Source organism: Coturnix japonica, chromosome 7 (genome assembly GCF_001577835.2).
Source record: "Coturnix japonica isolate 7356 chromosome 7, Coturnix japonica 2.1, whole genome shotgun sequence".
In the NCBI taxonomy this organism is placed as follows: Eukaryota; Metazoa; Chordata; class Aves; order Galliformes; family Phasianidae; genus Coturnix; species Coturnix japonica.
The window spans coordinates 9,094,392-9,166,480 of NC_029522.1; the positions used below are offsets into that span (position 1 = coordinate 9,094,392).

Here is a 72,089-nt window from a genome sequence, read left to right on the forward strand (position 1 = left end):
GAAATGTACTTTGTGCACCAGGCAGCTATGTATCTACCACATAAGTACAGATTCTAGCACCAGGCTAAGCCTTGCAGCAGGTTCTGATGACCTTAATGTGTGATGTAGCCCTGAAAGCTCAGGTCTCTACATTATAACAATTTCTACTGGAATACTGTGATGATGTACCTGGTTATTTATCTGTTTTACAATGATCTACAATGTTTGATATTAGACATTGCCCTGTTGTCGTTGGGTCATCAGCCTGTAGGCCCATTCTCTTAGTCAGGTTTACCTTCTAAAAGCAGAGACTGCCCCATCCTGAGCTCTAGACCTCTATGGAGGCATAAGCATATGTAACATCAGCTGCGTTTTCTTTTTGCCTGTGTCCCAAGTGGTTGTCAGAGTGGGAGAAGTTACATAACTGTCAGGAGATCAAAATTGCTGCTGTGCTGGGCTCACTACATGCAAAGGGTTATCGGGAGAATTCTAAATCACTGAAATTATCCTTGGAAAAGATAACATTTGTTAAGAAAATACTCCTTAAAAATTCCTAACAGGTAGTACTCTTGTGACTGCTGCCCTCCTACAATGCCAAACAAAAGAACAGTGCAACATTTGACTTCATGCGTGCTAAGAAATGAACTAAATACTGTCCCTGTTTGGTTTGAAATGAACCCATGCACATGCTGGAGCATGCGTATACATATGCAGAATACATATTTGGAGCAGAACTTCCCAGAGCAGCTCACACTGCTCACCTTCCTCAATTCCTGATGTAAATATAGATGGAAAGTAGCTCCTTTCTAAAAGAACATTTATTTCCACCAGGCATTTAAAGAGTTCTCTTATAACTGGTAAACAAAAGGGGAAACCTGTAGCCTCATCTTATACAATTAATTGTTCACATATTAATGCTCATTCACACGTGCTCTACATTCTTGCTTCTTCAGAACTTAGTGTAACAGAGGTTAATTTCCATCACTCAGACATACCTCTCCTTTTCTTTTCTTTAGCCTGCTACAAACTAGGTTACAGCCCAACAATGCCTTCACAATAGTAAGATACAGCCACAGAGAATGCCTGATAGGTAAATACGGTTGTCAAAAAGCCAGACTAACTTGAGTTTGTGCAGCAATAGCACTTGAAGGAATTCCAAGAGGGACCTTGCCACAAATTTATGTGAAGAGGCAAAATCATCTCTTAGCACTCAATAGGAGCAGAAACTCTATGAACCCTGGAGGATTATTGACTTTTCTTGCTCTTTGCCTCCCACAGATCATGCGGTCTGCACATTATACAGGGCTCACTCTTTTCGTAGTCCTATTCCCATGGTGAATGTTCCTAACATGACATGGACATCACTGCAAAAAGCACACTTCCCCAAGAGTGTCAGTTGTCTCTGAAAAGCAGAGAATCAATGGGAAATGCCCCTGATGCATCTAAAAGGATATAATACTTCACAGTAATTCCTTAATGTCACCTATAAAAATGAGCAAATGCACAACTTCATTAAATGTAAATGTTTTCAGAGAGACAGAAAAAGACAGGAAAGAATGGGAGGTGATTGGAAGGGGAAAGTCATTCTCCATTTGTGATTACAATGGCTGAGTCTCACTGAATTTTTCCAAGTTCTGCCTCCCCACTTGATAACGAAAAACAGGGCTGGAAACAATGGCTTAGCTGTTACAGCAATGCAGCTGGGGAACTGCTCATTACTAATAGTTTGTGCTGATACAGTGTTGTGAAAAAACTCTTCAGTACCTCTTCTATATTTCAAGCGCTCCTTATTTTCTTTCCTTCCTATCTCTACACTCCTGTACCCTGCAGCTAGAAGGCCCTGTGCATCCTCTTTTGTGTTTGGATTCCTACCCTACCACCTTGACTCTTCTATCAGCTGTTTTCAAGCTAATAAAGGTTAGACATATAATCTTAGCAAAGAACTGATCCCACATACTTTTTGCCTTATATAGTAACATGTTTCACGAGCAGAAAGTTTGTAAGTCTGGCCTCCCTTACCTCATGTTTCTCTTTTTTTTTTTTTTTTTTTTTTTTTAAGAGAACCGTAAGTGAAAATACATGCCAAATTCTTTAATCACAATTGGAAGGTTAACACCAATGTCTTATGATCTGTATTTCCCTCAGAGCTTAACAAAATACTTGATGCCTTGTCACAATTCTTGTTGTCCGATTATAATTGGGTTCATGATGAAGAACTGTGTGGCTGGAGATAAAGCTGAGCTGTGATATGGAAATGTATCACCACTGAGTCCAATTGGCCAATTGAACCAATTGGCAAGTGTGCACTGCCATGGCAGAATTCCCTTGCATAGTGTGAAATGCGGCTCAGAGAGCTGCCACTGGGCCCAAGCTGATCGAGGCCATTCTATCATGATATGAATTTGTGAGTCTGTAACCAACTGAACACATTCAATTCCTGGTAATGAATTTAAGTGTACAACTGAGCAATGACTCCCTTATATCTCCCCAAGTGATTTTTTATCAGAAAATTGTAAACTATCCACTTTGCTTTTATTAAAGAAATTTGCTCCCCATGCATACTTGATCTTTGATCTGTTTGTTCAGAAATGTGGTGTTCAAGTTGATCACCTGTCCCTAGGCAGATGTGTGATATGCCATTTCTTTAAGTACTTTCTACTCATGCTTTAAAATCAAGAAGTATAATTTCAGTGTATTATTTTATCTTATCCAGGAAGAAGAGCTTTTTTTCTCCTTACCCCCACAGCCCAACAACAGGTTGAGAAACACACATATGCACAGATGTGTAGTCCAGTTCTTCCTCTCTCCCTCTAATTACAACACTGCATAGTTTTCTGTGAAACCAATTCACAGTTTGATTATTAATACTGTATCAGGTCAGCTCTTTAGCTCTGCTCATCTCACTGCAGACGTAAAGAAAAATTTATCTCCCAAGAAGTCAAGTCCCTTCTGGGCTTGATCTTCCATTTCATTGTGAGTTTGGCTGCTAAACATGCAGTGGGAGAGCAGGGAGGAGGGCTGTAGTTCAAATGAACATCAAGATGATTTAACAATTCAGTCTCTTATTGAGTTAATCGTTTTCCTGTCTTTTAGAAGGCAAGAAGTTCAGCGCTCTTTGAATCCTTGGAAAATAAACAGTCAAATACAGTCAAATACCAAAGGCATTTTTGGGGGCTCAACTAGACCACAGCGACTATGAAGTACTATTAAGGTAGGAAACTTCTGTTTCTCCCCATTGTATCAATTAGTTTAACAAAAGGCATAGCTTTTCTAAAAACTGTCTTGGATACAGAGACCAAACCTTTGCAAACAAGATGTGTGCTCCACTAGGAGTTCTTGGAAGACCCCCTTTTGTATTTCTTTCTAGAATGACAATTTCTCATTCCTTTGTTTACTTGAAGGGATGGAAGAAGCCTGACCTTCATTCACAAATGAATCATTGTCGGAGTATCTGGAGCAATACTTCAAGAGAAAAATAACTCTAAGTACAGTGAGTGTTTTAATGGCTATTCAAAAATCAAACCTAAAAGAATCTTTCTTGCCATCTACTCTTCTAATCTCACTTTGAAGTCACCCAACTGATCAGCTGGGTCTGTAAATATACACAAATACCAGGGAGAATCAGGCTCTCAATATTCATGCCCTCTGACTTCTTTATTCTCTGTACCTGTCATTCATGATCAGCACAGTTTAGTAAGTACTTTCATTACCTTCATTTTTTCTCATCAATTTTAGGGCCCTCTTTTTAAGGCTTTTTTTCTTTGTTTTGCTATATGTGACTAATTCTATTACAAGTCAATATGTTGACAAGCATATGCTTCCTCTGTAGGTTTAGAGTTTGTGGGTGAATAGTATGTCTCTGTACCACATTTAGCTTTGTGCTTTGCTGGAACAGACTGATCCAACACTGTTTTTTTCTTTTCCAGACCTCACCTTTCTGCCCATATGAAATACGAGTTGTTTTCTATTTCCTATCTCACTCCTGTATAATGAACTAATTCATTTCCTACGCTGTGTTCCTTCTACTGTCACACCTTTTCTACATTGTGACGATCCTTCAAGATGGAAACAGCCTCTTCAGACAAAGTGCTGTGCTTGACTGTTGCTTTGTACTTTGCATAACTGTGATGATCTTGTGGCCTGGGGTCTCTGGGGAAGATAATGGAATGTGATGCTGTTGCTCCATAGGCAGCCGAAGGGTGCTGGATCTACATCCTATGATTCAATGCCAAACTATGGCATGAGATTCTAGACATTTCCTAATGTCTCTGTTTTCTTTTAAGCAGGAGTTGCAGTTGCCATGGATATGTGTAGCGAATAGAAGAGGAAGAGGATGAGAAGGCATGTGACATGGTGAAGTCTGGGCATTTAAACAGCAGACCTATCAGACTACTGTCGCCAGTTAAACCCAAACTCAGAAACACAAAGTCAGCAGAAGAAAAAAGCGCACATACAGTTCCCAAACAGTCTCCAGATTCAAGTGCAGATGTGAGAAGTGGAGTTGAACTAAAAATACCTGGGAATTTAATTTTTGGCAGGCAAAACGCAGCCAGCTGAGGAACAGTTTGGGTAGGCAAAGCTCTTGAAGGAGGGCTCGTGGATTTGGCTGAGAGCAGGTTTGTGCAGCTGCTATTATGCAGTGCTATTGTTTTCTCAGTAGCACTAGATTTCTTTTTCAGTTGTTGGTGCTCATTTGTAAACACAATTATAGTTGATTTTCTTCCAATTTAAGACTTTCTTTGAAGAAATAGACCTATACATCTTTAGAGATGTTTTCAGACATTGAAGAAGTGCTCCACTAAGCAGCTATTGTTCTTTTCTCAATAAGTGTATTGATGGGTTAAGAGTTTAAGAGTTTTCCTGCTTTTTCCACAGAATATATTCGTATTTCTCTGTCTGATTTTGCATCTGTTCACCTGGTTTGCCTATTCTGTTCTTGCTCTCAATTGGGAACACGTCCCTGCAGGAAGTACAGGATTATACAGAGGAAGTTATTGATCTAGATGCTTCATGAGAATTAGTTTCATATTTGTGTTCTCAAACTTGAGATTAAATGGTTTTTATCTTCTCAACTATTAAATGGAGCATTTAATTCTCTTTTTTTTTTTTCTTCTTCTGTGAAGAACAAAATATCCACACAATTTGCTGTAGTCAGTTGTTTTTGGTTTTTTTTTTTCCCTTCCAATAGTCCTGTGAGAAATTCTGGCTTAGCTAAAAGCAGCGATAGATTTCTAGTCTTCAATGGCAGTGGGGCTTACCCCACAGTCTTGGGATTTTTAGCAAATAGTTTGATAAGCAGGTTGTATAATTCTCAGTTGTCTGAGATTTTGCTACTACTGAAGGGTTCAGGTTTATATGTCTGTCTTTTTCTAAAGTAATGCAACTTAACAGCAGTTAACATCTTCCATCTGTCTGTGGATAAACAAAGGAGGCTGTCTGGAACAGCCCTATGTCCCATGGTAGCAGGTAAGCTCTTGTGATTTGATTGGTCCCAGCTTTTCAGTACAACTTTTTAAACTGGGAATTGTTGGACTGGAAAGATCACCTTGAAAAGCATTACTGACATCAGTTCTTTTGCTAAGTGAGTGTGATTTCACCTCAGGGGTGCCTTAAGTACCATTGATAGCTCCCTGCTCAGAAAGATGTTGATTATGAGACCTGACCCTGCCTTCAGATGAACCTGGGAGATTTTTCTGTTGCAATTTGGAATGCTGTCCTCCTTTGGTATCAAGTATTAAAAAATAAAATTTTCCATTAGAGAAACAAACTGTCCCTAGTACTCTCTCCATCTATGCTCGTGCTGTTCTTTCTTCTCCTATTACTATGGATATATAGCAGGACCTTGAAATCTCTGGACACTCGCTCATCACTTCTTTAAAGTTGTGATGCTTTGGGAAGGACCAAAGGACCCAGGGATTCTATAAATGCCATGTCACCCTGTCCCTCCTCATTCGCAATGTCCTCACGTGTTCCCTTGTTTTCCCTCTGTTCCTGCATCCCGTCTACAGCTCCTACCTGACACACACTAGTCCCTGCTGCAGAATCAGCTGGGTGCCCTCCCACTTTGCCAAGTCAAGATGATACTGTTGTTGGGCTCATTCTACAGCAGTGAATGCAAGCACACCAACACCAGGGTCAGTATCTCCAGTACAACCTCCATGTCCTGCGGGCAGGGACTCCACAGGTCCATAACAACTGGGGTAAAGGTGACACATTAGGATCCTCCACACCGAGGCATTTTGGCAAGCCAGGAACCCCAACCATAGAAGGGCCCACCAGTCCACAAGAACCCAGACAACTAAAAGACCCACTGGCCTGTGGGGATCCCCCTTTTTAAGTAAAAAAAACTTCATACTGAAGAAATAAGGGATATTTTTAAATACTAGTTTTGAAAAAATATTTCTTTGTGCAACATACATTATATATTTAAATCACTGCATTTAGTAACAAGTTTTGCCATCAAACAGGCAAAATCTTCTTTGTGAAATAGTGCAGTTCTAGTACTTAGGATCTGTCAGACCTCTGTCAGATTAACAGTTGTTAAGTGAGGATATATAAACTGTACTATTTAATATATAATGAAACTCTTCTGATGAATATATGAGCTGAGATTAAGGTTCTTAATTTAACCACTGACAGTCTCAATGTATGGAAAATAATGCTTTTACATTGAAAATTTCACTGCTGTTAATTTTTCCATGTGGTTATTGTACTTGCAGAGACCCAGAAAGGGGCCATTTTCCTTGAGGCAGAAACATAACTACAGAAGCTTTAGAGGTAGTGGGGTCTGACTCTGCTGACAGAAGAAGTGATTTTGAAGAGGAGCACAGTCTGACTTCTTATTGGGAAAGTCATTCAGGTGGAAAACTGCTGATCAGTTACACCCTCATGATGTTTCAATCAGGTTTGACCGTCTTATTTGCTAACTCCCAGTGCTAGCTTCAGGTGTCCATGGGAGAAGTTCCTTGCTGGGAAATGGATGACTCTGTCATGGTGCTGCTGACTGATTTTCCACCCCCACCACGCTGATAACTTCTCAAAATTACTGCTGATTTCTCAGAAGCAAATCGTATGGTTTTGTACGAGGGCTGCATCTGCTGAATGTTAAATAGATTTTGTGTGTACCGGTGTCAGGAGACAGAAAGAATAAATAGTCCCTAAGCAGACAGAAAGGCTATATTTAGGTCTAGACTGAATATAACCTCTGCCTGCCAAATGAAAAAATAATAATTAAAAAAAAAATTAAATCCCAAGCTAAAATGCCTCTTTGTTTCCTGTAATTCTTTCATCATGTTTTAAAACTTTCAAATATAGAACCACAGTCTAGTGTTGGGAAGTTGTACTGTCCTGCCTCTATGACAGTTCCAAGAACATACAGCTCCTTACATGCTAGCGGGGACATGGGAGCACTAAAAATCCTGCCCAGTCTCCTCTGGGGCCTCACTCCCTCCCTATTCATGGTCCAGAGCCCTGCTTCAGTCTTTGCATCAGCAATGCTTTTGGATGTCAGACTCCAGCTCTGCCACAGCCCTGCCCTGCCTGGCCACCATCTACAGGCTGACATCCTCAGCCTTTTTCCATTCCATTCTCACCCACACGGGTACAACTCAGACAGACCTCATCCCATCCCTATCCCATCACCAGGGAGATGCCTGCTCCCTGGCTAAGGTGTGGTATGAATCCTGGCTGTGAATCCTAGTCCTGCCAACCCCAGAGGTGCCCTTGCTGCTCCTGGCCCTCGCAGTGCCCTGACACATGATGCATCGAGACTTTCACATACCATTCTGCCATGCTTGCAACTAATAGGAAAGATTAATCCACAGAAGTCTTAGGCTAAAAGGAATGCAAAGGATTTCTATGATTCCCACTTTAAGATTTTTCTTGAGGAGCACAAGCCTCCCGTTTAAAGAGATTTTGATCCTTAGGACTTTGTGAACCCTGGGGAATGTGTCTGTGTTGCAGTGGATTACACTGAATTAGCTTCAAATGAGGTGCTTTGGATATCTCAGAGCAACCTAGTCACAGAACTCAGCATGGGCTAAATTTAACCTGCTTCTCTGCACCGTCCGTGCTCTGGTTTAGTGGTTTGACAAATGGTCTCCAGGTTTGAAACAGCTTCAGAAACAGGCTGGCATTAATCCCAGATTGAATAGGAAGAACAGAGTGCCAAGAGACACTGGAAAAGGAGCTGCTTGTGAACCACACTCATGAGATTTCAGCCTTTGAAGAGAAGATTCTGAGCTCCTGATGTAATGAAACTTTTGTACAACTGCCTTCCAGTTTTACAATTGCACAACCAGGCTGGTTTTTGTTGCAACCACTTCTGAAGTTGCTAAAAAATTACCAGTTATAGGAAGCCTTATTCCCTCCCCTTTTGCCAAGACTTACTCTTGTAAGCAACGCCGAGCCCCTGCGTAGTGCTTTATGCTCTATCAGGAACAAAACCACAGCCTACTGTGGAGAAACACAATGTATGCCTTTGGGAGGGAAAGACTTGAGGATATAGGATAGCAATTCTTATTTTCTTCTAAAGCAGACCACATAAATGTGAGCAGAGGACCACAAACTCTGTGAGCACAGAGTGTTCTGGAACACATAACAAGAAAGTTGTGTTGGTTAAGTCCCACCTGATGCCCAACACAAAGTAATGCTTCACAGGTTCTGTTTCAGCAAAGGATAGTGATATTTTAATTCCTCAGCACATGATAATGACTCACATGATCACCTGTGTTTTGAATGTAGAAGATTCTGTCATGTGGGTACATATGTAAGTGGTGGGATCAGGAAGAAAAAGCTAAGGCTGAATATCTGAATACTACTTCTCTGTTCTCTGAACTAGAGATCTCTATTGTCCAACTTGCCACTAAAACACAGTAAATACTGTGTGATGGAATATGAAGCTTTCTACACAACCCACTTCAGAAATAGCTTAGAGTTTCTGAGCAACCGCATGCATATTGCTGGCATGCAGCAAAGCGCTAATCTTCCAGCTGAACTGCAAATCAAAACTAACAATGAATGACCAAACACATGATAAAAATTAATCTAACCAGACAGTTAAAAACACTCAGATCTTTTATCTTGATGTCCCCAAAAAATGCTCCCCTGATTCAACTGTCACTTAAATGGGTGTAAATCAGGAACAGTTCATCTACATCTTATACCTGTGCTATAACTTCTAGTAAGCCTCACGAGCTTGATGTGATGTAATATAAGGTGTGAATGAGGTTTTATTCAAAATGGGTTTTACTCTGCAATATTTATCTGTTTGGAAGAAGAAGAGATAATGTACAAGGAAAAGTTAAGGCAAGAATAATCAGCAGGACAGCCTAGTTAGACACATAACAAAGTTTGGTCATTATTATTTCCAAACCTTGAGGCCAGGCTTGCAACAATGAGACCTTTTCCATACTGTCTTGAGAAGTAGCAACAGCTTAGAGGACAGAGATCCCAGTCTCCTCATTTTGCATCAGGTTAATAGGAACAGCGTGGAGGACAAGATGCAGCACATGTTGAAAATATATGCCTATGGGCTATATATTTCATGTAGTTGGAAGGCTGCTGCCTTATAAATCCAAATAACCATTAAGAATGAAGCCAGAGCCCGATGATGCCCAGTAACAAGGCCAAAAGACAGCCATTACCATCAGGCATATGGGCAGCCAAGTGAATAACACAGCCAGGAGGAATGTCTACAGTGCAGCTGTTGGGAAATGCTTATTAAAAGTCCTAACATGGCTGCTTGCCCCTGACAAGTCATTTTTGCTGAAATAGGCATCATTCCAGGTTGCTAGTGAGATTCTCTCTGTTTTCAGCTTTGTGTATTTTGGATACATTTAGCTGAAGCTGGTTGGCTCTTCCTATCCATATCTGATGCTTTCTATCATACCCATCATTTCAGCTTATCATCACCCTCCTGGGAAGCTTCAGTTCCTCAACAGAAATGGCTGGAAATCTCCCTTCATGCATTGTTTCCTTAGCAATTCAATCAGCATAGCAAGAAAGGCTGAAAGCCAAAAGCTACAAATAAACTAGGCTTTAAGGGAACACCAAATTTATCTGCTGCTTTTTTTCTTTTTCATTCCTTTCGTACATGGAAGGTGAGGATGAAGTCTTCCTCCTTAAGGCCTTGAATGCTGTTAAAAACACTGGTGTCTCTAGTAAGGGGTCTGGTGCATATGTGGTATTTTTTATGTTTTCTGTATGGTATAGTTAAGGGTATATTTGTGCCACATTTCTGGCAAGCTGATCAAAGCCATTGCTTTGCAACACTACTGCAAGTATTAGGTGCTCATTCTGGCAGCCTGCTCAGCCTATCACTACCAGAAGTGTCTGTGAAACACTTTTTGTTGCATATAAGGCCCTCTGAGTTGTCCTGGTGGGAGAAGTGTTAAATCTACACGCTATTCATAGCTGTCGACAGCTACAAGATGTTTTCTTTAATCACAAGTGGCAAGTTCAGAATAGAGTTGTTACTGCTGCCATTGTCTTCTTTAAATTTCATTATGGTAATCACGCCAATGTCACTACTTGAAGAAGGTGAAGTAGCTGATGAGGTAGAATTCTGGGAGCATTTTACTAACATGAAACGGTAAGGAATGACTGCAAATGTTCTTCATGAAAAATGAATATTAGACTTGTGTTTCTTGTTCTTCTTGAAAACTTCTACATGAGTGGAGAAGTCCCAATTCACAGCGGCAGGCATGAGAGAAGGGCCAGAACCCCAGCCTTTGATCCTACATTAGCTAAGAAATGAGAAAGCTGAGAGCTGGCTCCTCCTTGCAAGGAGCCTTACAATTATCATATACTTGTCAGCTAGTGGCTAAAGCCCCAAGCAACAGGTGTGTACTGCTTGTGTGTCCTTACATGACATCCAACTATTAATGTTTGTCAGGTGCTTCTTCTGGACCATTACTCACCTCTTATTTTCTATATTGGTAAAGCTGTCTAGATGCTAAAGTGATTATTTTTCTCAATGAGTATTGAGATATTGATGTTAAGTACAGCAAGTCTGTAATAACAGTATCAAGGCATTGAACCAGCTAATTTAAAGTTTGATTAAAAAGCTTTTTTTAGTGAAGTGGAGCAGTAATATCTTGGTTAAAAATCACCATACAAGGCCATGTATTACATAGATCACTTCTCACGTGAGCAAGGAGCCTCTGTTATATGATCTGCTCTCTCACCCATGTATCTCTCTGTCAAAGTTCATTAATTTGGTACTGAGTGTTTAACCCCATTGTTTTTAACAGATCACAGAACCAAGAATAAGCACTGATGGAAGGCATGTGCAGAACCTGGAAGTCTTGCAGAAGGATTCTCTGGGTTGCCACCATGAGAGCAGCAGAAGCCCAAGATTATACTGACAGAACTAATAATGCATTTCCATATGGTATATGCCTATATACTACTTGCCTCTGCTGTTATCTCTTCCTGTTGTGCTATTGGTCAAGTAGAAAACAAGCTGCCTTATCATCCAGAAATATCTGCAACATCAAAACTGAGACAGGGTCTCCATTTACGATAGTGCTAATGAATAATGACATGCACAACATTTCTAAGTGCAGAATAACTCACTTGCAAGAGATCTGTGACTCAGCGCATAACTTTGCTATAGAGAAACTTTATATTAGTGCTAACTAAGCCTTTGTGATTTTCACAAAACATGAAACAGCTACCATCAATAATGCCACTGTGCTTACCAAAACCAGAAGTAGAAATCCTTCTCCCTTTAGCATATTTAAGAACACACTGCTTATAACAGCTCTCTACATGGTTATAGATGTTGTCTACATTTTGACACTAACAGTGGCTGGCCACATTAAATTACTTTTTTAGGTTTAATTGTGGTTTGTTTGATTGTGGTTGGTTTTGTTCAGGTGCGGTGCTCACTGATTTGGAGATATCTAGAAAGTCCTCAGTGGAACCCATTTTACTCAACTCATTGCAATTCATTTGCAGCTGTTAAATTCATTCTTTTAAAACAATTAAATCTCAGTGCTGAAACTGAGATTTTACTGTTAGATACCTTGATCTAGATGGTTGCTGTGCTCCTTAAATCTTTATAGGGTGTGACAAATGTGAAATAAAACAAAGCTGCCAGGTTTTGTGTATGAAGTGAGAATATAAGCTGCCACAGAAGCTGCCTTTGCACAGTAACAGCAATAGGTTGTTTCTAATTGAGATGAGCAGAAATGAAGCAGAACAGTTTATCCATCTCTCTCCAATGTGGTATTCTGTAGGTGAAAGACACAAAGAACACCAAATATTCTTCAGATGAATGGAGACAATGCCTGATTACTGTGAGGGTGAGGCTTATCAAAAGCTAGGTGGCAACAGGACCTTCTGTCCATAAATGATTTGCTGCTTGATGTCTGTGTCAAGAACTGTGGGAAGCATAGAGCATAAAAAAATAAGCCTGAAAAAATATGCAACTCTTGGATATATGTCCATCACTTTGGAGAAAGACAGAAGGTTCACATTTGAAAAGCAAAAGCTGTCTAGTGTGTATAGTACTGGTTCTTCAGCAGATGATTTGCTGCAGGAAAGCAGCCTTGTCCATCAAATTACTCCTGAGAACAGTGTGATGATTACAACCAAGACCATTGCTCTCCAGTGCCAGAGACTTCAATAGTTGCTTGATACAGCTATTAAGACTTGCATAATGCACAGGTAGGAGCAAAAGTACTCTTGAAGAGATGACATCTTGCTGTAGAGACTCCTTTTTTGCTAGCTGTAACACACTCCAGAGCTGAAGCCTAGTGTCTGTTTCTAGTTCATGATTTAACTTTTATATCTAGCAGCGTGTAGCAAAGTCTGCAATTATAAATCCATTCCTTGTCATGCTCGTCATCATGCTTTTATTATCTCCTGTATTACAGGATTAGACGGGTCAATAGCACTGAAGTGACCTACCTCCTTTCTTCATTTGTGCTTTAAGGTGGCATATCCCTGGTTTTCAGATAAAGAATGGAAGGAAAGAAATAGGGTAGACTGATTTGGGTAGCCAATATTGTCCTAAAACACACCCTAGTCTAGAAAAAGCTCAGGTACACTAAATAGAGGCGCGACTAGTCTAACCCTTTGAACTGCTTGTTGCTTTTAGAGAGCAGCAGTCAAATGAAGAGTTAACAGGCCTGAACAGCAGATTTAAACATCTCACCTCTGACTTTAATCTGAAGCTCAGCTTACCCTCATACAATTTCTGTGATCTCTTATACTCACTTTCGTTCAGAATAAGAAATAAGTGATTACCAAGACAAAAATACTATTGGCAGGTATGTGGTCATTGGGGAACATATTTATGTTCTGCATCTATGTTTCTCAAATACTGTAGCTAATCAGTTCCTCTTTTTCAGCTTCATCAAGAAGCTGCTGCTTGTTATATAAGGATAAGGACTGTACAGTTGAGCAATTTTTTAAAACAGGTTTGTCCTTCTAAAGAACCACAAGGCAAAACTAGAATTATTACTGGAAATCATGTAGTTTGCACAAGAAAAGCTACAGAGTTTCAGTTGATACAAAAATAATGTGAGTATTCTGAGTCTTTCTCTGAACTCTTAACTGTCTAAGAGTTAAAACCTCACGTGCTTGGTGGGAGCAGAAATAACTTACAACAGATCACAGAAAAAAACAGCTTGTCTTCCCTCTAAACCATTAAACATGCCAATATAATCTCTGAAGCATGAAATATACATGTGTTTTTTTATTTTATGTATTGCTTACACTTCTTGTGCTACAACTAATATGCCTTGGTCAGCTATCTAACATTACATGACCTCTTAATCTTGCATTCCAATGTCACTAGTGTCAGCCTGTTAAAGGTTAACAGCATCTTGAAAACACAACCTGACTTCATTAACCTCTTGTAAAGACGCTTAATGTTAAAATATGCAATTACCTATTTTCACATCTAAAGTGGTGATACAATTTATGCTTTATTGCTCTTAATATTCTATTAGCAGAGACAACTCACCCTTTCTTTTCTAGTAAAAGAAATTATTACATATTTGTTTGACTCTTGGTTCTAAGGTCCAGGTACTTTTATGTTTATTAACGAAGTGAACAAAATGCTCTCTGAACCTCATCTACTCTCTTGTGAGGGGTGTCTATTAGCCTTTACTGCTGAAAACACCAACACCAATAACACTCCCACATCCACAAATGAGCCAAAGCTAGGCAGCTCCCCAGATTTCCTGCTAATATTCAGCAGAGGTTTCCTGTCCCATAGTACACTGTCCTGAGTAATTGGTCTCAGCCACCCACTTTGGCCTCTTAATGACTTAAAGGATTTTATGATCTAGTAACAGAAATTAATAAAATAAGCTTGATACCAATTTCTGCCTAGGGCTTTCTTTCTTTCCCTAATGAAGCACTCTGCAACAGAGGAGAAAATGATTGCTTTTTTAGCAGTAATATTCTTCCTAGGCATCTTTTCTACAGAGTGTTGTAGAGTTCATTGCTGCGCTCTGAATTTCTCTTATTTGTCTAGAGACTTTGGTTTTTTGTTTATTTGTTAGCTTGTTTTTCTTTTATTTATTGTTAGATTTTAGCTCTAGGCCAAAATCACACACACACATATATATATCTAAAGGAAATTGCATGGGTTTTATTCCTCAAGGTAATTTTACTTTATTAATTTTTGGTACAGATGGAATCCCAAGGAAGATCATTATTTGGTGGGTTGAAAGAAAGAAGTAATGGGTAAAGAAGCCCCACCACAGGTAGCTTCTTCAAGGAGCTTTAGAGTGAACTTGAGAGAGGCAACTGAGGTAGTCAAGAACAGTATTTTCTGTAGGTTTAGTTCTCCAGACTTCCCTGAGATGTCCCCTGTGACAGGAATTCATGAGATACTGGTGTCAAGGTTGGATCTGAATGTTGAGATGGAGAGAGAGAAGCTCTCATAAAAAGCTGCTCATTGGCAGCTCTCTTTTCTATGACTCCTGAAGTGTGGCTGAGCTCGGTTCAACAGGGAGATTTCTGTCTCTTATCTAAGGATGGGAGGTTCTGTGTTGTGAATAGTGACTCAGCTCACCAGTGATTAGCAAAGTGAAATATAGAAAATCCCTGAACAAAACGATGGAGAGGAATTTAAGTTATTTAAGTGGACTTTGACAAGTTCATGGAAAAAAAATAAAATAGTTCTCTTTTAAAGCCTCTAAATTTGGATGATCATATCATCATCTTAAAGTGGCTTGAGTTGTTAGGGACCTTAATGATCATGCAGTTTCAATCCCCCTGCTGTAGGCAGGGTTGCCACCCACTAGATCAAGCTGCCATTGGCCTCATCCAGCCTGGCCTTGAACATGTCATCACTTCTATGTCTTTTCTATTCTTGCTTTGCTGTTGCACCAACACAGAGCAGGACCAACAAAGAGTTCAGAATATAATTTCAGAAACAAACCTTGGTTAGAAAACCTCTCCATGTTGATCCCACTCAAAGCCTCAAGATTAAGATGCAAGAAGTAAGAGCAGATAATCCTATGGTCTTCTGTGGATCTCTCCAAAGATATCCAGATAATCTCTGCAGAGCTGGGCAGGCAATTAAGAAGTGCAGGCAGCCAGGCAGAGAGCAGGCTGGCTATTTTCTTCCAGACCATCACAGCTGCACAGAGCATAGTGTCTCCCTGCACCACATAGTGAATTTATGACATCACTAGCTGTTACCAGAGAAACACAGAAACTACATATTTGGATCTTGGCAGCAAGATATAAAGGAGAAATAGTTTGCTCGTTAGGGGGTCAAAAAGCAAAGCCGAAACAAGCATCCTAAACATCTTTGAATTGGAAGAAAGTTGGGATAGGTTAATTATTCCAACACATACAGTTATAGCTGTGAAAATGCCAGTGTTGTCCTTATTATGTCACTCAAAAAACAAATATGGAAGATCTAGTGCAGAGCCTCTAACCCGCATCTGAACATATCCCTCAGACATTACTAGATCATCATTGCTGTCCTAGAACTTCAGCTCTGCCCAGTGGATATAATGAGGTGCTGTTAGAAATGAAGTATCAACCAAACAATTATTTTTTCAGAAAGTGCTGATACTTGCTAAGAGTTTTCTGGTGAGTTTCCTGGTGAGAACTTATGCCTTTAGACATGTGTTTTATGTCTTTTAAGCGCTTGAGATTTTTGAAGTTACGGAAATAACATTTTTGTCCTTTAGTAACATTCGCTGACATCTTATTTACGTTCCACAGTTAAATGAAAACAGCACTTTTTATGTTTATTTGTACTGAACTATTAAGTAGTTGAGAGGCAGCCAATATTAGCTCTTACACAGGCCTGACCGATTTCACTCACACTGCACATGATATACAAGTTTGATTTGTACTTGTGTTGCCCCACACCTGGAGATTCCCAGATGTGGGGGAGATCTGATGCAACCTGCACAAAGGATGAAAGGCTCATCCTATTTTGCTGTCTCCATTAAAAAAATCTGGTGTGAAATATATCCATGATGGAGAATCTTATACCTACTCCAAGCAGCATTTCTAGCACTGTTCCATAACTGTCTTAAACAAGCACAGGAACATGTTTAATCTGATTCACGTCCTCCCTCTAAAAACCAGACAAGACCTGCTCACCAAATAATAAGTCTGTCTTAGTTTCTGGTAGCCTTGGTTCCCAGATTGCTGTGCCACAAGAGCAATTTGAGTACAGACAGGGCCTTGTTATCTGGAAGATGGCTCAGCGTTCACTGTTGTGCCTTGTTTCAGTGGGATGATGACCAAAGAAACTACTGAACTTCTGCAGAATCATGAGAAAGATGCCCAGAATCATCTGCCCACATGCTGTGGTGCTGGCTCTCATTTCCAAAGCAGAGCTGCAGACAGAGGAGATCATGACAGCTTTGAAAAACTTTGCTATCTATGCAAGTTCCTTTTTTTATCCTTTGTAGTGAGTCACTTTGGAAGGCTCCTTTTTTGGTTCTCTTTAGTTAGACTGCTGATTCCTTTATCTTGCATGCCTGGCTTACCCTCAGACTTGTGACTTGGATGCAGCAGTTACTGGGGCTGTTGTCATATTTTTTCTCTCTGGAGTGAAGTTTTATCCTTTCCCCATTTTTTATTATTATTATTATTATTTTTAAATAAAAGATGCTTCTTACAGGGACAGAATACACTACCTGCAAAAATCTACCTATAACCACATAGTGTCGGCCACACAGACTGTGGCGTCACTTAGAAAGGAGATGAACTGGCTGTGAGCTGGCATGGGCCAACTGGGAGCTGCTGTGCTCCTAAAAAAGGGCTTTGCCAGGAAAGGAGAAGAACTTATCATCCACATGATATTTTGGCTGTACTACACAAGCAAGTCGGTAGTGTGTCTGTACACATTTATATGAGTACTGTCACTCTTTAAGATGAAAGAGGTAGGGTTGCTTTGTGTCACTTAGGAGTTTTTGCTATTCATTCTGCTGGAGCCACGATTTTCCACTAGATCCTTATCATGAAGGTCTGAAATGCCCATGAAGGGCTACTGCAAACTTATAAATTGAAAACACAGCCCCCAGTTTCTATCATAACTGGCACCACATCTCTATAGGGTCTGGTGCTGCAAACCTGTGGCTGTATTCCATTCAGTAGTCACTTATGAAATTCATTTGTTCCTATTATTGACATAAGAGCATCTTCTTCTAAAAGCATTCAGAAGCAGCTTGCTCTGCTGGCTGCCTACAGCTTCAGTATTTGGGCTTCAAACATACTGAGACATGCTGATTTGTTTAAGAGCTGTAGTCCTTTCTGGAATGTTTTTTAAATCATATAAACATTCCTACTAGTTATATGGGTTCCTAAAGTGTTATCTTTTCATGCAGGCACAAATTTAAGTTGACAGCGTACTTTCTAATCTTCCACTACAGGGCCAGCTTGCTATTGATAGAGGAAAAATCTATCAAACAGCTCTATGATGTCTTGCAAGAGAAGACTTTTGATTAATTCTGATTAGGAAAACAACCTACTAAGTACATGTGCTTTTGTTGGTTCTTACTATGCCTAGTGTTGGTGGGACTCCTGGTGGTGAGAGAGGGAAGAGAAAGAAAAGTACCAGGATTGTTTAATAGAGGAAGGAAGGTATTTTCACTGACTTATGTTTGCCATTTACTATTACCATGCTGCCGACAAAAGCCTCAGTGCTTTGAATTCTCTCACTTACAGGCTGCAGTGTACTGGTGCTTTCCTTACATACATACTTCTTAACTCTCCTTAAGAGTGTCAGCGCTGCTTTAGAAGAGCAGCATGGGATATATTTGCAACAACACCATCTGTGTTTAATTTTCCTTACTTTGGTGTCAGACAAAATCCTATGGTCCAAACGATCAAAAGGGACAATGCTAAACCTGCTGCATTTTAGGGATTTAAGCCTGACTTGGCCTTTTGCAGAATATATATATTCTGAAGTCAATTCATTCTAATAGGCATTAGATTATGATGACCTTGGTAACATACCATCTAAACAAAGTAGTGGATGTTGGTGACTGTTCTGACAGGAGCAGTTCCCCACTGAAGAACAGTGTGCTGGTGTTGGGTAGGATGCTCTTCCTTGCTGACTTCTACCTGGGTCCTGAAGGCTCTGGAAGGAGTAAAGGGCAACCTCCTTTACTGAGGATCTCCATGGGGAAGGAAGATACATTGTGCACGAAAAATCTGCTGTAACCACTTTTTAATTGTCTGCCCAATTGTAGGGCTAAACAGATTTTGGGTGGTACTGATACACCACCTGCACTGGTTTCCTGTGTTCCCAGCAGCACGGCTGAGCCTTCAGAACAGTTGTTCAGTGATATCACTGGGCGGCTTGCTGTACTGTCAAATTGTTCTCTGCCTAGTTTCTCTTGATTAGTTTGCCTCCAATTATCAATGAGCTTTATTATTTTACACACACAACATTTAAATCTGTATAGGTGACACTTTTCATGCTGAAAATGCATTACACCATTGACAGGCTTTGCAGCTGGCTGAGTAGCAATAAAGGACATTCATTTGAAAACTGAGCAAGGAAGAAAAAGAACTTGGAAATGCAGTTTCTAATGCTTTCATTTAGATATTCCCACTGGACCACGCAAACAGCTCTTCCCATCTATATTATGAAAAAAGCCAAGAGAGTCTTTTTGTTCTTAAAGTCTTTTAAAATTAAAACCTTTGAGAGCTTAATTAAAAGTACTGTAAGAAAAACGTGCAGTTCACTTACAGCAATTGACTTGAGGTTTATATACCATTGCCAAGTCCTGAATCAAGAACAACTGTTGTGTGCACTGTTTATGTTAAAGAAAGAAATACTTAAATTCCATGTAAATACTTAAAGGGAAGGTTTCTTTTAAATTTGTTAATAATGAACCTGAGGTTTTTTTATGGACCAGTTGGGGGTAAAGTGGCTTGAGAAGCAGGTCTGTGCTGGATATGGATGTGTCTGTGCATAATGAATGGCCAGTGGATGGATCATGAGGTCCAGAAAAACTACTAGAGAGATGGTGTGGTTCTTGGGGCGGTCAGTAGAGAGGCCCATTTATTTGTGTGCATCTCTGTGCATAAAGCAACTTGAGACAAGATAACTCAAGGGCCAGATACTAGGATTACTACTTATAGTACTGCCAGCTAATGGGGTGATTTTATGCACATGTTTCCCACAAACATGCCTTCAGTCTGATCACCTATGAAAGGAGAATGGGATGAAATCTGTGGTGCTGTTTTTGTTTGTGTGAGTACTGAGTGTGGGACAGGAATAGGGATGGGTTGAAGGACACCTTAAAGCACATCTCTCTCTGTCTGCTCATCCAAGCCTTAAATGCCTCCAGGGATAGGGTTCCTGTCTGTGCTGACTTGCGTTGCCAGTTACGTGCAACTGGTGGGAATACACGCCCAGCCTCCCTACTGGATTCTGCAGTAGACACACTATGGAAGCCTAGGCAGAGCTTTATCGCATCATTACGTGCATCTTTCCTCATATAACTGTAGCACACCTAAATGGTTCACTTTCATCCGTTTAATTTTTTCTCTGCATCTCCTTAAACGCTTGTTCTGAGACTGAATGCTCCCCCTATGCCCGCACAAATCACCTGGGGGTCAGTAGAGCCCCGCAGGCAGCCCCCGACCGCTGCCTCGCCCGCCCTCTGGCGGCACCGTGCAGCCACGGAGCCACTCTGTGGGCACCCGAGCTCGGATAAGCAAGATAAAAGGGGACTGCTCAATCCCCAGACTTCAGCTCACACCCTCTCAGCATCTGTTTTTCCCGGTATTTATGGGGAGGCTTTGCTGTGCTACCTGCTGCACCGTGTCATGACTCCTAGCAATGAGCAGCACTTGTGTTTTCCAGCTCACTGAGCTGTCTACCCGCACTGAATTTTATGTGTGTTTGAAATTAGCCTCGCTAGCTTCAAAGCCTGTATTTCTCCGTGAATAAAGTGGTTTTGGTTGCCACGAACAGAAAACACTAAGAATTAGGTAGCTGAGCTGGACACAAAACTGAAGTGATGAGAAAAGGTAACTATAGAGACAGGATTTCCCCTGGCACAGAGGAAATAAATTAGCATCATGACTCAATAAACCTGGGCAAAGGTTCCTGCTAGAGATCAATTTCTAAAGTCTCTGTCTATATGACTTTCAATTGATTGTCTAACATGATGGTGCTAGTGGTTTTCAGCTTGAGTACACCAACAAACACAAAAGAAACAGGCGCAGAAGTGACATAATACAGATTGATCCATCCAGCAAGGAGTGCAACTTGAAGGTGAGGCTTAGGGAAGGACCCCAGGGGTTGTTATGGCAGGCTTCCAAAAAGGGCCGGAGTCTGAGTTCTCTACCAACTACTACAGCACAGGCCTCTGTGTGGTTACACATCTGTGCACTCAGTATGACCCGAGGGCTCAGAATCTCTCCATTCAATAATCAGCAGAGCCAAAGGGTTTGCACTGAAGCCAAGAGGTCACACAGTGATGGTCTAGAGCAAGAGAAACCGTACATCCAAATTGTAATCACAGGTGTTGCAACAGCTCAGGTCCCTCCAGTGATAGCAAGTGGTGCAGAGCAGCAGCTGTACCTCACGTGCAATGGGGAATCACAGCTCAGAGTCTCACTGAGGCGCTTGTTCTTAGTTTCAAAAACCAGATTGCAGCAACGAAGCTCAGTGGAGCCCTGCATTTGACCTGCTAACATTGCAACAAACTCACAAAGCACTGTAGTGACTCAGACTTGCAAACAAGAAGTTCATTTATCATACTTTCCAGAGAGCAAAGCTCTGAGCCCAGACTAGTCAACTGCCAAGACCACGCTCCCAGCACATCATTAGCAATCATTTACCATTCCCTTGTGCACAAACGCCCCTAACATCAAACACTTGCCTGATAAGTGGTTGTAGGGTCCTTGCACCTTGAGCAGAAGAGGGTAACAGAAACATGCAAATCAGTGAACACTCAGTAAATATACCATCAACACCCCTCATTATGGAAGTTTCTCACAGCAGGGAACACTGGATAGAACACCTGGGCCTGCCTTGTCTTATAACAATTACACAAATAGAGGAAACAGCACACAGGATTATGCCACATTCAAATGAACAAGACTTGCAGAAAGGCTATGCATGCCTAAATGAACAGCCAGGCTGCCACAGCTCCTTACTGTCCTCAGTACCTGGGCTGTGCTGGTGCACTGCTGAACATCAACTATGCTACAACACAGAAACAAACACCTCCAAACCCTACAACCAAATGAGCAAAATAACATAATAAAACCACACTGCTTCTTACCGTGAGATGCTTCTTGCAGCAGACCTGGTACAGAGGAACAGCCCTTGAACTGCGTGGAAGCAGGGGAAACCTGAATGCCCGGAAATAGGGTCTTTTCTAGTCTGTAGAGTGATAAAGTACATACACCTGTGCTTCCTGATGGAGGTTAATGCTCGCAGGGTAAAACCTGTGCTAAAAAGCCAGGCTATAGCTGGAGGCAGTCACAGGTGGTAACACTGCAGTGTTATCAGAACACACACCAACATTTCCACTTCTACACTCTGTGTAAGTGATCTGGTCCCACCGTGTGCCCATACAGCACACTGCAGGAGCACTATGCAGCACTCTGATTCACTTGCAGTGTGTTCATGTGAGAAGGGCATGTCCTGCAGTCACAGACATTACAGGTCCAGGTTCAGAGGAACCATTTGCAAGCTTTTCCACCGGTTTGAGAGAAAATCATGGCAATCTTTGTCACTGTTCTACATTTCTGCCACTGTCCAGGTGGAACTGGCATAGATAATGCTCAACTTTTAATTATGTTGCACAGTTATCAGGTGATTTCTTTTACTACTTCAGGGAACAACGGATTCACCCGTAGCTGCTAGAGAGGCAATGGTGGAATGATATCTTGCAAAAGAAAGTTAGCTGAGGTGACGCTGGAGCCATGCAAACACCACTTACTGCCCGGACTCTGCTCTATGTTGTATGGGCCCAGCCTTCATGCAGCTCACGTTTTCCCGTGGCAAATCGCGCTGCTCGGCACGGGCAGCCCCACGTGGGGGCAGCGCTGGGACACGGACCCCTCCTGCCCTCCGAGGAGCGAAAACGGCCGCCCGCAGAGCAAGCAGGACCCGGCAGGGGGCAGCAAACCCCTTCGGGAGAGCGGCGAGGAGCCGCGGAGGGGGAGCTGGGTGAACCGCTCGCGTCCCTCGGGTGAGCCCCGCGTCTCGCAGCCGTGTGGCCCGGGCTGCGGGTGTGCAGCGTTGAGCTGCCCTGCGTCACTTCTCTCTGCCTGTCGTTCACCTCCGGCATCGTTCCGGCAGGGTTCGGGGTTCCGTGTATTCGTTGTCTCTTCTAAACCAAGCGCTACGCTCGGTTGTATTGTGAACGAGCGCAGTTTGCGAGCCCGCTCGAAGAAGCGATTGACCCCGATGCTGAGCTCGGGCTCCTGCTCACACGTGGCCGCCGCGCTGCAGACCGGCCGTCCCGTCCCGCTGTGCTGCCAGCGCCCTCTGCTCGCACACGGCGCAGCGCTCAAGGCACAAACACCTGTCGGAACAACGTGCCTTGCTTCCCCTTATTGCCTTCATCAACCTCCCCACTCCCCCATTCCGGATCCCTTCATCCCCTCAGTTTCCTCCCGGTAAACACCTCGATGCCGAGACAGGTGCTAACGGGTTTCTGTGTATTTGTCGCTCTTTCTGAGCTGCGTGCCTTAAGCGGCACAACTCCCCGTGGCCGCCGCTTGCGAGCTTTGTTTCTGACCGGCGGCCTCATCTTTGCTCGGGGTGATTCCGAGCTGCCCTGCAGCCACTAATGAACTCGAGCCTCTTGCTGTGATTGCACGCTGCTGTCCCTTTCCACGCGGCAAGGGGGGAAGGATGGCTGCAAGAGTTCGCCTCAACGACTCGAATGCCCATTTCCCACACGTCTTCTCTAGCACGAACTAAAATAGTCCACTTGCAAAGAACCTGATTCAGCTTTCTCGATTCCACAATAACAGATGGATTGCTAGACTGTTTACTGTTGCTTCCCACAAACTTCCTGTTAGTAAACTCCTGTATTATTTATGAAACAGAAAAATTACAAAGAAGTAACCTAGCAGATTACTGCCTGCCGATGAACCACTGCCAGGGAAACTTTTTATACAAATCTGCGTATGAGAGCAAAGATCGCTCCTGCTGCTGCTTTTTGGTATTATTCTCACTACTGTTGTTTCACAATATCCCGCAGCCCTGCCTGAATGCGTGACCCTGCTGAGCCGCGCTCTCAAGTGGTATTTCCAGCACCCAGACACAGGCAAATCGAGGTATCAAAGAGTGGGTGAAGGTACGAGGGAGATAAAAACAGGAAAGAAAGCATGCATGCTTGTCTGCTCCGCGTAAGGAATGTTTGAAGCCTTTCTTTTACAATGACGATGGTGAGGGAGATGTTAGTAACGCGATATTAATCTCTTCTGCCCTAGTGCGTGAAGCCTGCTATCTGTTGGTAGAAAACAGAGTGCTATCGACCACCTTCATACCACTTCTGACACGAGTAGGCAGTAAATGCAAAGGAAATATTTTCCTCTCCGTTTGGCTGTTAAATACCACAAAACATGCGAGCAGAGCGGAGCACTTTGTTAGTGCGGCACGCCGTAGGTTAGGCTGATTCCTGACTTTGAGCTGAGGGGAGGCCAGCCTGGAGCCCGCTGCACAATTGTATCGACAAAGCTCGTTAATTTAAGGGTTAGTCCATAATGGAAAGGAACAGGACTTAGAAATAGAAATCTTGTATGTTACCCAAAGTATTTGTAGTGGTTCTGGAAATAACTTGACCTAACACAGTTACTCTGTTTTTAAGAGTTGCTATTTTACTTCCCCGTCTTCCTGTTCCATTTATATATTCTGTACGAACAAATTGGCTGTTCCACCTGATATTTATGATTGTAGACATGCATCATATATACATACAGAAACAGACTGAAAATGTTCCTGATCTGAGATACAGATAAGTCTTCCTTGATATTTTTCTTGGATTCCCGAGGCTGAAATCAGAACTCCAACGAGCACTGCAGACCGACTGCTTTCTGTTGTCAGCCTTGCCACCACGGATCATTTACTGCAAAAAAGTTTAACAACAGTAGAAAGCTGCTGTGTATTGCAGGCATCTACAGGACTCTGATTTAATAATCATACACCTTTGTAAGAACAGCGCCTGCAAAGAGCTGAGATTGAATAGAACAGGGCATTTCTGATCCTGGGGCAGAGCTCGCTTGGGCACATTAATCAGTGAGACTGCATCACGTAACTGATTGCTCGTTTCAAACTGTAATGTCTTCTCTGGTCAAATTCTCTCTTCTCTGCCCCTTCAAACACTCTCACTCTGAGCTGCTATTGACAGAAAAAGAACTGAATTTTATTAAGGGCAGGCGACCAGCCGCAGTATCTCGCTCCTGATGCTCGTTTCTCTGACAAGGAGCTCGTGACAGATGTTTCTGTGCTTTATGCAAATAGGAACTTCATGGATCAGTTTTCCTTTTCTCTGTGGAATATACGTGGCTGGAAAATAGGAATCCAGCTCCACAGCATGAAGGGAAAAAAAAAGAAAGCAAAAGCCACTGACCAAACAGGCAGCCGAGAGCAAGCAAGTGGTGCACGTGCAATCAAATGGATGTACTGCTGGCTCCTCGGGTCCCTTCTGAGTGCCTTCAGTCAGGCGGTGCACGCAGTGCAGGTTTTGTGGCTTGCTGTGCCACCACGCTATTGCTCACAAGTCGCTTCTGAAAGATGAACAAATCTTTCCCAGGCTGCGTGTGATTGCTCCTTCGCAGATCTCCGATGCGCTGCTTTCCTTCTCACAGGAGTTATGAATATCTGTATTAGAGTTAATATGGAAGTGTAATCAAAATAGTGGAGCTGAATTTGCATACGAAGAAAGGATTGCAACCTGTGTGTTATAGTGTATAACATGTAGATGTATAATATAAATGTGAAATAAACAATGTGGATTTAGTTGTGCTTTTAATAATAGCACAGACAACTGGGTGTGTGTGATTGCTGAACAGGAGATGGAAAATTTCCTCCCTATGTATTCAAATAAAGAACCCCCCAAAACTAGCAAATTAGTGGAGGTTTAAAGGGAATTTAGTTTTACAGATTATTATATAGTATAGAAAATTCATATTTAGTAATTTCTAAAAATCATGTAATAAGGAGAGGTCGCTCAATATTCCCTGCTATTACCCTAGAAATTCTGAGAAGTTCCTAAATGCCAATGAATAAAAAAAACCACTGGTGTTTTTTAATTAAAATTACTAAATAAAATTAATACAGTTATTTTAAACTGATCTGCTCTTCTTGCATTATTTCTAACTTTATATTTTAAGGTTTCTGGGCAAGTATTTTTTACCATCAGATGTCAGATTGTGTCTAATAGATCCTTAGTCAATTCGTCTGCACCCGAATCTCTTGGTGCGCCTTTTGTTCACCTTGCCTATTTTGGGTGTTTTAAAAGGTATCGTGGGTCACAGAAATATCTTATTGGAGATTTTTATTAATATAATTTAAACTCTGTATCTCGTCCACTGTAAGCATTTGGTTGGAACCTGGTATTTTTTCTTTAACTGAAGCCTGGTTTTGTGTCCTGATACTGTATCGAATCTTGTCTCCATATCACGACTGCTGAAAGCCAGGAGGAGAGCTTTACCTGATGCACTGTTTTATATAGTTTTGCTCAAAAGTTCCTTTCTTTCAATTCAAATTTACAATAGGGTTACTGATTTTGCATGGATTTATTTTAATTGACTCCTTTAGGAAAACAAAAACCAACAAAACACCCAAAGATGAAGTGCCAGTACCAGAAAAAGAAGCAGGGCTACGTGCATAAATGACTATCCTGCTATAACGAATGTAACTTAATTGGACAGCAGATAATTAGCAATATGTTGGTACATCTTCTATCACGTCCGCCTTTGCAAGCTGCAGGTAAGGTGCCGTTTCAGTTGGACCTGTGTCTGAAGAGTCAAATGTCATCCTGGAATCAAGTATTAATAGAATAAATTTAATTTTAGTTTTTCATAAGTGCAGCTGCATTTTCCATTTAATTACAGGTTCCCACAGTAGTAATTTTTCCATGACCTGCTCAATCTCAAAAGTCAGAAAATTGCTTCTTTTTTTAAAGCTGACAATAGCACGGTATGTTTCCAAAGGAAAAAGACAAATTACAGAAAATCATTACTTGAAGCGTATTTCAATAGCCGGGAAGAAATCTTAATTGAAAAGTTTGCTACAATGTGAAAAAGTTAGCAGTGCTTTGTTTTTAATGATGATGATATTTTCTTCATTATCTCACATTGCTTCTATCTTTAGAAGTTGTTTGTGATCCGGTGCCTTTCACTTCTTGTGCCCCCCCCCCTTTTCTTTCCGAAAGGGTTAGAGAGAACGTTTTTAGGAAGCGATGATTTTAACTGAGGGGGAATTAATTTGTAGATGTGTTTAATAATCCAAACCGATTGCTGAGAAACTGATGGGAAGGTAATGGGAATCTTCAGATTTCTTTGTGTAGATTTCAAAGCAGTCTGTGAGCCTTTATTTTCCAGCAGTAGCCAGTTTCCCTAGTTTCCAAAGGGGAAATTGCTGTTTTAAAAGAATTTTGTAACCATATAATTATCGTAATATATGTACAGGTGATATTGTAGCATATTTATGTTAAAGTTTAACATGATTTAAGTCAATAATTGACCTAGAAATGAGCAACGTTAGAGTAATCCTTAAATGAGTATGTACTTTAATGATGTCAGCTTGGCTAATGGGTAGGAACGTGATGAAGCCGGTGCCCAGGCCACCACGCAGCCCTGGCTCAGGCTTGCTCTTTTCCTGAAGTGTTGTGTTTCGAGAAATGCAGGCAGGGATTTAAGGATTTAGGAATGCAAAGGCATCACGCAGTACGGTCAGGAAACGGTGCTGCCGTTTGCAGGAGGGTGGCCCTGTAATGGGGCAGCAGGGTGTCTGCAGCTGCTGGCAAGCAGTCCCTTTCTGTCTCTGTTGTCCTGCACAGGGGACCTTGGGCAGGGCCATATCCCACATGAGATATCACAAAATAAGCTTGAAAATCATGACATGCAGCCCATCTTTCCAGGCACCTCTCATCTATGCATTGGGTTAGAAATGTGGTTACCACTGTGGGACACCAGCTCAAAGCTGGGCTGACTAACCATGCCACATCTGCCCTTTGCTCCTCACCTGGCTGTGGTCTGTGCCATGCAGAGCAGCTCCCATGGAGCAGAGCACAGTACATGTGGCTGGTTCTGTGGGGCAGCCCCAGGCCTGCAGAAGACTTTGGAGGGGCCAGGGCCAGAACAGAGGGCATGGGCACCATGGGAGGAGGAGGAGGCTTGTGGTGGAAATAGTCACTGGCATCTCTTCACCTGAAGGAAGCCTTTCCTGGGGTCCCTTGTGCTGCCATGAAGTAACTGGAAAAGTGTTGCCTTTCCAGGTGGGTAGCCATGGTAATACATCTTGAGCAGTTTCAGCAAGGGAAAACACAGAAGAATAAATCACTCTTCCTCATCTGCTGAAGCTTTTGCGCTTTTCCCCATCGCTGTGTTCTCCATGTCCTGTCTTTAAATGAGTGTAGCTCTTACAGTTAGGCCCAGGCCATGGTCCTGTTAGAGAAAGTGATGATTAGTGCAATCCTTATTATAAAGTAGATGACCATTAGAGGAGGAATTGGATGTATTCTGTCTTATTTTCAATGAACCAGTAGGTCAGCTTTACCCAGGTGGCTCTCACTATAAAATGTACAGAGCGAGCTTGGAGTATTGTTGTCTGCACAAATGCTGGGGCAGCTCCATGGTGATAGAAATGGTTATAATTCAGTCAAAGCTGATTCTACCTTCATGGCAGTAACTTAATGATCTAACTACAACCATTTCTGCATGAGGCAGTACCTTTCTTCTTAAGGTTATTTAATTTTAAATGTTTAAATTTAAATTGGAGATTCTGGTTTTGACTCTGGTTAATCGCCCAGTAGTTTAGAGACAAAACGCTCACCTACAGGAAAATTAATGGGCTAGTTCATGGTACGAAAACTGTACAAAGGCAGCAAGGAAAGCAGGACTACATCCACCACTTGTAGTCAGTCATGCTTGCTGACACTTTCACTTTCCACCACTTTGTTTCCTTCTTTGCTGGTGTGGAAAAGTGGGAGCTCCCTTATGAGGGAGGAATTTGATTTTTCTTGGATTTTTTTCTTTTTTATGTTGTGCTTTTAATTTTATTATAATCTTCCAGTCATGTATTGAAATATGCCGTCAGGTTTTACAACCCACCTGGTCCCAGACCACACTGATCTGGAGAGTCTTTTTTCCCTGACAGCTGGCTGATCACCAACACAACCTGATGGGGACTGGGCGACTCAATGGAAGGACCTTGACCTGCCGCCAGCCGCTCTTTGTTGGGCGCTTTCAGGCCGAGGCCTCCCCCAATGACGAAGGTGATTTCTATTTGCCAAAGTGGAGAGACAACAGGAGGAAGAATAAAGAAAATCTTCTAAGCAGTCAGCTGAACTTGTTCAGACTGATACCAGCCTGCAGCATTCAGACAGCAGCTAACCCAAGGTTTCCCTAACCTTGGCACAAGTGCGGGAAATAGTTGGAGGAGGATGAAGTGTTCTTGAACCGTTTATCCAATGTATCAAGCACAAGAAGGCTTTTCTACTATATTAAGCATGTGCCTCCCTTTTCTTCCCCTTTAAAGAAACTTTTTATTGTAGACTATAAAAGGGGGGGGGGGGGATAATCCGTCTCTGTCTGCTTGTGGACCCCTGTGCTGCTTCTGCATTACCCAAGGACAAAGATGCAAATCAGGACCTCCCCAGTATAAATGCATTTATAAGGCAAATTTCTTGCTGAAGTCTTACGGTAAAAGCAAAAGGTTAAAAGAAATAGTGGTACTCAAGTGTCGTTTTAAACAGAAAGAAAAAAAAAATATATATATTAACCACATTCTTAAAAACATCAGGCAGAGCTTCCCTGGAAGCATCAAAAACAGCATTCCAGATAAAAGCAGCATGATGTGAAAAGACCTGATCAGCAACAGATTGATGTCTGGGCTTGGGGACTAATGTAAGAACTTAAAGACTTGGCTAGAGAATGTATCTTGAGAAGCATAAACATATAAGAGGATGCCAAACCATGAAAGGCTTCCTTTGCACTGAGAATTCAGAAAACGGCGTGTTGACAAGCGGAGAAGCCAATGCTGCAAGCAAAGCACATAGGGTGATGAATAAACTCAGCCTTTAGGAGACTAGGGTGAGATCTACAAAGGGGCCAACCTATTCAGGCACAGCTTTAAGTGCCTACACCCAGATTTTAGGTGCTGCCAAGCCTTAAACCTATCTACCTAACAGCCACCTGGTGCTGCCAGTGCTGCGTCCCACCAAGTAGGGCAGCTGGGTTTGGTCCCACTTGGATGCCTCAAAGCCTTGCTCCATTTCAGCATGGCCAGGGGGTATCTTGAAGCATGCCTGCTGGCTAACCACAGTGCAGGCACAACCAAAGGCCACACCTCTTGTGTCACACTGTACGCAACAGAAAATACTTCTACTGGATTCCTCCTGTACCTGATATTTGTACTTCATAATTCAGAGTGTTGGCTGGTGCTTGGTCTTAAGGTGAGAATGGAGACTTCCAGGAGACTCCATGTAGCCTGCTGTCCTTCATCTGGCACAGAGAGTTGGGGTGAGTACGTGCCTCAGCAGAGGCCATCTCCATAACCGCCTCAGAGCTTAGCTGGCTGTAAACCTGCAAGCAACAAGCAAGGCAAAGGGACAGATGTGGCTCATGTGGTTCTTCAACATGAGACCTGGTCACCTTTTATGAACTGGAGGAGTCTCTCTGAGATGCTGGTAGCAAATCAGCATTTCTCTCTTGTGAGAATAAATCACAGTCTTCCTCCAGCTGAATTTAAAATTGTAAAGTTCAATAACGAGCCTAGAAATACACAGTGGATTTACATATGATGTGGGCCAGCTATGGAAAAACAGTTATTAGGAAGCCAAATACATCTAAGCTAATGTGCAGTCTGATTTTTAATGGATAAACTCAGTTTTAATGTTCTTTTCTATGAAGAATAGATGTATCTTCAGAAACATGAGATGCGCATATTGTAATCAAGCGGAGAGGGAAAAAAAATAAACTCTTTATCTAAAAGAGCAACTTAAGAGTGCAATCCAAAGCAGAGAACTCAGATAACTTTGTCTTCTTGCATTTAGCAATCATACCACGCACCAACCCAGGCTAAACCCTGCCTTTCTCTGGTGTGGAAGAGATCTTGAAAGTCCTCTAAACTCGTTGACTCACTCCACTTTTGTCAGGCCTCCCACGTAAGCATGTGGATCCAAATGCAGTCACACCTCGAGATGTGCTCCTGCTATTGTCAGTCTCTGGGAGGCTGACCGCCTCCTGGGGAGTGCCAGTAAGTACCACAGCACCTCTGCTTCCAGCACAGCCATTAATGACTGTGCAGCTGATGGCTCTCGTCTGCGTTTGGCTGGCGGGCATGGTACCACCAAACTTGAGCTCACTTGTCACAATGGCAATCGAGTTGGAATTTAATTATCTGCTGGAGAGAAGCCCTGACAGCTGTGGCGTAGGTTTCTCACTGTAGATGTTGCCTTGATCACAAGAAAAATATCAAGGGCTGGTGAGAAAAGCCATGTTCTAAAAGCATCTCTGCCTGGGTTAGACCACTGCCTACCACAGAGGTACGTGCGATTATCTCAAAGCTGTTTATTGGCTGTTGTGTCAGATTGTGGTTCAAGTTTGCCTTTTCTGAAAGTTGTCCTCAGGAATCCTTTAACTCCACCAGAAGTAACTTTTCTTTTCCAGGGCTGAGGCTGGGGGTGCAGTCTGCTCACTGCATTAGCCATGGTGTAGGGAACGTGCAAGCTCTACCACCTTCCACCAGACTGCCTGCTGATGGCACTGCACTAGCAGCAGCTACAGTGAGGTGAGACCTCTCTGTTTCCTTACAGTAATGATTACCACTAAAGGGCCCACACTGGGAGCAAGAAGCCACCCCCTTTGACATTTTACACTTTTACATCAACTCATGAAAGTTGCTAAAATCAAACAGGGCTTGGCCATTGTGGCCCACTTTAAAATCTCTCAGCAGTGATGATGGGCATTGCCTCGTGGGTAAAAATAAGTGTTTTCCTAAATTGCAAAGCTTAACTCTGGTAGTTTTCACAGGGTTTTGTAAAACACCATCCTGCAGTTAATCACACTGCTCTCAGGTGCATGCTCTGGCATGTGCTGGCCTACCATTTATCTGTGTCTTTTCTCTTTCCTAGCATTACTGCTGTTGCTGCCAGCACCAGCCTGGGAGAAGGAGCATTCTGGCCTTGACTTGAAGAGGGGTGAAGCCATCTTTGCCTTCAAAGATGCTCCTCTGCTCACGATGTTCCTGCTTGGAGCCATTCTCTGTCTGCAGGCCGCCAGGAGATACAAGCAATGATTCCCAGGCTTCATGTGCTGCACCTGGCGGTCAGAAACAAAACAGACATGTTGCTCCTCTTGCAGTCTAGATATTTGTTCTTTACTCATTTAGGTTTCCTTTGGCATAGAGGAGCTCATGCTAAAACAAAAAATTGAAAAGCAGCCCTTCTGATATATCACATCCCATGTGTTATTGCAGAAGCCAAAGTAACGTGCAGCTTAGTGGATGGAGAGAGTTAGCCAGATGCTGAACTGCCACCTACCCTTGTGTACTGGATGGCACATCCAGTCCTGTCCTGTGCAGCAAGGGCAGTGTGAGCACTAGTCTGTGAGAGGCTGGGGAAAGCCTTGCTCACTCAAAAAGCTCATCCGCTGCAATCTGTTTCATGCACTAACAGCCCTTGCTGACTGCAATTAGGATCAGGGGAAACATTTGGAAATTCTGGAGTTAAAAGCCTGTAAGTTGCATGAAGATAATGCTTAATAAACATGAATACATGGTAGGACTTTTTTTCCCCATCTTCTTTATATGACTTTTAGACTTACAAGCTTTTATCTTATTTTATGAGGCCATGTGAAATAAATTAAATGTAACACAAGATGCTGTTAAAAAAGATTTTATGACATCAAGAACTGGTTCTATATTAGGACCAGATCCTGCACAGACTGATGCATGTGAGTAATTTTGCTCTCATAGATAAGCTATTGAACCAAGCGTGGCCAACCATTTAGATTTTCAGAATCGGGCCCTCATTTTGGAAACTCTTATCATTGTTAAATCAATGCGAAAGTGAAATCTGTCTCCTCTCAAAAGGAAATTGCCAAGACTTTCTACACCAAGATTTGGGATCTGTAGAAAATGAAGCCTTTTTATTTTTTCTTCCCTCCAATAATCTGTTCAGTGAACAAGCTGTGAAAAATAGTTCTATATTTTTTCCATGTGATGCAGCAGACGGTAAATTTCCATTTAAAAGAATGATCAGAGTAGCTGCTGGCACTGAACTCTGTTGTCTTAGTCAAATCTACTTACAAAGAGTTTACAGCAATACAATACTTTATTATTTCACTCAACCAGAAATCAGATGAAAAAGGCAAAGGGGAAGCCTGAAATAGGTTCATGGTCAGAATTCTTTTCTTTCTTAACATCTTCTTTTTTAAATGCAGGAGTTGAGATCAGTAGTTTTGTGTGTAAGGAGGAGAATATTTCTTTTCACCTCTACTTTTGTATGCCATGAAATAATCAGACTTCACACTTCTATAGCGCCTTTCTTCTGGGGATCTGAAAGCACTTTACAAACATTAATTAAAGTCTCACAACACCCATGCGGAGGTAAAGCAGCATTGTTTGTGCATCTAATGCAGAATGCTTAACCTGATTCTTTAAGTACTACACAAGGACTACAGTAAAATAATGGAATATCCAAAGCAAATTAATCTAACTGAATTGCTAGGAGTGTATGTATGGATATACATGAGTGCGTTCATGTGCATGACTGCAGATATATGTATATTGCTACTTGCCTTAGATTACACTATCTCTGCCCCATATATTCTGTCCATTGTTGTCTCAGGCGATGCTGTGAGTGCTGCTGCCTCTCTCTGCACGAGCTCTCCGTTCCGTTTCTAACTTGGTTTCTTCTTGGAAACCTGGGAAATCTCTCACCATCACTGATAAGGCTGGAAATACTTTTAAAAGTTAAGAAGCTTGGAAAGCAAAATGAACCCCAATATTTCCTCAGCCCGCGTCCCACCCTCTCTTGCAATTTAAAAATGCTTCTGGGTCACCAGCTTTAGTTTGGTTTCTTAATCTTCATCGTGTCTCCTTTCTGTAAACCTCGCTTTCTTCCTTTGTCTGACGTCATCTCTAAGATCTTCGGCACAGAGATAGCACTTTTATCTCTGTGAAGTGTCATGCAAAGTTGTGGTGGTACATAAATATTTAATGCTGTTAGCGATGGGGATTAGAGTCCTGGAGGAGCATGATTCCTCCCTTGCAGAGGCAGAACATATAACGGGGTGTCTGTGCTGTCTCTTCCACGATGCGAGTTTCTCTGCTTCCATTTTTTAGTTGCCACTGCCGTGCTCTTGCTGAGGCTGTTGGGATGCAGGGCTCCTGGATGGCAATGGCCTGGTTGGTTAATGCTGGGCTAGGACTGCTCCTTCAGTCTGGTGATCTGCATGAGACTGAAAGTAAATCCCCTTTAAATGGGTTTCCCTTTATTTATTTATTTTTTTTCCTCTTAGCGACATGAAAATGTGGGGAAGCAGCCCAACCATCTGATACCTGTCCTATGGTTGTAACCATCTTTATTTGGAAAAGGAAATCAAATGCACCTTCAAGTAATCTCAGCATCACTTTGGGACAGGAACTTAAAACTTCTCATTGACAAAAAAGCAGAACAGACTCATGCTGACTTTCCCAAGCCAGTTGTTTTGGGACAGTCCTGTTTGTGTCCGGTGATGCCTGCTCCAGCCCTGCAGAAGGATGTGCGCTGGATGGCGGCAGGGAGCATGTGTGGGGTCCTCTCCCTGCAGCTGTGGTTTTTAACTCACGGCTACACCCTTGCAGCACTTCTATCACACAAGAGCCCTTCACAAAAAATGTTTTCCTTTAGCTCAAGGTAAGCTTCATCTCTCAAGGGCCCTTCAGGAGTGAAGTACTGGGAGAAATCCACTTTTTATTTTGCATTTCAATAATAATCTTTTTGCCACCGTGCAGAGGAGCAATGTCAACAGTGTGCTGCGGGCAGAAGCCCAGCTGCTGCCAGATGGGGACATCCCAGTGGTGTCCCAACGGGACAGCTGTGAGCTAGGTGTGACAGGAACCAGGGGACTTCAAAGCAGCATGGTGGGGCACGGGCTGCTGGCATGCAGCTCATCTGTCTTCTGACCTCCCCTTTCTGAGCAGCCCAAATATTCAAGTCAGGCTGGGTCTCTGGCCAGATCCCTTTTGTAAGAGGGAGTTTATCATCATAGCTTGCTGAAAGCTAAAGTTTTCTAATGGCTGTAGCAAATAATTTGAAATAATTGAGGCAAATATGCACATCCAGTTGCCAAGCACAACATTTTTCTTATTCATTTACAACTTCATAGACTTCAGCATATATTTTCAGTCTTTACTAATTGCACAGCTGATCATTCTTTATGACTTTCTGTCTTCACTTCACTGGCTGCACTTTCTTAGCGTGATCATAGTCTTTATTTTGTTTAACTTATGCTAAAGCAAAATACGAAGCTAAGCCACAGGAGGCACATAAAACACGTCATTGTACAGTCCGCTACGTTTTATAAAACCATTTTACAACAGGAGCCATCCACCCGTTCTGTTCAATGGAGTAGATGTGATCAAACCGCGCTTGAAGGGCTGTGCTCATCTTTACACTGATTATTTTCGACCCTCATTGCAAAGCATGGGCTGCAGCTAACATCTCATTTATGTACAATTAAATGGGTGAGCCCCGCTGCCTCCAGCAATTGCTGCACTTTATTACTTACCTTGCTGGCTGAGCAGTGCAGTGCCACGCTCTGGGCAGGGTCTGGCTGCAATGGGACATGTCTGGCACGGGGTAGAGGAGGGAACCCCATTCCCCAGTCAGGGCCAGGTGTCCAGGTCTGAGTTAGTGCTGCCAATAGCACTGGGGGATGCCAGAGCTGCAGTGGTGAGGCACCTGTCCAAAGAAGGCAACAATGAAATATAGGACAACTTTTTTGGTTATTTCTCTAGCTCTTCTTCTTTTCCCCGGCACACCCCCATAACAGAGGCAGCAAATAAATATAATACACACACACACAAAACAAACAAACAAACAAACCACTTTAAAAAAAGCCCCCCCCCACCCTTCAAACCCAAAGCCACTGGGCTGCATCCTGCCTGCTGCCAGCAGCCTGGCTGGAAGCACCAGGGCACAGGGCAGGGTGAGCCGTGGGGCTCTACCCCAACCCCAGCCTGCCGCCAGCCAGACTCACTCCGCTCCCTCTCCCTCTCCCTCTCCTTTTTTTTTTGGACGTCGTGTTTAACACTTGCACAATCTGGTGAAATTACAAGACCGAGAGGACAAGGGGAGAAGCCAGTCTGTTTAAAAAAATAAAAAAGAGGACGTGATTACTTTGCTGAAGCTGTACTTTATATTTTATCTTCCAAAGGAGACAAAGGGAATAAATACTTAAAACCCAGTGGTGACGACAGTGAAGCAATCATGCAGGCGCTGGATACCTTTGTCTCGGGAAGGCATGTAGTCATTTTTACATGTCTGCCACTGCGTGTCAAACCTTTCTTTTCTTCCCCTTTCCATTTTGGATGGCCAAACTGATTATCTAAAATAGAAAATTAGCACACAATGGCTTTACTCTGTGATACCCCTTATGCAACTAATGGGCAAAGCTTGTTAATTGGTTGTAAATGCCAGCAGGTTGCCAAGATAATACTTCAGAAATAAGCGGGTATTCTGATAATTACAGCAATCTTCATCTATAAAAGCTTAAGTAGATGAAGTACTGGCTGGCTTAAAACCAAGATTTATCCCGCTGCACTCGCATTAAAAGAAAAAATAAGATGAAAACAATAATGTAGCAAAACAATTATATAGCAGGAAGCGTTGTAGGTTTTAGAGATTGTGAAAACTCAGAAAGTAAAACAGTGCTGTAATAACCAGTTATGGAAAAATAGGCCATTTACATTTGTGTATAATTAAATAGTAGGCTATGCAATTTCACTTTTTAAAGTAAACTGCCTTTTCCTTTTTTTATAGGGCAACGTAGCCATAATTGCTGCATTAAAGCTTTAATGAAAGAAAAAAGCAGCAGATCAAGATGACATGTAACATCCACATTTGTACCGTAGCGTTCTGCTTGTTTAGTAATGGGAAGCTACTGAGGAGATTAAAATTGCAGAATTCTTCCTAGGTTTTTTCCCCCCCTAAAATTGCTATAGGAAGATCATTCAAAGTCTAAAATACATACAATTTATTTTTTTACCTTCAATCCACAAAGATTTAATGGCTTTCCTAACTCTGAAAGTGTTTTAAGAAATACTTTCTTGTGAATGGGGGTATTATTCCAGCTCATCATCATTATCAGAAGTAAGTGGCGCAAACTTAAAGCGTAGAGGGCTCACCTCATGTTTTAGAATATTGCTGCAAATGCTGCACATCATTATTTTTTAACTTAGTGGTGCTTTTCAGCTTTCCCGTCAGAATTATCAACAAGTTGATACATAATATTGTTATTTGGAGTTTTGATATGTCTCTTGTTAACTGTTACACCAAGGCTGGGCTCAGCCATAGCAGAGCTCCAGGATGAGCTTGAAGCCCTTAAGGCAAACTGTTGACTGTGGAGTTAAGATAGGAGCTCATATGAATGGCAGAGAAAGCCATGGGGTTGTTTTCCATGAGATCTGGCTGTGGGCGCACTCTGCCAGCATTGAATTGGATGGAGACGCCTCCTCTGTGTGGTCCCACACCATCAGCCTAAAGACTTTCTCCAAACCTCACATTTACCAAAAAGAAGAAGAGCCCGTCGGACAGCTGGGGTGACGTGCTGGTGGGTTCCTCCTTAGTGCAGGGGACCTGTACATAATACATGCTGCCTGGGCGGCTTCCTGGGCTCCTTAATGGAACCGCTGCCTTATCTTCCAGGAGCTAAATAAATGGGAGACTTTCTAGGCCGGCATGTATTTCCATTTATGCTTTAAAAATTCATGAGCATAGGTTTCATCTGATGGTGTAGTTACTATGGTAATTGTTTATTAATCCGGAGGAGCGTGGTAATTACCACAGTTCACTTTATATAACTCAGACCCAGAGCTGAAGTGCAGGGATGATTTCTTTACGCATCCATCTTTTAGACACTTTTTTCAACTTTTTTTTTTTTTTTTCCTTTTCTTTTTCCTTTTTTTTTTTTTTTATAACAGAATATGCATTTTCCCCTCTCAGTTCTACTTTTATCCAACTGCATACGTTTCTGGAAGTGTAGAGAGTGTAAAAAATGAGAGAGAAAAGCTCGCTCGGAGTTGGCAGGCCAGGATAGCCAGGAAAAAAAATGTGCAGAGTTAAGCAGCAGGTGCTTCGGGGAAATTTTTTAATTAAAAAAAAAAAGAAAGAAATATTGTTGCTTTGAGCTTTCCCTGGAGAACAAACTCCTTCCCAATAGGGCAGCCAGGGGTGGAAGGCGGGCAGAGGGCAGCAAAGACAGCACAACCTGGCTCCATGCCTTGTCCCGCGCAGAGATGATGCACTGCAGCCTCACCAAGGTGCTGGCGTGCCATGAAGGGACGTGTCCAGATGCACGTTTGTGAAACTTTGTCTAGAAACAGAGTTTGCACATGCAAAAATTCATCACTGTCGGCTTTTTCAGAGAGGCACCACCAATCCCTCTGCTCGGCAGTGCCTTTACAATGGATGTTTCAGGGAAGCTCACAAGAAACCTGCAAAATGTTACCACTGCTTTTTGTGAAACTTCTTTCATTATCATTTATCCACTAGTTCTTTTCAGAGTGAAAATTTTTGACCACAGTAATGTATCTCCCTGTCTCTGCTCCCATTTACACAAGAGCAATTGCTGTCAGCTTGCTCCATAACAAAACCACTGGAAGACCCAGCTCCCCACCTACCCACCACCCCTCTGCGCCCGTCCCAGCCTCACTCTTCAGCCGGCAGTGCCCAACCCTGGCTCAACAAGATTCACATTATTTATATGGAAAAGGCACAGGATGCCATCTCCCCACTCACTCTGCCTGCATAAATTGTGCGTGTTTATTATTCATTGTAACACAGCACATTCTCTGTTTCTGTGTCACTTGTCACTAATCACTTATGCATCTGATGTGCAGATCCAGAGCCGGTTCTCAAGCATTCTTGGCTTTGAAACATAAGATATGCATGGGTAAGAGTTTATCCCACCCCCAAAATAACAACTTTGATACATTTTCAAAAGGGAAAGTGCATATGTTACAGTACTCAGGAGCAGCAATAACCAAACTAGCTGAGAAGTGACATGGACTTGGGTTATTTTCTTCTTTTTTTTTTTTTTTCTTCTTTTTTTTTGGGTTTCTCTTTAGTATTTCATGAAAGTGTGTAAAAATCTTAACATTTGAATGCCACACACTTCATTCTGCCTGCGAGATAAAGGACATTTCTCTAAAAGAAACATACGCTCCTTGTTCCTTGTTTTGATTTCTCATACAGCTTGTCATAATGCATTTACATTTCGTCCATACATTCGGGTTTTTCAGCCGGAGCTGTGCTTTTGAGGAAGGGATGCAAACTCTTCTTCTCCAGGGGCTGCTACTCATGTGGGATGGGTGCTTTTCTGGTGCCACTCTCTCCTGTCCTGTCTTGCTCTTTTCTCAGCCATCCTCCAACCCTACCAAACGCAAGGCTGGGTGGTTGGAGGTACCTTTTCTGCTCCATTTCTTCCTCCCAGTTCTGGCCAGCCCATGGTCTGCCCCTGGGGAGTTTTGTGAGATGGCCAGCAGCCCTGCAAGACTTGTCTTGACTTCATTTTGCCATTCCACACAGCTGGGTGAGAAGCCGCAACGGTGGTTGACATCATCTTCTGTGCTGAACTTGGTGCCCATAGCCTGTGATGGGGCCTCCTACACTACCAAAGGGTTTGAGCTACTCTATTTGACCTGTGTGTCATGATATTTGTCAATTGTGACATGGCTGTTCCATGTTGTATGTTGAGCTGTGTATCTTATTAATCCATGATACAGGATTAGTGATGCTGGCTTGGCCTTGTGGGTGGGCAGCATGCATTCCAGCCAGCACAGCTTGAGCAGCCCATACCTATCACGCTATTATTTACAGGAGCAACAGTGAAAAAGAAGTCACAGAACTAGTCAAGCTGCTCAATATAAATGTTTTCTCCTCTCTGCAAGGCTGCTGAAAGAGAAGATTGTTTCCACTTCTATGCAAGGAGATCGTGTTAATTTTTCCTTGTTCTGCTGCTATTTGATGGGAACACTCTTAGCAGCGACCTCTCATTACAAGACCTCCTTGCTGAGGGAAGTGAGCCCTACAACAGCAACAGAGAAAGCAGCTTGAAATTAGGATACAGAAAACCCATGCCAAAAATGTGTCAGCTTGGAAGGTCATTAAGAATTATCCATTTGTGCATGTTCACATGCCAGCAGTACCTTAAGTGATTACCTTGGAGGGACAGATTTGTCTAATGAACATATGAATTAACAATACAAAATTGTGATTGATAAATCAAATAGGAATTAGTAATTTGGCAATGAATCTAACTGGAGAGGAGTTTCACTGGATGTGCCGCTGCTCTGTGCTAAGAACAGCTCCCGGCGGTATTTTTCTGCTTTATGACACCCCAGCTTTAGGTGCCTGATCTGAACGCCAGCCTGCCTGTACTTTGGGCAGATACATTTTGTACTAAAGCTCTTGGCTCACAGAATACAGTAGTTATTTTTTAAAGATCCCCACCCACACCTTTATTGATTTGATTTTTTAAGTTCAGATGAGAAATTAATGTAGACTGGCACACAGGCATACAAATGCTCCATTTTTAAACTTCGTAATAGTTGGTAGAATTCCGGTTAAGTGTTTATAAATTTAGGAACTTGGATAAAAGCAATTAAAGTTTAGCTCTGCTTTTCTATGCTGATGTTGCTCAGGAAGAAGTTTTGATTTTTTCCTCTGGAAGTAAGTAGATCCTCTCAGTAGTTTACTAGTAGAGTTGGTGACTATTTCCTTCACAAAGACTTTTAAAAGAGCAAGAAATTTTGATTTAAAAAATGTCTCCTACAGGTGACTTGCTTTTTCCTTCCAAATCTTTATGCTCTAAGTAGATATATCAAAGCGATACACACACTGTGTTTTTAAATAAGCTGTTACTGGCAGATGCAAGTCATGTAACACTTACCAAAATTCTTAGTGATTCCTTACAGTGTCTCCATCTTTTTGGCTTGAGTCAAGCTGGGCTTGGGGCATTCCCCAAGTGCACAGGCACTGGGAGACAGCCACAACTCCTGCGGCTTCTCCTGGCTTTGCCCAAACCCAGCAGGCCGTAGTGCTGTGGTCTGTTAGCATTACAAGATGCCCCCATGGCTGCAGACCAGGTCAGGGAACTCCCTGCCACATAGAAGTGCCAGAGAGTGTCACTTTCTGCCTTAATTTGCATGCCACCCTTAAAATGAAATATGCCCAAACATTAAAAAAAACAACAAAACTGAAGGTAAGTGTACTGATATTTGCCACCAAAACTGGTAAAGAGAGCATTAAGACCATTAAGACTCATTAACAGATGTCCTTGTATCTGTGAACTGTATGGATAGCATAGCAATGCTGCATTGTACAGAGTACTCTGTGACATGCAGGGCAATGAGGAAACTGAAAGGTAAAAGAAGCCCTGGTATGATACAGCCCTGTCTTGAAGGTCTTTGTGGAAGCCACAAAAGAAAGCCAGGTAATAAAAGAGAGGACAGTGTTTCACCAGGTAATGTGGAATTTACCTTGTTGTCATTGTAGGGATTGATTAAATCCACGAGGAAGTGCTTTGAAGGTACTGGTAGCAGCTCATCATGCAGTTGTTTCATTAAGCAATAGATGCAGTGGGAGGTAGCAGGACCAAACAGTGGGCAGCCCCTTAGAGCAAGATGAAACAGCTGTTATTGTTGTGTTGGTGTGCTCTACACACACAGAAAGATGCTGGTTAAACAGATGACATCCATAAGCTATACGTAATTCAGAAAATCTACTTTCATGGCCAAATTTATCAATGGATGTAGTTTTGTCCCTGAAGTTATCCCCAGACTCTGCAGGAGCTCGCTGGAACAGCAAAGGTGCTGCGAGGGCACTGCAAGGGCAGTGGGGACTTTACATTTGCTGGTTTGAGGAGCAGCGTGGCTCCCTGCAGCTCACTGCCCCTCTCACACCCCCTAAGGCCATGCCCCCATTCCCTCTCATGGTAAAGATCAGGGTTGTGCCCGCAGCATGCAGGCAAGAAGCAAGTGTGTGTGACTATGAAGCAGCCACCCTGGCAGGAGTGGATGCAGGGAGGCTGAGGGCGGGCTGCAGCCCCCAGCTCTGCCAGTCCCAGGGAAGCTGCAGAGCAAAGTATGACACAACCCCTTAGATATTCAGGGTGGGGGCATGTTATTTTAATATCCTTTTTTGTGCTTAATAGAAAAGGGGTTTGTGGTTAATTCTTTATTATCTCCGACAGCAGTTCTCGCTTCGGCTCCTCTTTCTTTAACTGCCAAGCTAGCATTTTCCTTTTTTATTGCTCCTTTCTAAGAGGTTTGCTTTGGACTATTGCCAGTTATCATTTCCCATTAGGGCAAATATTGCATCAAACTCATGATTAGGGATTTCAGGGCTTGGGAATATTATTTTTGAACATTTGTCTTTCATTTTCTGAGTGTCTTTCCCCTCCCCTCTTTGCACACACATATACGCACACATGCCTGTGTATCTGTGGATGTACATATGTGTGTATATATTTATAGAGAGCGAGAAGGAAAACTGCAGGTGTCTGAAGGCACATGTACATTTGTGTGTAGACATTTGTGTGTAACGCTGGGATCCCCTTGTTAGGACCAAGATCTCCGAGTATGCTAAAGGTCACCCAAAGAAGAGATTTGTCAGTGTGCTCCTGCTCTGTGGCAAGGGAAGGAGGTAATGTGCACTGCCAAGAGGGAGAAAACAGCCTGGTGAGGAGCTGCCACAAGTACCACCATCCCAACAGAGCAGATAGCAATGCCTGTGCTGGAGCCCACCATCACTGTGCCATGTGCACTGCTGGGGGCTTCCAGGTGATGTATTTGGACTCAGTTGACTGTTTCATTCCCTTGCTGCCAAACTTCAGGCACTGCTGCCATGTTCAAAAACCTTTCCAGCTGCTGCCTTCTGCTGCCAGCTCACCAAGCCCAAAGCCCAATTTTGGTAAAATCCCCTGGCTGGAGGAACAGAAGTTTTGTACTGCGGTCTCAAGGCAACATGGGTGACACTCAGAGCAAGTGGTGGGCTGGGGACAGGCATAGCCTGCAGAGGCCACAGGGTGAGGTGAGCTGGGCACCACCAACCCACACCAAGAGCCCCCAGGTTCCTAAACACAAGCATTTCCAGGCAGCCAATTTGTCTGCCTCCAAAAAAAATTATTCTTCAAGGCTTGTTCCCATCTGCCAGAAGAAAACATGTCATTTAAGAAAACAACTAACGCTGACAGACAGGAGGGCGTTCTGGAGATAATGCCCTCCGCTTTTACCTGATTCAGGCAACGGCACTGAGTGGCAAGATGGCTGTGCCATCCACATGCCTTATTCACGGGCAGCTTTTAATCTTCCTTCTCCCTGGCAGGCTGACAAATATTTTTCCCTTTACTCATTGCTCACCCTTTTATTCTTCCGACAAATACTGCACTTACTGCATTTAAATTTTGCAAAACTGAGTCCAGGCGAAGTGAGTCAGTCATTGTGCAGATGAAAGGCAACGTCACCTCTTTTCTTGCTGGTACTACAGTGGCTGCAAGTTAAAATCACTGCACGATGGTGTTGGCAATTCTTGCCAATGACAAACCTGACTGCATGATTCCAGCCTGGCCCTGTTGATTCTGCCCTCCCTTCCAAAAAACAAAGCCATGGTCCCCACATGGGGAAGACTGCTGTCGAGAGAAGGTACAGCAAGCTCTCAGCTATTTCAGAAATCTTAAAGTGATTAAAGCAAGCGGATGGTTAATTAGAATATTCTAAAAACACAGCTGCTAAAAAAAAAAGTTTCGAGCAGCCACCAACTTGTTATTATTTTGTCATCATCTCATGACATGCTTGTGACATATGGGAGAAAGAAGGGCTGCAGTCCCCTTCCCCGCAGCCACGCTGTCCCACAGCCTTCTGCAGGGCTTTGCTGGTAGTGCCTGGCTGCACCCACAGTGAGGAGAGTTCAGGTTGCGTGTGCCCCAGCCTGGGCTGAATGGCAAATAATAACAGTACTAATAATAAGAAGAACAATACATTCACACTGGCTCACAGTGTTGCAGCAGTGAAGCAGCTTCCTCCAGCTCTGTGCCAGCTCATATGAAACGTGAGCTTCCCTTCTGGTCCAGGAAGAATATACCTGCTCCTCCACTCATGGCGTTATCCCAGCACTTGCCCTGGAAGAATAATCCAAATTGCCTTATTATTTCAATATCTCATCTTATCTCTGTACAACACAGGGCAGCTTAACTTTATAGCGCTGCTTTTTATAGAGTAACATTTATTTCTTGTACCAACTCTCAAGGATGTTTTATCTGTTTTATATCCCATTGAATCCTCTGTGAAACTGCACTAGTTTACAATAATTTTATTACTTTATTAATTAAACGTTTTCCAACAAGCTAGCTATGGCATTTCTTATCATCAAGGGTTCCATTAGTTTTTAATGGTGTGAGACAAAATTACCATTTACCCACATGCAATTTAAGAAGCATCATTAACACAGAGAAAGCACCAGGTGGGATTTCTAATAGTTACTGTTTCTCATTTTTGTTTTTATTTAAAAGGAATAACTGGTTTTGAGGTTTTTGCTGCAAGGTTGCCAAATCTCCACTTTGTTTTTATGTTTGAGATAATTTAAAATAATGTTCCCCTGTCTCCTAAGGCTCCGCTCAGCGATATCTCACTTATCAGCACATCGCTTTGCGCAGTGTCTCGGCACAGCCGGGTGAGTGTGTTGTCTGCACAGCAATCACCCAGAACAAAGACTTGTCTGCAACGGTCTGTAGGCAGGCGTACGTGTGTGTGCTCCTGCACACTTGTGCACACTCACACTTGTGCAGAGCGTGCACCTGGTGAACGGGTCTGCGGATGTTGGGTGAGTGCCAGGCCACAGCCTTATGCCACCTTGTGTGGCCAAGCCCTGGAGGGGGCGGTCATGGTTTTGGAGTGCCTCCCCAGCACGGGGGGAGGTTTTGGTAGCAGTCACTGTACTGCACAGAGGCAACGTGCAGAGTTCAAGGTTTTGAGAAACTTTGTGGCAGGCCCTCTGTGCAGATATTGTCTTTCCATGCGGGGGACAATGAAAAAAAAACACATGGTAGTGGTAAATATTTACCTTAAACAAAATGGGAATAATTAAAAGGCAACTTAATTACTATATTCTATTCAATTATGCTGAGCATTGACTAATTGCTGACTCAGTCCATTTGCATGTTAACAAATGCCTGCGTTTGAGGTCTTGCTCGGATAATTCTCTGGGTTCAACAACACGGAGCTGCCAGGATTGTTCCTCTTGTTAATTCACTGCCTTTGCTTAGCTCTGCCATTCCCAACACCACGATGTTGGCCACCTTGCCCTCCCTTGTCTGAGGCCCTGCCACACATTGCAGTTACCTTCGGGGACACAAGGCCCCATGCCTGCCTGTCCCATACGGGCACCGGGGCACTGTGGTGGGCCACACTGTGCTGTGCAGGGCCCAGATGGTGCATGATCCCACGGAGTGCGCAGGAGGGATATTCAGAGGGATGTGTTTGACAAGGTGTTTCCTTATTTAAAGGGGAGGGGAGGAGGAGGCAGATGGCATGGCTGCTTCTAATGACATTCCCTGGCTGGGTTTGCAAGCGGCAGACAGGAGAAGGGCAGGAGCACCTGACGCCGGTCTGCTGGGCTGCCATGGGGATGGGGACGCTGGCAGAGCTGCCCTACTGCCGGCCCACAGCCCTTCTACCCAACTGCTTGATTTCCTGTAAAGGAATCGTAGCATCACAGAACCGTTCAAGTTGGAAGGGACCTTTAAATGTCTTTAGTCCAACTCCCCTGCAATGAATAGGGACACCTATACTAGGTCAGGCTGCTCAGAGCCCTCTCCAGCCTGACCTTGAATGTCTCCAAGAATGGGGCATCCACCAGCTCTTTGAGTAACCTGTTACAATCGCTTACCACCTGATAGCATTATGAATATATTCATATATATCTTTAGCATTATAAAGAATTACATGGATAGCGCTATTTTATGGAACTCCACACCCCCCCAACTGGTGCATGCCGGTGTATGGGGCCACAAGCCGGGTGCTCCCCTAGGAGGTTTTTCAGTGCGCTGCGATCCACAGCACTCTGATGCTTTTACACTCAGGAACGTCTCTTAAAACAGAAACAAATTTCACATTTTCTAAATGGGCAAATAATTGTTCCATGACGAAGAGTGCAAATATGTTCGCAGCAATAGCCTCCGTCTCAAACGCGTGCTAAACTGAACTTCTGGCCATATAAATTTCTAATTAATTTTCCTGTGCAAGCCATGGAAGAAAAACTCTGATTGCACAGCAGAGCAAGAGGGGCACAGACACCCACCCCAACGTTGTGTTCACATGGAGAGCGGCACAATGGGCACTGCTGGGGCTGCAGGGACGGCACCATCAGCGAGGTGGCAGTGGCCGTACCAGGTTGCGGCTGCCCATTATGCTAATAGCTCAATCATTATTTATTCCTCTGGAATTCATTACTGTGGCGTTATTTGGGATTGGCTCATTGAGCGTCATCAGCACGTCCATAGGATTTTTAGCACAACCTCATTAATAATGAACAATCCTGCCTTTAAAGCACTGCGATGCCTTGGTTTTAAAGCAGCTTTAGGGCTGGCTGGGCTGCAGCAAAGCACCCAAGTGCAGGGGGTTTGCACAGCGACCGCTCCACATTTGGGTTCATTCTGATTATTTTTCTTTCATGACAGCAGCTCTGAGCTGACTCCTCTACCAAAAGCAAAGTTCAGCTCTACCCCTGCCTATAGCAAGTAAATCCTTCAACAATATTTTTGGAGAATCCTCAGGTTTTGCTAATTAATATTATCACTGAGTACTGTAAAATTGTTCATGAGAAGGAAATCCTGACTGGCAGAAATCATATTCTATTTAAAATCAACTATTTTGTTTGAACATGTTAAGTCTTCAAAATCACAATTTTTAACCTGGAGTTCTCAGGAACAGTTAAAAAGTAATTCTATTTTGAAAGCTGTGAAGCAATTTGTTTCCCTTCCCTCACTTTCTTTCCTTCCCAGTACAGGAAGCATGGCAGTACCCGGAGGAATATAGTGACAGCAGCTCTGAACATCACACTGCCCACACCAGGGGTCAGCAGGTGCAGCCCTGCAGCACAGCAGCAGCTTCCCAGCTCTGTGCTGAGCAAATTCTTTGCTGCAAAGGTCTCAGTTAAGCAGTAGGGATGTCAAAACACAGCAGACCCTGATGGGACCCATGAGGGATGTGCTCCTAAGGGCAGAGCCTCCTGTCACAGCTGCACTGCTTCCAGGCCTGCACCAGCCCCTCACTGAGGCTACAAAAGTCTTTGTATGGGCTGGGGAGCACGTGTGAGTAAGGTAGCAGGTGGCTGCCTACTTTTGGCCACACAATGACTCCTTTCAGCTCTAGTCCACTTCGGACATCCCTGCAAGGATGTAGAAGACAGTAGTGGTGAAAAGGATGGGTCCTGGGGCCCACCACCCTGATTTCCAGAGCCAGAAAGAATTAAAGTCACCAGAGCCAATGCCCGCAGGGCATTACTACAGAGTAACATTAAATAAATCATTGGGACTGGGCCCTTCCACAGAGCCTTGGGTCAGCTGGCATCCTTTTTTGGCTCATGTTGTCCTGTCCTCTGTCAATGGTGACAGCACTCACCTCGCAGGGACATCACGAAGCCAAATGCATGCTCCTGTGCTCCCTGACCTGTGTCCCCAAACCCCAGAGTGGAAAGCCCTGGCCATGTCCCGTGGGGTGCCACACTTATCCTAAGGACATGGCTGATGTCAGCTGCTCCTGGGGGTTTCTCCAGTGCTGCCAAGGCCTTTCTGATTAAGCCTCTTCTAAGTAAACATCAACAAACTACTCTGGCTGGAGAATAAAACTACACAACACACTTAGGCTTGGGAGGAGACACATCAAAAGATGGCCTTCCTTGTGTGCCAATATACTTATATCCACACACGTATAGGTGTGTAGGTGACTGTATTGCAGAGCTGCACGAAGTCGGCATGCATGGGGAGCATCTACCTCTGTTCCTCTGTGCCATCACTGCAGTGAAACCCACATCAGACAGGGGACTGGAGACTGCGCTTCTTCCCATCAAAGTCAGCTTAATTTTAGAGCAAGTACAGCCACAGGAAGCACTGCCAGAGCCTGCCTCACACAACTCCGGCAGAATCTCTCATAAAACAATTACATTTTTTCTGGATGTAGTGAAAGCCTTGAAAAAAGTTTACTTGATGTCTAACCAAGCAATGCTGCATCTTCAAATTTGAAGGAGAGCTCAGAAAGTTAGTTTTTTATTATTCTTCATTTAAGTATTATTTTTTAATTGCAGCGTATTAAACATAAAATCTGGTACAATCTTTAAAAATAAATAGGACCTAACTATAAATGGGCCCTGTTGTGTTTTTATCTTTGACAAGCAAGTAATTGCTTCTCAAATTTATCAGTTTGTTTATGCAAAAACCATTTACCAAGCCTAGCTCAAAAGCATCAATTTCATCATTATCATCTTATTAATTTAGCCAAGCTATAACACAGCTGATTATTCCTGAGTAATATCCTCTGCAGCACATCATGTGTGGCAAAACCATCTGTACAGTACCTATTTAATAAATAAACCCTCGGCTAAATGTCTCTGTTTATTGAGAACTAATGTTTATAGAAAATATAATGGAACTCAATAAATAACTCAGCTTCATCAACCTGCATATGAATCAGTGCGAAGAACGCTGACATCATCACCTTTCAAGTACCAGAGAAAGCAAAATTACCCAAAAGAGCTATAGAGTCAATATTAAGGCATTAAAACTGCAATGAAGGCATATTAATGCTTAAAACTTCATTGTTGGCAGTAGAATTGCCACAGCGGACATATTTTATAACTCTAAGAATACTTAGGCTTTATGACTGCTTCTTTGTTGAGTGCCTTGCACTTAATGTAGTTTTCCACTTTAAATAAAAAAAAAACAAACAACCCTCAAGATCTTAAAAAAAAAAAAAAAAAAAAAAAAAAAAAAAAAAAAAAGAAACAGAAAATTGCTGATTCCAGGCATTCATTTTTAAAATAATGCAAACTGCTGATTCCAATTGTTCGGATGGAGAGAGACACAAACTTATTTAACTCCATGCTTCCTGAGCCGCACTGCGGGTGCTGGGGGCTCCATGGGTGAGGTGGGGATCGCACTGCTATGCGGTACAGGGATCACAGAGTGAGCCAGGCACGGCTAAAGGCACTACTGATATCAGGTTGTGTGTTAGGGGAGGAAAAGGAATGGCATCACTGTGCACACTGCAATACGTATCAACCACTGCTGGTTTATTTATTTGCAGCTTTGCAACTGTTCAAACAAATTGGGTATGGAAACCAAACCCCTCTGCACCCATCAGGGAGGGATAACAGATTTCCTGCAGCCCCTTTGTGGGCCCCATGTGGCACAGTGCTGTGCATTGGCACCTCACTGCCCACACTGCTGAGCCCAACACCACAGTGCTTTCTGGGGACGCCGCACCCCATGCACCCGTACCCACCAGTGAGGAAACATGAGCTGGGCCATCATGCATCCCCAGCAAGTCCCAGTGTCGCCAGCGCTCTGCGAGTGCCTCGAGTCCTTCCCATTCCCACAAACTTCTGCTGCACATATGCAGTGCTTGTTTTCCTTCCTGAATAAAACAGCAGATCTGCAGCGCGTCTCCGCCTAATGAAACTGAACATATTTAGAACATATGTGAGCCCGCTCCTCGCGAAAAGAACCATTTGTGGTTAACGAAGAAAGTATTCATGGTTTCGCTGCTAATTGCAGGGCGGTCTGAGTTTTCCTTATGAGAAAATAAAAAGGTAGCGCTGCTATTGTAAGTGCACAATGGAAGTAGAGCTTTTTAAAAAATATGTTTTTTGCTGAGTTTTGATGCTCTTCGATCAGGCAGCTCAGCCTGTGGGGTACATTCCGGCCAAGGAGAAAGACAGCATTGGTAGCTCTATGAGGCTGTACACCAGCTCAAAACCATATGCTTCTTTTAATGACTACTCCTACTGCAACATGAAAGGATGTGGTATTTTTCTCACTCGGAGCCGATGAGAGGTTTGCCATTTGTTGCAATCCGGGAGGATCTGCCCGCTGCCAGAAGGGTCTGAGCGCTTGCTGGAGTTCTGCGATGTCCCTGTGACCAGCAGAGCTCTCCTCCTCACCCTTTTCCCTTCCTGGCCTCAGAGATGTCATTTCTTCATCTTAAAGGTATGCTGTGAACCCGGGCCATGAGAAACTTCCTGAAGGCAGTGGCAGGTGATTTACAGAAAAGAAGGCAGTATTTTTAACCAGTGTGCTTCAACCTGCTGCTCTGTGTCAGGCATCAATTCTCTGCTAATTTTGGAGTATCCCATCAAGGCAAATTTTTCTAGCCATCGTGACATTTTGTTTTAATTAATCAAAGTGCCTTATAATACCCAATGCTCACGATTACCCCCAAACCTTGTCTTCACTTCTAAAGATAAATAGCAGGTTCTTTTTTCTTCAAAAAGAGAATTAAAACAGTGATTAAGATCTCCTTCAGCAATACAAACTGTTAAATCGACACGCTATGGAATGGGAAAAAAACCTTTTGTCGCTATCTTTAACCATTGCAAAAATCCATTATAACGTATGGTTTGAGAACATATTAGCAAGTGAACAAACTGTTACCAAATGAACACAGAGCTGGAAAGTCACAAATGAACCCTAAATTAGAAGTGCACAAAGCACTGAGCTGGCTGAATAGAGAGGAGTGAGCATCTTAGCTGAAAAAATCACGATCAAAATATGAGATAAATGCTGCAGGGCAGAATATACAATTTGAAAGGCTTATTCATATGCTATACAGGGATGCGAACTGATGTTACACAGTTGGTGCTAACGTATCCATGTGAGTGGGAGGATGGCAGTTTGATTCAGAGAAGGGCTTTGGGTTTCGAACGAGCCTGTGTGCACATGGGCAGCTGTATGTGCCAGGGAGATGGCTCTGAGCTGACTGAATGAGTGCTCTGGAGGCACAAGATAAAAATGATGGTCCATGTGAAGACCAAGCCCTCTGAACTTCCCATGCTTGCCTCCTCAAAGCATTACCAGCCCCTAAACTTGGAATGCTCGGTGCACCCAAGACCTTGCAAGCACATCCAAAGACCACGACATCTCTTTTATTGGAGAGCAAAATATTTTTCAGTGCTTCGCAGTCTCTCTGGTTGCCCTTTGTGAGGCTACTTGAGGACCATAACACACAGCTGGAGATCTTGCAGCTGAGATAGCTGTAACTGAGCAGGCAGGAATCCCCCCAGGATGAACAGCTCTGGACATCAGTGTCCCAGGAGCAAGGTGCCTGCTGGCCAGGGCAGAGAGTACGGCCCCACTGCCATCCCACTGCGTGGGCCAAAATAGCCTCAGTGAGGCTATTAAGAAACAAAATTACATCCTTCACATCCGGTGGCTTCTAGAGTGCTGGCTTTGTTTACAGGATGGGCATGTGCCATAGTCTCTGCCAAACAAGAATAGAAACCCGTCTGTTCCTGCGTGGCCATACAGCTGATGTCAGAGGAGGTCACAGGCTGGGTCTGTGCCCATGGGACAGCAAGATGGCATCCCAGCTCCGGAGGACACATGGGCTCAGGCAGCAGCACCTTCAGATGCCTCTGCCCTGCTGGCATGCAGGCATGCAGCATGTGTGCAGGTTGCAGACAGGGCTGCTGGGCTCCGGCTGCCACACGTGCAGGACTAGGCAAGAGGTGCTCTCAGGAAGGGTGTGAGGTCAGGAAGATGGTGCCCAGGTTATTTTGGGTTGATTATTGCAGGTTGTGCCTTACTTGAGGCTGTAAAGTGGTGCAATGGTGAGAGCAGCCAAGGGTGAGAGAGGGCAACAAGGTTGCCCTGAGGCTGGGCTGCTTTGTGGTGGAGAGCCCTCTGCAATTTCCTCAGGGAGTCACACGAGGCTCCACCACCTCGACATCAAAGCAAGTGGTGCTGCTCAGGGCCAGTGTGTTTGCTTTGCTGGCCCTTCAGTGCCAGGCAGGGCAGATGCTGTCACACAAGGTTGTGACCAGCTACCACATCCTACTCTGTCCTGCTTAGCATTAAGCCCTAGGTCCCCTTACGCCAAGGTAAACAGTTAAACGAAGAAGTGGTCTGGTCTCACGAGCAGCTCCTGAGAAACTTGGCCAGCAGCTGCCTCTGCAGCAGTGCATCTGTGGCACACATAACACTGTGGTCTCTACTCCCTGTCCTTGCCACCCTGCTGCTCCCGTGCCGACTTCCATCGTCTCCCATTTCACTAATAATTTCCCACAGGGCGTAGTACAGAATGGAATGAATTCCAGTTCTTTAGAGAAACCATTTGCTAAATAAGGAAATTAGATTAGCCTGACACCAACCGCCTTTGGTAAACCTACGCTACACTTTATTGCATTTACCCTTCAATATTATTTCTGGAAAAATGTGTTCCCTATTATCTGTCCCGGGTACCAGCAGGACCTACTGGCAGGTTGGTGGTTGCCTGCAGCCCCTGCCACCATAGCACTGACATGGACTCCACATCACTGTGCTGCCCATCAGCCTCACGATCCCCAGGGGAGGTAGATGCAATCAGATGGGGCCACTCCAAAATTACCTTTAATCCTCGACACAGTGTGCCCTCACTTCTTTCCCCCTTTGTTTTCTTTTTCTTCATTCTGATACAGAGTTGTTCGTGGCTTGTTTTCATTTCCTTTGCAAGGCCTGCCACAGCCGCTGCAGGAGAAGCCGCTCTTGCTCTTTGCATGATGCTTTGTCAAAGACAATAGCCCTTGAATGTGGAGTGAGCCAAGGAGCTTCATTGCAGTAATAATGCACAAACCTTTCTCTACAAATAAGAAAATAATGTCATTGCCAGGTTAACTGTTACTTCAGAAACACAAAATCCCTTTCTCTGGAGGCAGCTGCTGTCTGCTTGATCAAGGAGGACGGGTCTTTGTGGCAAACCAAATGACAGCAGCAGAGGCCAGCCCTTTCCCTGTGGCCCAGGTGGGGCAGCGCACAGATGGGAATGTCTGCCATTAGCTCCTTTCTCCTGGCAGGGACTGGGGCTGCAGAGGAGCTGCATGGCTGGGGACACCAGCAGCACCTCCATCCCACCTGTCTCACCTGCCCCCAGGCAGAGGACCAGTGCTCAGGGACATCCCGGGCCTGGCACATGGCTGGCCCAGCACACTGTGAGGAGCAGCCGGCTGGGGGTCCTTGAATCCAAGCACTGCTGGACTGAAGCGAGGACCGAGTGGCTCAACCCACAATTAGCCATTTGTGTTCTACCCCTCTGACAAAAATGCATGTTTACATGTAAAACAATAGGCTTGCTTACTTGCCAAAAGCAGAAATCGTTTCTATCGAACTGCACTTGACAGGAATGTAAATAAATAAAGATACACTGAAACAGAAATGCCGAAGGAAGGTTAATTTCTGAAATCTGTAAATCAGATGTCAGATTACATTTGTGAAGTAGTGAAGAACATAAACAAGTAGATGAGAAGACTGTGATTAATGAAAGTCAATTAACTGCATGAGAGGGGCTCTAGTAGTCCCAAAGACCAAAAGGGGCCCCGGGGTGGGGGGATGCTGCTGGGACCTCCCGGCATGGTGCGACCCTGCTGGGAGGTGGCACAGAGCTGTGCCCTCTGCCATCGGGCTGCCCCATGTCCCACAGCTATAAATACACTTATTTGTGTTAATACGCTGAATCAAACACCTACCTCTGGGAGGAAAGGGAAACAGCACGCTTCATTTTTTTCCCCTCAGCAAGCAAGCAAGCAATTTGTCGCATGCTGTAATTTGTCTGCACGCTGTCCTTTTTTTGGGACACATGTAATTTTGCTTTGATGAATGACACACATTAGTGATAGCCCTCCATGCTGTCTGGATATGGAGGAATCGACAGCCTATAGGATGCTTACAAAGAAACTCAGCCAGCAGCCACAAGGAATGGTGGCCTCTGCAAAAAAAAATAGTGGGGAGAAGCGGGTTGCAATGGTACCTTCTTTGTCACAGGTTAACAAGGACGCTCTGCAGACAGGCAAACTGACAGGGAGCAGAACCTGCACATGCCACAGTTTCAGCAAGGTTCTACACCAAAGAGAGGACACACTGGAGATGCAGTGTCCCAGCTATGAAGACTACACATCCTGTTCAGGTGTGCACCCCCATGGTACCCAGTGTACCTATGGATGCACTTCCTGCCCTGCTTTTTATGAGAGTCCCATGAGAGCTGCCATATGGGTATGAGAAAATACATGCCACCTCTTTCCTAATAGGGGCCAGTGGACGAGAGGCAGGGAGAGAAGTGGCTGCCTGCCGTGCTGCCTGCCAGTGAATTCTCGACTCCCATCCAAGCCCCGGAGGAGCGACTGGCAGTGAGGAAAGACCTTATGGTATACAACAATGTTTAGAAAACATTTTTTGAAACCCTAGGGGAGAGAAAACTAAACATTATTTCTTGTTAATAAGCTACACCAAGTGATCAGTCCCAGACAGTGGGATGCTATGCAGTGCAGAAGCACAAAGACGAGCAAGAGAGGCTGGGCTTCTCCTTGTATGCTGGTGGCTTTCTCCCTTTGGAATTTTGTCCTGCATCCTATTGCCTCCCAAGAGGCTCTCACTCTACTGGATTGCACCTAACTTCTGGCAAGCACCATGGGCATGAGGCCAAGGTATGGGGATGTGGTACAGCCACTCAGGGACCAGCTGTAGTGACACTGGGGACAACAGCAGGGGACAGTGCCGGGGCTGATGGAAATGGGAAACCTGGGCAGCATATAAACAAAAACCCATTCAGCTGGAGGGAACAGGCGAGATGAAAACAGCTGGGGAAAAACAGTCCAAAACACATGTGGTTTTTATCTGCCCCAGTGCTTGGGAAGAAGTTTGTGTCCTTGTGAGCGGGGGGTTCGTGTGGTGCTGCCATAAAGTAGGAGGACCGACCACCTGTAAGGGAGATGCACTGGGAACATGCCTTGCCACAAGCAGGGAGGGTAGGAACTGGAATGGAGCAGCCCAGAAAGAGGGTGGCAGCAGGAGCTGCTTCAGCATTCTTGGGTAGTGCAATGGCAGATCTGGGGCCAGAGGTGTCATTGCAGCTTCAGGTCAGTTAAGAAATCTTCTATTAGCTGTGTCCTGGCAGCATCCACAGCCCAGACAGGGAAAGGGGCTGCTTGTGCAGGACCAGAGTGAAGGCACAGCAAAAGCAGAGGGCTGATGACCCATAGTGTTTACAATCCAAACAACAACACAGAAAACCGCTAGTGTTCAACAAATCTGGTTGATATCATGCCTTCCCCCTCAGGCAAGAAGAAAAACAGCACTTCAAGACAGGACCCCTCTATACAGCCAAACATAACACCATTTATTGTGCAAAATTTTGCAAGGAAAGATTAAAACATCCTGTTGTTTCCTGAGCCTGCTGCAAGCCCCATCCCCGATGGAGCCTGCTGTGCCCCTTGTGCTGGACACAGCTCAGCCCATGGCTTTGTCCTCATCTCTCCTTCGGCTTTGAGTACCTGACCACGGCACCCTTGCAGTGGGAGAAGCCAGTGTTTAGAACAGCTCAAGCTTCACTCCTGGAAATCCCATGTGCACAAGTGGACACATGCTAGAATTCAGGGGGTTTAGCTTTTTTCCAGTCTTTGTGCATGAGATCTGGGGTATGAAATGAGCTGAGAGGAACAGCTTCGATTGGCTGAAACTGGTTTTTGCCTGCACTGGAAGGTGTTTTGCACTCTGACATCCCTCAGCACCGGGCAAAGTCCTTCTCCATAATAGGGACGAGATTTCAGCATTTGGCACATGTTCACCTCCCCCTTGAGCACAGAGCTAGCAGCCCCATGGAGCTTTGTGTACAGCTCTTGGGAACGGCAAGGAGTGCCTCGAGTCAATGGAAATACGAGTGTCACAGGAGCGCTGGAGGAGAAAGCCGTGGAAGCCCCGCATTGTTCTGAGTCCCTAAAACATCTCCATGCATAACACAATCGTATTTAAGAAGGAGAAATAGAGGGCAAAGATTATTGTGAAGTGTGGAATTAACAGACTCTCCCCCCTCCGCCTGGGGAAAACTTTCAAGGCTTCCAAGAACAAAGCCGAGGACTGAGCCACCTGCGGCCTGCTGCCACCACTGCAGTGCTGGAGACCTTGAAGTGAGCATGTGGGAGCTCAGCAGTGCCCATGGGGGACAGGGATGTGGGGCTCGCACCAAGCACCCAGCTGCTGCTTTGGAAGCCATTGAGGAACAGGTCTGCCTTGCTACATAGGCTGGACCGAGGGCTTCTCCAGAGCTTTGGCCTTGTTGGAATGAGCTGGTGTGAGCAGCGACAGCAGATGCCAAGCTACAGTGTAGAGCACAGAGATCATGGCATCTGCTGCTAAACACTGCTGGCAGACCTGCACAGTGCAAGCCTGTGGCAAGAGAGCTGGGAGACTTGCAATGAATCCTCAGGGCCTCCAGAAAGTGGAGCAATGAGGAGGTACCAGTGGGGCAGCCTCAGAACAAGAAGTTTGCCTCAAGAGAAAGGAGAGGGCTTCAGGAAAGAGCTGGTAGCATTTCTAACTCATCTGCTCTGCCGTGCAACTCACTTCACATCAACCTCCCTCAAAGCCCCATCCCCAAGCAAGGTGGAGATTGTTTCCAGCATGCGTGTGCTGCTCGTTTACCTTTGAATTCATGTCTGCTGGCTCAGAAGGGACCACAGGCATCCCTGAGTGTGACCAGTGTCTGGGGGCTGTCTTCTGGCCCATCCTCACGTCACAACATTTCTCCACACCAGTTTTCTACACACAGCAGGCCTGAGTCACTTGCTCCTGATAGGGAAAGGGAAATACAAATACAGAGCTTGGAACCACAGGGTTTGGGTCACCAGCATTATGACAAAAGCTTGTAGGATCCCTCTCTGCCAAACAAAAATACTTCTCCCAGTTTCTACCACTGAACCCCCTGCATGGGGAAGCTCCATCTAGGGCAATAGAGCCAAAAAGTCCAAGTGCTGTGATACAGCGGAGTGGCCAGGAGGTTGGCAGCTATGTGGAAGCTTTTGGTTTTCTGGAAGCAGAAGATATGAGAGGAAAACCATGGTCATTAGCTGTAGGCTGGTGATTTTTAGGGTGAACAGAACTATGGATGGATTTGAAGCACTGAAGCCAGTAGGAAGAGTTCCTGTAATCCCAGCAGCGTACAGACTGGGCACACATGGATTTGGCTGAAAAAAACATTTAATTTAATAGTGCTGTATGACTGGGTAGCTCCCAGTAAGCACATGATAGCAGTGGACCTTGAGGCTTCCTGGGACAATGGCATTTCAGCCTAGAACTGAGGTGCAAAGATCACTACGGAGAGTGGGTTTGACAGACGCCATTTCACTAAACTAATTAGAAAAAAGAAGGAATGAGAGAGAATGACAGCTGGTCTTAAGATAATAGGAAACCTGTCTCTTTAAATGTGCCTGTGTTTTTCAATACAGACCAGGCAGGGCTATAATCAGAGCACCAGAGAGTCAGATTTAGGTTCAGTACAGTATAATTCCATTGCATGGCCCATCCAAGAATACTTTGGCAAGCTCAAATATATTGGAAATTGCCTTGGCCAGTGGCTTGCAAAATGGCTGTGGAAAGTCAAGATAATTAGAGCATTGTGAAGAGGAGAGACAGTAAAATGAAGGGTAGCAGACAAAAAAAGACAAGCAAATAAAAAACAGGATTACAGACATGAACAAAGTTTGAGAACAGAATAATTTAAGGGAGAAAAGCATATACAGCAGATCGGAATGGTGTGATTTACGCAGGAGGAAAAGGATGAACGCAAAGTTTAAAAAAAAGCAAAAAAACCAAAAGTAACCTCCTGTCACATTTACATTAATGAATGACTTTATCAGCACCAGAAAATATATGGCTGGCAGTGGCAATAAGTTTTTGAAGAGTTTAAAGTTGAAAATCAAATGGAGAAAGCGTAAGAGAAAAAAACAGCTGTGTTGGAAATCAGCTTTTGAGCTGCTCCTCAGCACCTTTAGGCTCCCAGGAAACAGCCTGGCACAGCCACCTCAGCTCTGTCACCTGCACATCTCCTTTTCCATGCTTACTTGGGGTTAACTTTGGTCTTAATGGCATGGGATCATGTGATCCTTGGCTATTGAAAACCAGCACCTGTAGGCCATAGTGGAGCACGTGGTAAGCTCTGCATCTCATGGGTTGTTCTTGCTCACTGGCCAGAGCAGAGACAACAAAGGGGACCTGGGCATGCATTTCTTCATGTCAACCTTCCCAGCAACTTGTATGGGTGTCCCTGACACCTGCCCAAATTAACCACTATGGAGAAGTAAGGGGACTTGTACAGACAACTCAGTGCCAACACAAACATTTATAAACGCACATTTATGAAGATAGAGATCACAACCCTACAAAGGGGAAAGGAAGAGGGGCCCTGTGAGAATGTCCAAGTGGTGGGTTCACCACACTTAGTGTCACAATAACACTTTGTGGCACTTCCATAGAATCACAGAATCATAGAATCACCAAGGTTGGAAAAGACCCAAAGGATCACAACGTCCAACCATCCATCCATCACCAATAGTTCTCATTAAACCATGTCCCTCAACACAACGTCCAAATGTTCCTTGAACATTAGATGAGAGCAGCCTGTGCTCAACCACGACATGCAGCCAGCATGAGCTGTGATGAACAACACCTAATGAAGCAGGTACCACAGCAACTTAACAAAGATTTGCACAGACAAGTAGCTCACAAACAATGGTCCTGCCCTGGGACACAAACTACTAAAGTCACTGAGCCGGCCCTGGTGCAGGCAAGGGGAGAGCCAAGGCTGGGTTAGGTTGAGTCCTACAGTGCAATGTTTGCACGAGCAAGACAGGAAAAATATCACCTTGAAGAGGCCTGGACGTGCAGCTGCTGACGCAAAGAGCATCCGCCCTGCTTTCTTTTCATACTTGTGGTTGCGCTTCATTATTAACTTTTCATGCGACAACTGTTTGTGCATTAAAAGTGCTTCACCAAACATAAATATTGGAAGCGAAGACTCACAACAGCCCCTGCTACTGAGTCTGGCCTTTCAGGTGTTGGTGACTGGGAAACTGAAACACGAGGGAGAGGGGTCTGCTCTGGCCATCCTGTCCTTGACTGCCACCCCTCAATTAAATCATTGCTGTTAGTTCTTCTTCTTCTTTTTTTTTTTTTTTTTTTTTTAATCAGTATTATATAAAACTAGGACAGAGTAAATGAAAATTTATAATTTATAAACAATCTGGGAAAAAAAAATCACTGAATTATTTATGACACTTTTGAAATATGTGTTTGTTACTTGTACAAAAATTAGTTGTTAGGTCTTAATCACAGCGGTGCCACAAATATGCTGGAAATTAGGACTCACAAACCTGCTTGTTTGGAAAGAAAAAGCTCCGTAACACTACCTACAATTGGAAAACCAAAACCAAACTGATTCTGAATGGTCTAGTTAAACAAGTGCCAATTATTGAATAATTCTCTGACCTAAACAGAAAGTTATTGTATATGGAAAGTTTTTTTTTTCCCAGAGAGTGCTTTATACCAGATGCCCTTTTAAATTGTTTTGAATTCTCTGTAGGCAGTAGATAACTAAACCTACAGAATGTAGTAATGGCAAAAAGGAAGCAATCAAGTTGGCCACTTCTAGTTAAGAGTCATGGAAAAGGCATCTGTTCTATATGAATTGCAGACTATAAGGACTTTGACAGTTCATAGACCAGACTTAATTTATTAAACTAAGTTCCTAATATAAACAGTAATTCGTTTCAGGCACTGACACTGAAGGTCTGGATTATGTGAATAAAATATAGAGACCTCCACCGGCCTCCTGGAAGAAAGGTAGTGGAGCTACACAGAGAACAAAGCTTCAAGTGCTTCAGCCATAGGCACCATGATAGAGCCATGTCATGGCAGCACGGACATCAGCAGGGGCACTCATGTGGCTATATCCTCTGGGCACAAAGCACCCTTGGGGCCATTTGAGTCCCTAGCCAAAACACCAGTTGGATGCCTTTGGGGACATTTGTTCACTAACAAGGCAAAGACCAACATGGTGAACACTGGAAAAAGAATGGGGTTTGCCATTGGTGCAATTATGGCACTTACAGCTCTGAAACATGCACCTTCTTAAGAGTGACCTGTGCCTACTTGCAGTATGTTTTATGGGAGACTATTGCTTTGTGTGCCCAGTCCAGCCCCAGCCAGGTCTTGGGGAAGTACGGATCAGGGTGCTCTGGGCTGTTATTGGCAAATGTTTATCTTCAGGCACTCAAGTCATTCAGGTGAATGCAATATGACTATTTCACTGCTTAAAATTAGGCAGGTACCTAAACAATTTCCTGGATCAGATTTACATTCAGCTCAAGTTTCAAGCACTGGCTTTGCTGTAGCTTTGACCAAAAGTTTGGTCGTAACTCAGAAATCACACACAAGTATTTCCTTATGTCATCAACCTTGAGCAAGGGCTGAGCATGAAAAGCTTCTGTGAGTGTTTTGCCCACCACCCCCCACTCAAAAAAAAAAAAAAAAAAAAAAAAAAGTTAAAAAAAAAAGTTAAGGAAATGGGTGAGCAAAAGAAAGCATTTTGCTGTCTTTGCAGCTGCAAGAGCTCGATGGTGGCCAGGCTGCTTGCTGCTGCAGACAAGGAGCACAGGAGCTGGGGCTGGGCATTGCTACACTCCCACGGGCAGCCCTTGCTCAGCACAGGCCTGCCGCCTCACCAAGCCCTGCTAATTGCTTGCTTCTGTGTTTCATTTGGCAGAGAACGACCGAGAACTAGAGGCAACACAGGGTCTATAAAATCATTAATTGAATTACTATTGCGGAATAAGTAGTGCATCAATTTGAATTCCCCATCATCCCCCTCCCTTTCTCCCCCATTTTTTAGAGACCAATCCTACTGCTGATATGTGCATAGCTGCGGAAGGAAGCTCAATAAATAGATATGCTATTCTAGCTAAACACATTTATTTTTCCAGCTGTTCTTCTACTGAATTAGTAAATTGTAATGTTGATTTCAGACTATCTTCCTCATAAAATATATTCTGGCATGTATATTATACTAGCACTTCTGCAATACCTCCTTACAGGCTGATCCATACTGAAATCTGTGGGGATTTTGCTCTGACTTTACTGAGCTTTGGACCAGGATGTGATACTAATTCAACACACATGACATATAATGGTTGAATCAATAGCAATATATTTGTGCTCTCCCTACCCTTACATGGTTTTGCTGGAGATTTTAGGGAAATATTTGCAGGTAAGAGTGGACTTGGAATTCTGTGCCTGAACAAGGGTGTGTGGTTGCACTGCTTATCGATGCGTCTCAGGGAAGGATATCAGCATAGAAATTTTTGCCCAGTCTTGGTACAGCAACTTCTCTTTAAAGGGCTTTCTGCATTCCATTGTACTTGGCTGGTTTGCTAGGAGAGACGCAGCACAACCAACACATCACCAAAACTTGCCAGTGTTGGCAAACTGGCACATTACTTCTTAGCAAATGTCCACCAGGCACTGTTGCACAGCTCTGTGCCAGGACAAAGGCTGGGGATGCTTTCATGAGCATTTCAAATGCTTGGGGGAGGTAAACAAGGACAAACGTGGCTGTTGGCATTATATCTCCCAGAGGAAAAGTGAACCTGTTCATTGTAATGGCGATAAACAGATGCAGTTGTTCAAAGCTGAGCTGCTAAATTCTTAGAAGGGTTTGGAATCTCCTGACACCACCAAAATCACCTGTAATAGTACAGAAATCAATCTGAAGTCTAGAAATCAATCTCAGTTTGGAAACTGGAACACTGCATTAAGAACAGGAACATGAGCATCTCCCTGTCTTTCTCCACGATGAAACTAAAATCAAACAAAACCAGAGCAAAACTTAGAAACAAACAAATAAAGAGCCAATAACGTGCTTTTAATGTCCTGATGCGAAAGGGATCTAATACCATTTCCACATCCATTAGGCAAAGAATTTTGCATGTTCCCTCACAAAGAGTGAGCATTTTCAGCGGCTTTCACTTAAATTAAGATGACAGGTTTCCGCTGCACAGCATTGTTAATCTTTTCCTAAAAGCTTAATGTTGCTACTTAGTCGTTTACTAATAAATCAGAGACAATACGTACTGTCATTCCAGTTTAGGCACAGATGGGTGACCCTGTGGTGCCTGTGAAGGTGTAGCACAGGTAGTGCACAGTGCAGGAGGGAAGAGGAGCACAGCTCCTCACCCTTGGGCACTTCACAGCCAGCTCAACACAGCTGTATGGAACCAGCCTGCAACAGGCTTTTGGCTGCCCTTTCAGACAGATGTATTAAGGACAGTCATTAATTTTCATGTGTTTTCCACTGCTTTGATCCTACTTTTCCTGATTTTATCCTCTCTTTCCCCTGACAATATCCTGATGTCACAGCTTTCAGAATTCTTTTCTAAACATGTACAAGTACTTTGTTCAACCCACACTTGACCTCAATGCCCAGCTTCCCTGCAGCCCATGGATCTACTGCTCTGGATGCCAGGGAAGTGCTTTCAGATGGCAGCCACGACTTGAGCACATCGTTCCATCTGCATGACACTCACTATGGCAGGTGGGCCTGTCTTTCAGGCTGTCCTAGGGCACATCACAGCCAAGGGCTCCATGCTTCATCTCCACAGCCTGACTGCATTCAGGAGTCCCTCACAGAGTGAGGGCTGTCTGCTGCTCCTGCTTTATGGGGCAATTTTACAAGCAAAGCCCGGCAGCCCATTTTGTACTTCCTAACACCAGATCCCGTCTATATTCTTAGGTGCTCCCAGGCCTCCCAGTTATTGCTTCCTGGTGGCTTTTATTCCTTCTTATTAATTTAATGGGTTCCCCAACGAGCAGGAGCAGCTACAGGCATCACCAGGTGACCACTCTCCTTCAACTCATAGATCAGAGTTCTGAGCCATCGAACTATGTGTTTTTTGCTGCACAATAGATGGCAGTAGAGAAAAAAGGCTGAGACTAGGCAACTTACACTTGGGAACACGCAGCTGATTTTCTTCCCTTCATATCACCACCCAGTATTTGCTGCTTCCTTCTCAACAGAGCTTTCCTAGGAAAGGCAGTTGGTGTGGATGGGGCTAGATGAAATAAAAGATTCATGCATGAATAATTAACACACTGGAGGCCTCACTTGAACTTGTTGCCTTACCCAGATGAATGAGTTAACATGCTTAAGATTATTATAAAGAGGGACTATTCTGCTCTGCTAGATGAAATCAGCTGAAAATGATGAAGTATTGCCACACATACAAATATACTCTCAGTGCTTAAAAAAATCCCTTCCAATAAATATAGGCATAGAGGAGTTCAGACGCACTGACAGTAGCAGCACTGGGATGAGAAAGATTTGGTGTGGGCCATCCAGCCTGACTGCTGTGCAATGATGCACTGTGCACAGGAAAACCTGTGTCAGGCCAGAACTGAGTGGGCAAGACCAGGGACCTGCAGGTCAGTGCAAAGGGCACAAACACCTCTGCTCTACTCCCACGGCAGCTCCAGTACAATACATGCACTGGCACACTCTCACTGAGTGACAATGAAAACAGTGCAGGTACAGGGATGCTGATGGCATCACACTAACCAAGGGAGGGAGTAAAAAGTTAATTGCAAGTTTTAATTCTTACCTCAGCTTTACTAATTTTTAATTGAAAGAGACCATACCATCATTTTTCCATTAAATAAAATGTTACTGATAGAGGCAGCAAGGATAGCGAGTCTGAGCTGTGTGCCTTGTTTTGGGAATGTGGGCTGGAGGCAGGTTGGGCATGCAGTGTGAAGGCTACACAGGAATCGTCCCAGAATCAAATGGGCATTTCTTTCAGTTAGAGATGCTCTGACATAACTTCATAATGGTGGCCATGCCTCTTTTCAAGACCAGGAAGCAAGAAGGATGTTCAGAACATTCTGCATAGCTGACCCTGCTGGATGGAGACCCTAGAGCCACTCTGAGGGCAAGAGCAACACTGTGCTGCTGCAATCTCTGGCAGCACAAGGGCAATGGGGCCATGTTGCCTACACTGTCATCACTGGCACAACTCGAAGGTGCACTATGCCATAACATTAGCCAGGGCTGCTTGAAAACAGAAATAGATTGTGAGTATTTTGAAGATGTTACTGTATATTATCTCTTAGCTGTACAATGCTGTCAAGGAAGACGTCTTCTTTCTTAAATCAGTGCATAAACATAGACCAGATATAACAGGGTGCAGAATTTGTGTGCAAAAAATGCCTGAATCCAATGTGTGGGTCTGTTTTTGACAAAGTTACTGCTAGCTGACACAGGATATCTTTGCAGCAAAGCTCCAGTCACCATGTATAAACCAAGCCCTGGTAAACATGTAGGTTGCTACTGAATGGTTCTTGGCTACACACAGATCCCCCAGTACTTATACGACCGCTATTCACCTTTTTCCATTAACACCATCATTTACACTCCTTATTCACCCAACCCTCTAGTAAACATCCTGAAACTTGGAGAAGAGCAGAAGAAATATGCTGAGTGTCTCCTTCACCTGATGGTGTATTCAGGTATACCCAGTGTTGCCCATCAGCTTTGCTGAGGCTGTCACAGGAGAGAGACAATCCACTCCTCCATCCAAATACTGGGCTCTGGGCGCCTTCCCATTCAGCTCTCCTGGTTAGCAGATAGCTAAGGAATCTGGTAAGAAAACCTTCACCTGCTAACAATATTTTTCCACTTAGATCTGTTCCTAAAGCTTATTGCCACATCAAATCACATTATAGAAAATAAGGAAATGTTAAAATTAAGAACTAATGTTCACATGAAAGAATTTTTTTTACTATTTCCTTCAGCAAACCAATGAATGTTTAACAGTTGAAATTGCTTTGAAACAGCAATAAATTATTTCATGCATACATGCCAAATATTAAAACCAGAAGGTTTCTTAATATGAAGTCACTGGTATCAAGACTCATGTTTGCCTTTGTTAATTATCTACTTGTTTATTAGCTTAGTTTCACTGAGAAGCTGCTGATATTCCAGAGTTAAGGATTTTTGAGCTGTTCACAGGATGTAATAATGAAGTTTTATTGGGTGCTTGTCAAGAAAGCGTCCTTAGTTGTTTGCACTTGAGCAGTAAAGCCTCTGTTTGGCGCAGCCCTGAGCCCTCTGCACAGGTTCCTCTCAACCCACATCCCCATTCCTTAGTGGATGCTCCTCCTGAAAAGAGGCCTCGCCAGTGGCAAGAGCAGGCAGCACCTCAGTGCTGTTCAGATCCTTCAGTTTCAGCTAAAACCACCCTCAGCTAGGATAAACCTGATTAGAGAGCATCCCCTGCAACTAACTCGACCCAAAGACACTGCTTGGAAAGTCACAGCCTGAGAGGTGAGCCCAAAGAGACCTCGTGTCTGAGCCTCTACTCTTGATGTTCACTCTGGGAAGGCTGAGTTTGAATCAGATGTTTGCTGGACAGAGAACATACAGCCTGTTAGAACCAGCAATTCCAAAGGAAGATTCAGTGGTGCAGAATCTGGGAGTACATCCCTGTTGGCTAAATCATGGTTATCACCACAGCTAAGGTTTCTTCTCCTCAAGCTTCACCTCCCAGGGTTTGAATTTAAAACAACTGTAAGGGAAAAAGAAGCTTCCAGCTGTACCAACAGCAAAGAAAGGCTTGAAGTCTTTAGAGATATGCAGGCTGGGAAAACTAACGGCTTGAGATCTTACCACATCTCAGGACTTGATAGTGTTCAGCCCAGTCTGCTCCCTCTTGAGCACCTGATGTGCTCGGTGCTGCCAGCACCTAACATGAAAATCATCTTCCCATCACCAGCCTCACCTGAAGCATCACCTGCATCAAAACGGTCTTTGTCGGCTGTGGAGGGCCCATGGGAGCTGCCTACATCCTGCTGCCCACCCTGCTTTCGCCTCACAGTGACCTCAGGTCCAGCACAGCAGTGGGGAGCCAGGTCCTTGGGAGACAGTTGTGAGGCAATGGCTGTGCCACTGGGTGCTTGTCCTTGTGCCATCTGGCCACTCCCACAAAGACCAGCAGATAATAGCAAAGCACTTCTGCTGCTATGGTAAGGGCTACATCAGCATTTCCATAACAAACCCCTATTTGGAAGAGTTTTCAAACGCAACCATAAAGCTTTGCTTGGAGCCTTAAATGTGGCTTTAAACCGAGGACTCAGTCAAAGCTTATTTTCTTCAAATTCAAGTCCCCTGGAAAAAAATATGTGGCCTTTCTTAAAGAAATACGAGCACAAAGTGTTCCTCCTGGGGAGGGCCTTCTTTGCAAGCTGGGCTAAAGGAGGAACAGACCTCATAGCTGCAGTTTGACTCCTGTCTGGTGCCCAAGATCCTATCATTGCTCAAAACCCCTGGAAGTTCAACATGCTGAGAACAGCACAATTCAAAAACATCCCACAAAGAATCCCAAACACATCCAACCCCTCTGATGCTTTCCATAGGCAACTCAGGCCCCCCACTACAGCCACCCATGGGGCACAAGCTCCCCTGATAAGCACTGGTAACTGGGTGTGTGACCAACAGTTAGAGCTGTGCTTTCACAAAAAGACAATCATTTGGGACTATTTGTGACAGATGGGAGCGTTAACTCATGGTGCTAGGAGTTAACCTGATTGTATTATAATGTGATAGCTCCACAGCTAATGCCCATCAGCACCGTGGGCCATTGACTTTATCATAAAATAAAATTAATTGAGTGAAAATAAATTGCAAAGGGACACAGAAGAATTTGAGGCCATATACATGAAATACATGATAGCTCAAGTCTCCCCGGACACTTATCTTCACTAGGGAGGAAACAGTCATTATTAATTCTCCCTTTAAAAATAAATATCCTGAAACCTGCAACAAGATTTACCGCATAGGCCGTGGGTGCCAATACAGCTAAATGAGCATGGAAATTCCTTCCCCTGTGGAGCAGGTTGTGCAGGTGCGAGCTGGCTGCTGTGCCCACATCCCAGGAGGGCCGGCCCTACCCAGAGCCCATGGAAGGTGACATGGGGGTGGACTAAGAGGAAACCCCTGGGCAGGTGAGCACCAAGGAGCTGCAGGCTCAGGCCCTGAGGAGCTAAAGTTAGCAAATTGGCTGCAATATTTCTAATGGAGAATGTTTATTTGAGTGCATGGGTGCATTTGCCAAGTATAGCAAAGTAATGACATTGAGGCTTATTGATAATATAGTTATAATTCCATGTAATGACCAACTGAGCAGAATGATACAACCATCTTCTCTCCATTTATTATATTCCTGTCCACGGAGACTTCTCAGTTAAGGGCTGTTTATTTCTGCAGTGAGACATATACCAGATATGCAGAGTACAAACCTTCCTATTAGGACTCTCTCTCATAGTTTTTCCCTTCCAAGTCATTTAACTGCACGTAATTTTGCTTTCTGGCTGTGCAGAGAGGCAGGGGCCAAAAATGCACCAGCATCTCCTCTGTACCCCCAGCAGCACGCCCTGGTGCAGCTGCCCTGCCTGCCACACAAGGGCTTGATTCACATCCTCCCTCCTCAGTCGCTCCTGTAGCTGGCACCAGGTATACACTCGTACCCAGCGGGTGCTCCAGCTGCAGAGGAACCATGCAGTGTTAAACCTCTGAGTGAGCATGGGGACCCTTTAATGCACAGGCCTTTCACTTTGTTACTGAAGACTTCACAGCACTTTTACATCACGAGGCTGGCTCGGTTCTCAGATCTCCATATTGCTCAAGGTTAATCGATCTACTTAATAGACATAACTATACTTGAAAAAGACTCAAGCCATGCAAAAGGATGAAACATGCTGCTGTAGAGAAGAAAACTGTCCAGAAGGACTGGAGGACAACGCAAAATCCTGCCCTTTCCTCTCTCACCCCTTGTCCATGCATGCACCCCAGGTTTTCCCAAGGCAAAGCATGTCACATCTGCTTTCCTCAGCAGCATGGGATGGTACTGGGCACTGCGCAGCATAGCCAAGACAGGCTCTGATGATGACTGCGGGTGGCAAAGACCTCCTGGGGAATTAAACCCTACAAGTTCACCAGTACAGCAGGGCTTATTGGATCCTGATGCTCCATGCAGGCGCAACGCAGTAGCAGCCTCATCTTGGGGCATTGTTCTGGACATGCAGGAAGACAGATAAGATGCAAGGGATGTGGTTTAATTAGACCACAACTTTATTAACTTAACTCATCTGGGATCTATCCAGCACAATTCTTTTTGTTAATCACTCCCACATGTTGTGGGAGGCCATCAGCCTGCTCCCCTAGCTCCATGCAGGACTCTACAACCTGCTCCTCACCCAAGGACCAGGGCAGGTTTCACAAGAGATGGGCCACAGACACTGCATTGGTGCAGGTGGGTGAGCATCCCATGGGGACAGCCAGTGGCACTGCACCTGTTCCTCTGCCACTGGCCAGAACAGAGTGACTGTGCTGGTGCAAACCACCTCTGAGCTGTAATGGCCAAGAATAGTTAGCATCGTGTCATGAAGTAGAACTTAAAGATGTTTATGTTAACCCTACAGGAAGAATGCAGAAGGAAAGGGCTATTACGGCAAGGGAGATCTGTTTCAGAGGGAGAAAAGAGCTAAGTTTCTTCCAGTTATTGTTTAGTGTTTCTTTCCTTGTGATTGAACGCAGACTACCTTGCTGTGTTATGGCATTTCGGGGGCTTAATTACCCAACAGCACATGCTTCAGGCTCGTGTCTCTCTCTGCCCCAGCACAGAGAATACACTGCTCTGCACTGCCAAAGCCAGCACTAGTAACCCAGCACAGCAAGACTACTCCACATGCTGATCACTAAACCTTATGACCAGCATGCTTTGGTGGAGTTGGATCATTCATACTTCCAGACAGGAATATTGCAAAGTAGGAATTCACTTATCCTTTCTCTGGGTTGATCATGCTCTTTTCCTGACCAAATTAAACCCCAGAAGCCTCCATCAAGGGCTTCCCTGCATGCTATGCTCCCTTTCAGCTCCCTAAAGGAGGCTGAGGCCTTTTTAGTCTGGGGAAAAGGAGGCTGAGGAGAGACCTTATTGCTCACTTCCAATATCTGAAAGGCGCTTACAGCAAGAGCAGGGTTGGTCTCTTCTCACTGCTAACAGGTGACAGGATGACAGGAAAGGGCCTCAAGTTGCACCAGAGTAGGTTTAGGTTGAATATTAGGAAACACTTCTTTACTGAAAGGGTTGTTAAGCACTGGAATAGGAGTACTAGAATAAGCTCCACAGGGAGGTGGTTGAGTCGCCATCCCTGGATGTGTTTAAAAACTGTCTGGATGTGGTGCTCAGGGACATGATTTAGTGGAGGGTTGTTAAGGTAGTATGGTTAGGTTGCAGTTGGACTTGATGATCTTTAAGGTCTTTTTCAACCTGAGTGATTCTATTGGGTGACATGTTGTACTGTCAGGTGGCTCGCTGGCATGGAGTAACATTTCTGCAGAATAGCTTGAACTAATAATGTCTGTTGTGACATGGATGCTCGTTCCTTCTGCAAAACACCAGGGGTCACAGGAAAAGGGCATTCCCTGCTGTACAAATTTGCTGCTATGCACCCACTGTACCAACAGTAGCAGCACTTTGCTCAGGATTCCTTGCAGCACAGTATGCATGTCTCAGGATGCTCTGCACTGAGGAACAGGGAAACCTCACAGTCAAGCAAGTAGTGGCTATTTTCTTTGCTCAGTGACCCATCTTTCTCTTCTTGTTTCTCACATGCAGCCTTATGACTGTTTTATGAGTTTTGATGGAAATCCTTTGAGGGAGCAGGACTAAAATCAAGCTCAGCCCAACTCCTGACTCAGTAGCCAGATAGCACTGTTTAAGATAGCCATATATTCAATTTATATACAGTTGAGAGCATCAGCAACCCTGTCAAATGCCAGTACTGAGACTGCTTTTGCCAAAGTGGCCGAGGTATGTCTGCATGGCTATCGCTTTGTTAAAGCCAGCTTTATAACCAAGCAATGCTCAGCCCGAACTTGCCCAACCAGGACCATGCACCTCCTGAACCTCGTGCCCATGAAAGTCAGGCACACACAAGCAAATCCCAGGGCCAGTAGCCCCTGACTTCCTCCTGCTGGAGAGCCTACCCCAGTGCTTGGAGCCCAACAAACACCTTCCTCCCAGGGTGGTTGGGATGCCAGCGATGGTCCCAGACTTGGGGCATGGCTACCATATTTCTGACAAGAGCTTGTTTTCTGCACTGTGACTATGTGTTTAGGGACTTGCAGTCAAAACAAAACAAAGAGGTTTTGCAATTTTACTTGGTTATTAACACCTCCTGTGACTTTGTTCACAGACATCATCCTAAAGCAAACACAAACTGAGTGGTACTAAATTGCACAGATTTTTAAACGCCAAAATGTGTGCTGTGCATTTATCTTAAAGATTTATGGCTCTGTGCTGCCCTCAGACAAGCAGAACCAAATGCCACACATCTGGGGACTTCAACCACAAGAAACTTACCCCTCCCACCCCCGAGGTCTTTGCAGGGTTTGAGCAGCAGAGGATCTCATGACCCTTTCTCCTGGCTCAGTCAGAGAGTGAAAGCAAGAAATTGTGTTTAATTTGATTACAGAAATTCTCTCCAGGATGGGCAGCAAAGACACGTTCCTGCACTCACTCCCCAGGAATGCTATCTTGCCTTCGGTCTAGAACCAAGCGCAACAGCACAAAGTTTTCTTTGGAACATTTTCCCCTCTTTCTAAACCAGCTGGCTTGGCGAGTACACCCTGTCACACTACAAGGATGCTAGACTGTCGACTGTAAACCAGCTAGGATTTACCCTTCATCCAGACAGCCCTTGGCATTAGTGCACTGATCTAGTTACATTGCACAGATGTTTGTTTCTGTCAAAGAAATTTAGGTTTCATTCACCTACCAGAGAGAAAATAATGGGATTGAACCTGAAAAAATAGTAAAACTGAACCTGTGAATATCTCCTACTTTCTTCTTTCCCTCCTTCATTTTTAATTCTCTACCCCAGGATTTTCCAGATGACATGTCTGCTCTACCCATGCAGAGCTAGTGATGCCTGCCCATGCTGATGAGAGGTAGGGGGACTACCCAGGTGCAGGAGTACCTCAGGACTGGCCTCATTCCTTGGGTCCGAGTGCACCATCCATCTCCTCCCTGAGGGCTGCTTCCTGCTGCTCCACTGCAGCTCCTTTCTCCTCAGAGGAAACACCCTCTGCTTTTCCTTGCTGCCCCCAGGTTCACTGCCCTGCAGAACTCAGCACAGCTGACATCCCAAGTGTATTGGCTAACTCTACACCTGCTGCCGTCTCTTGGGAGGATACTCACATTTAACAAGAGGCAGAGACCAGAATGAGGACAGAAACTGCATTCATACGCATAGTATTGCTTCCTTTTACTTAGTGCATGGTATCAGGCATACCTCCTAATGTACACATTTCATCCAGCTATACAATGTTTATCCATAACATTGACATTATAGTAGAACAACTCAGAACAGGATGACACTAACACCAGATGCAGGACCCACAAAAGCACATCATCTCCTTATACAAATCAATCTCTCCTGTGTGAAGTTAACATCCCATCGTATCTATTCTACTCACATATTTTACCCTGGCACCCCCCAAACAGGACCCTTCCCCTATTGCTGAAAGCCCCCTCACCTCACAGCAGTCAGAGTAAGCCCTCCCAGGCCACACAGGGTACCATGTTGAGCCCATGGTCCAGGGCAGCCATGAGAAGGGTGATCTGGGAAGGCCAGGGCACAACACTGGCACATCTGCTTGTTGCTGCTCACTTTGTAACACATGAGTGGAGCAGTTTTGACATGCGATGAGAAGCTTCCAGTGCAGAGGGCAAGAATCTTTGCCTTGTGTGTCCCCAGTGCCAAGACATCCACCAAGACTTCACCACCAGACCATCAGCAGCTTGTTCTTACACTGGGATTTAACCTCGGCTGGTAATCTCACAGCCAGCCTTTTGCCCCACTGCTAAAATTGACAGCTAGCATTAACGTTTCCAAACGTGACTTTAAAGGTTTCAAGCAAATACAAGCAGAGATAGACACACATGAAATTGGTCTCCATGGCATGCCTAGAAGCCTTCTGAAATAGCAGGCATGAAGGCTGTCTCTTTTCATGGGGTACAGTACATGCTTTGGAGCTGTTTGATAGTTTTAAAATATTTCTGATGCAACGGGTTGTAATGCCTTCC

At 44.1% G+C, this 72,089-nt stretch overlaps 3 long non-coding RNA genes across 6 annotated transcripts; all 3 read right to left on the reverse strand.

The window, feature by feature from the left end:
* Positions 1-16,628: 16,628 nt before the first annotated feature.
* On the reverse strand, positions 16,629-21,773 carry LOC107316533. The gene is made up of 3 exons (XR_001556414.2): positions 21,720-21,773; positions 18,430-18,553; positions 16,629-16,805 (listed from the first exon to the last, which is right to left on the reverse strand). It is a non-coding gene; the product is annotated as an uncharacterized LOC107316533 (long non-coding RNA).
* A 2,365-nt stretch (positions 21,774-24,138) lies between these two features.
* Positions 24,139-32,589, reverse strand: LOC107316542. 2 transcript variants are annotated; one of them, XR_001556421.2, is made up of 3 exons: positions 31,726-32,589; positions 28,732-30,204; positions 24,139-28,065 (listed from the first exon to the last, which is right to left on the reverse strand). It is a non-coding gene; the product is annotated as an uncharacterized LOC107316542 (long non-coding RNA). The 2 variants fall into 2 exon arrangements; XR_001556420.2 differs by having other exon boundaries at positions 28,732-28,902; positions 30,024-32,582.
* A 4-nt stretch (positions 32,590-32,593) lies between these two features.
* Positions 32,594-56,699, reverse strand: LOC107316541. Of its 3 annotated transcripts, XR_004308018.1 has the most exons (8): positions 56,542-56,699; positions 52,481-52,711; positions 43,881-44,004; positions 41,366-41,498; positions 38,095-38,199; positions 36,113-36,213; positions 35,395-35,567; positions 32,594-34,083 (listed from the first exon to the last, which is right to left on the reverse strand). It is a non-coding gene; the product is annotated as an uncharacterized LOC107316541 (long non-coding RNA). The 3 variants fall into 3 exon arrangements; XR_004308020.1 differs by lacking the exon at positions 52,481-52,711; XR_004308019.1 differs by lacking the exon at positions 38,095-38,199.
* Positions 56,700-72,089: the final 15,390 nt, after the last annotated feature.